This window comes from Lytechinus variegatus, chromosome 12 (assembly GCF_018143015.1).
Source record: "Lytechinus variegatus isolate NC3 chromosome 12, Lvar_3.0, whole genome shotgun sequence".
Taxonomy (NCBI): Eukaryota; Metazoa; Echinodermata; class Echinoidea; order Temnopleuroida; family Toxopneustidae; genus Lytechinus; species Lytechinus variegatus.
The window spans coordinates 24,151,019-24,223,107 of NC_054751.1; the positions used below are offsets into that span (position 1 = coordinate 24,151,019).

Here is a 72,089-nt window from a genome sequence, read left to right on the forward strand (position 1 = left end):
TTTACTGATATGTGTTTCCATTATTTTTTTTATCGAGGATGTAAATAAATTGAATTGAATTGATGACAATTGCCATAATGACAAAAAAAAAAACCTATACCGGTATTAGTCCTTTACAGGAGATCCGGCGGGTGCTGATGAGAATGTTTCGCCTATTACCCGATAGGCTATGCCTTACTGTATGACCGGGCCTTCCCGGTATAGTCCATAAAGATGTATACTAAATGGTAAATGAGTTCGATGCTCCGCGGTGGGGGTTGACATAGGATTGGCCTACATAAAAATAAACTGATAGATTCAAGATTGTAAATACATTGATGAAAATACTAATAAATGGTAAATACTTATATCATGGACCTGTGGGTCCGTGCTTATATGAATTCGTTAATTTTCATAGAGATATTCCGTACATCGTAAAAATTGGCAACTATATAGTAACCATTGGGAGTCGAAAATATGGTCGGCAGTTCATATCGTACTTTTTCTTAAATCATTTTTTATTTAATAATTGCTTTTGTCTGAGTATTCTTTCGAATCTTAAAAGGTTAGACTTGATTTTTCGTTTGTAATGCTTATAAAATTGGCACTTTATCATCCGAATTACTGAATTATATAGGACTTTATTTTTAGGCGGAAATATATGAAATCAAGATAATGCGATGCGGCCTAGCTACGAATCAACATTTTGCACAGCAACGATCGAATGTGAGGACTATCATCAGCTGCTATTTTTCTGTTCACGATCAAGATCAGGACTTAAGAACAACAAGATTAACGAAAAATTTGTAATACAGTGTCAAATATACTGATGATAACGGTGTAAATTTCAGATTGAACCATCATACATCATGACAGACGTAAGTAAGAAAAGGAAAGGTTTCCTCAGGCTCAATGCGAACGAACAGACTCTCTGCTCTTGGCGGGGAAGGAAGCGAGGATCCGCGTTCAGCCCCGGGGGCGGCCCGGGAAGATCGTGGACCAGTGAACGCTGTGAACTTGCAGGGAATGAGGGATGGGGGTTGTGTGGTCTTTGGTTAGGGATAACCGTCCTTATTTTTTTACCTTGTAAACAAAAGTTTGAGCTTTTTTTTAAGGCTTAGACTAGAGTTAGAGACCAGGGGCGGTATTCTGAGGTCATTTTATCTTTAAAATATTTTACTTTATCTCTTAAAATGAAAGTGATATATTCTGAGATGACATTTTATCTCCGAGATAAAATTTACAATTTTATCTTGCGTATAAATTTGATCTTGCTTAAGTATAGATGATACGCAATAGAACAGTGCCTGCGTAGACATACCCATCGCGTATCTGGTTATTGCAACGCGGATGATGTGCTTTCACCCAAGTTACTTTGAAGAAAAAAAATCAAATAAACTTAAAAGAGGGTAGGGGCTATTTTATCTCCACGACGTTGATTTCACCAATATTTCTAGGTGAATTAACCCCAAATGTTGACATGAAAATGAAGAAAAATTAACTATTTATTGAGAATAACACCTTAACGTTATTCCTGTACAATCAGAAAGCATTTCATAGGATATATCTTGACTAATATCGTCTTTGAAATGATGCTTTAAAAAAATGTGACAGAGACTTCGGAAAAAAGATGAGAGTATTGTCCTTTTTGTTAAAAAGAAATCTCTGGAAAGACGCGCAAGCGTATAGTGCAAGCGTATTTGAAGTCAATAAATTGACGCAATCTGTCCCCTTTGCCACACCTCCTGGCGGAATGGATTTCAGTTGGTTGAGTGACACGAGAGAGCCATAAAAGCGCGTTTCTAATTGGATATTGATTAAAAAGTAAGTGTGTCTTACAGAGATAAAATGAAGATAAAATTGTTCTCAGAATACCAATTCGGAGAGATTTTAAGGGTATTTTATCTCACTGATTTTAACAGAGATAAAATATTTTATTTTATCTGAGATAAAATGGATCTCAGAATACCACCCCAGGGTGTGTTTATGCTTCCACTGCGCACTTGTTCACTGCAACCATCCTGCCTGTGAGGAATCGACTACAGGTAGGACTATGGTATGCCAATGCTGTACATAACACACACTTTGAAAAATCATTAAAATATCACTTTTGTGACCAAAATTACTTATTTCCCTGCAGTTGCAATTTATTTTTCATTAGTAACTTGGGAATAATTTTTGTATTCACCAGAGCGCTCAAAAACTTGAATTTTGGGCATATTTTTGTGTATGCCCTCTATTGGTTGAAAGTAATATGGCAAGAAAATTTTCACTTTTCAATCTCTATTTTGAAATAAGAAAAAATAATTTAAAGAATTAAATTTACATAAGTGCCAAGTTATATGATGAATAGCTGTAATGAAAACTGACAGTGTAAGAAAATCAAGCATTTGTCCCATACAGAAAGAGAAATTCAGCCAAACATTGCCACCATTATTTTGCCACACATGGGGATGTAACTGAGAACAAGGTTATATCATAACCTTGTTCATTGAATGAGTGCCACTGCGTAGACAGAATCAGCGTTTTCAAACGTTGACATTACAGAACAGTGACAGATCACAATGGTTCTGGAGAGTGGAGAGTGCTGTTTATGCTTAGTTTTTCAGATCTGCAGCTGGCTTTGCATCATAATTTTCGTTGAGCAGGAAAGTGCGGTCAAATTGGGTGCGCCTGTTTCGAGGGTTTTTTTTTCCGAGTGTTTTTATGGTCGACTATTACCGGTACCGGTAGGCACTTGTTCACTGCTACCAGTACCACCCTGCCTGTTGGGAATCTACAGGTACATTGTATGTAGGACTATTTGCCAACTTTGTACAGAGCACACACTTTTAAAAATCATTTAAATATCACTTTTGTGACCAAATTACTAATTTCCTACAGTTGCAATTAAGTTTTCATTAGTAACTTGAAAATAATTTTTGTATTCACCAGAGCGCTCAAAAACTTGAACTTTGGGCATAATTTTGTCTACGCCCTCTATTGGTGGAAAGTAATATGGCAAGAAAATTTTCATTTTTTTATCTCTATTTTTAATTAAGAAAAAAATGATTTAAAGAATCAAATTTAAATAAGAGCCAGGTTGTATGAATAATAGGTGTAATGGGAACTGTCAGTGTAAAAAAATCAAACATTTGCCCCAAAGAAAAAGAGAAAATAAGCCAAACATTGCCACCCTTATTTTGCCACACATGGAGATATAACTGAGAACAAGGTTATATCATAAGCCTTGTTCATTGAATGAGTGCCGGTAGGCCTACATGTATTTTAACTTCGAAAAATTTTCAATCATATTGCTTGGAGCTACTTGACATAGCAAGGCTTATACCATGGTGCTAAAATATACATAAAGGAAATAATAAGACATTTAGATCTACATGTATTTTAGACAGCTGGCAGCCGTCTGTTTCGAGGAGTTTTTTAACATTTTAATTTTTTTTTAAATTCTCCTCGTACACAGATGGCTCGCTAGCGTGCTGCCGCCATTAGGGGAGTTACAATGCAAAATCCTCCCAACGGGGCTCATCGATTTTTGTCTTTATTTCATAAAAATATATAAAAAGAACTGTACCAAAATAAAGATTATTCAGTTTTGGCCTGAAATGCACCAAAACGGGGAAGAGAGAGATGAGAGGTAATTCCGTGGCGGTAAGTCTCTGTTAGAACCATGCGTTTGGCACAATTATTTCACTTTGCTGCAATTTTTCATTGTGATCTGATTTCCAATAGTATGAATAGTCATACCACCAGAAAGAGCATCAAATTTACTATTTGGCACTTTATGGGACAAGTTTTTAGCATCAAGAATAAATATGTAACACCTCTCTCTTGGATTCTAAAAAGTTTGGATTTGTGTGTCCTATTTATTAACTACACAGTCTATGGCAGGGAAATGCTGAAAATTGCCCTGATTTCATTCTTTCATTCTTTTTTTGCTGCCATTTCTTGGATTGTTGCATGAAATGTTACATTTCTGTCAGTCTGTCTGTTATTTCTCTTTGAATCCACAAAGAAAATGTGGCATTTTAAAAAAATAAGAAATGCAAATTTTTCATCCAGACAGCCTAGCATTGCAATTGCTGGCAAAGTCAGAACACTCATGATGGACAGACTAGACGTTGTTCATCATGTTTCTTTAAATAATGATTGGCTACTCCGACCGGCTGAGTAGTTCGCAATGGGTGCGCACTGAAATGAGAAACCACAAATTTGAGGGTCTCCGGAACAGGTAAAAAATAAGAATTTCTATGGCTTTCTGAATTGGTAATGCCCTGGAATGGAAATTTGGGATGATAATGGGGGTCTTGACTGCAGCACATATGTATCTAACATTTATAACAAGGTTTCGTTACTTTTGTATTCATAATTTTGATAATCTGTCTTTTGTTCTTATACACACAGGAAAAGAAACGTGATGAAAGTGCGGGGAAGGAGAAAGCGGCCATTGAAGACACGGCCTTTGAGGCTCTTGAGAAGGATTTCCAGGAGGTTCTCAATGAGCTCATGGGTGATAAGAGTCTGGAGAAGTTCAGGTCAGAGTACGAGAAGCTCCACCGTGCCTTGAAGAAATCCCATGAAAGCGAGAAGCGGCTGATGCAAAAATGCAGGGAGCTGAACGCAGAGATTGTGGCCAACTCGGCCAAGGTCTCAACCGCCCTGAAACTATCACAGGAAGACCAGACGACTATTGCACAGTTGAAGAAGGTATGTGGATCACTGCCTGAATTTGCAACACTGATTAATAAAGGTTTGTTTCACTGTAGTGAATTGGGATTTTCCACGGCTCTTGGAGCATTTCAGGGGCGAAATCTCCTGTGCCCCGGGTAATTTGTCCCCTGAATTATGTGGTAACCAAACAGACATTAATTATAAGGGCCTTTCTAAAAATATTCTTTCCAGTGGATCAATATGTTATGTATTATAAGACAAGAGAAAAGTGCTATATTGAAATATATATTAGTCTTTCTTTTGCATGTAGTAAAAGTATTGTGTACCAAATGTTGAGGGGAATGAATGGGAATGTTTGCAAGTGAACAACATTTGTGTAATAATGCAACCACCTTGACCATTTTCATTCTGTTATTTGCATCCTGAAGGAGATTGAGAAAGCATGGAAGATGGTGGATGCATCTCAGGAGAAGGAACAAAGAGCTAGGGAGACCATCCAATCTCTCAAGCTTGAGATCACCAACCTGAGCCGTCTGGTCGAACAGGGAGCTGGGCTTACTATGGGTCAAGAACATAGGTCAGTAGACAAGGTCACCAATAATAGTAATGTTATGAACCATTTATATAGGGCTTAATACAATATTTCAAAGCACTGCATACAATTACCACAGCTTTAGCACAGCTATCTTCGTCAGATGCTCGATAATTCCAAGGAATCTCTTCCTACCGGATACACCTAAGCTCAGTTGGTCAGTATAAACCAGCTGGTCAATCAAATTCATAACCTCTTTGACTTTTGGAATTCTTGATATATCTCCCAGTAATCCTTTGGGTTGGCTGGATATGTTTTCAGATATTCACCAACTTTATACAAAGTATGTCCTTTGTGATTTATGATATGATGATGGTTAGCAATGATGGTGAAAGTCAAGGTCTTATTTTTAAAAACATGTTATTGGTAACAGCACAGTGCTACATAACTTTTTAGAAGCACTTGTCCAGTCGGGCAAGTAAATTTTCAAAAAATATACTTGCCCGAAATAATCCTTGAAATTTTTTTCCCTTTTCAAAAGAAAGTATTGTGGTTTTATAAACAATTGACCTTTTTCTGTCTTTTTGACATGAATAGATCTACCTGCCATGACCAAAATTAGGGTCAATATCATTTCATATCGACCCTAATTTCAGTCATTCTACTGTGAGAATTTTGCTTGCCCAATGCGGGCAAGTAGTTTTGGTCTTTATTTCAAAACAATTGTCCGACTCTAATTTTTAACTGCCCTGTGCAATCGGGCAAGTGCTAATGTAGCACCCTGCGGTAACATCTCGTTTTAAGTTTTAATTTCAGTTTAGATGATAGCGGCATTCTTTTACCATAATAATCATGACATCGGCTTCTCTGTATTTTTATCTTGTTATTGCCAGTGTGAACGAGCTGTTAAAGGTGAAAGAAGACTTGACCAAGGAGAGAGATGAGCAGCTTTCTGAGATTGTCAAGCTCCGAGACTCCTTGGCCGAAGCCAGCAAGAAACAGACCAAGGCAGAAGAAGATAGAACTGAAGCAGAAAGCAAGATTGCTGAGGTATGTATCATAGGAAGATTCTGAAGGGTCATTTAATATTTCAGCTCGGAGAGTCATGAAAAATGGATATAGCAACAATGAATATGTTCTTAATAGTATTGTCAGGTTTCAAAAATTTTCTACTTAATGATGATAGCAATAATGATAGTTTTAATGTAATTCAGTATGGAAGCAAGTCCACACTGCACACTGTGATATTTTTGTTTCAGTAAACCTTGCCTGTAGTCTCACTCAAAGGGAACAGAGTTGTCCCTGAATTGGACTTTTATTAGAATGAAATTAATATTTTTGTATAAACTCATTTGGGGCCTGTAACACAAAGTGTTGTGTTTTGTATTGTAATTTACAGTTGATTTGTACAATCAGTTGTGTGTTATGATCAATGTAATCAATCATGAAACATTAGCGATACAACCAATCATTAAGCTTTGTGATATAGCACCCACGTTCTCAATAAGTACTTTCAAATGTATTGATTTGATTTCCAATTTAATTTGAAGAGACAAAATCAAGGAACACAATGCATACTTGCTATATTCTCTCTTGTCTTACCCATCCGAAGTTAGAGTATTACACCGGATCTTGTTTTTTAATGTTCTATTTAATATGTCCCCCTTTCTTAGCTGAACCAAGACATTCAGGTCCGTAGCAATGAAGCACAGAGAGAGCAGCGTCGTAAGGAGAAGCTGGACCGTGAACTCAAGCAGTCAAAGGTGGAGCTTGAACAGAAGACTAATGAGATTAAAGGGATGCAGACTCAAGCACATCGCTACAAGGATGACATCTCACGTCTAGAGACGCAGCTCAAAGAACAGAAGGTACGTTACTTGCTCTTAAAAATAAATTCCAGTTCTGGTAACGATCTCAAAATGACTTTTTACAGAATCTAATATAATGACCACTCAAGTGTCTGTTTGTATGAATAAAAATATGTGCCAAAGGATTCTGGAAGAAATTGTCTAATTGCGGAGAAATAAGCAAAATAAGCGCAGATTCGGTCACTTCCGTCGGGTCTTTATTCCAGCAATAATAATACACTGTCCCACGTGTGCCTATCTGTGTTGGCGATCTTCAGTGTGATCATATTTCAGCTTAGATTTTATGATTTCACGAAGTTCAGTTTATGTAACTGTACCAGATCTAGATCCACGATGATATAGTCTTACTTAACCTTGGTTTTACAGACTTTCTCAAGAAATTAGTGTTTTACTGCAACTACTATCATTTAGCTTTAAAAAACCTAAATTTCTGACCACAAATTTATTTGTCATTGGTATCCACATTGAAAGAAGAGGTGATATTTGGCAATTTTTTTTTGAAGGTTCATGAAATTCTCATTCAGTCAAATATACAGTGTATATCAGTATTTTTTACTCTGCCACAGATTCTACGTACTTCTGTGCTACCAATGAAGTTAATAACAATGTACTTCTATTACTAAAATGCAACAGGTAATTCTATTCCTACTGCTTTTCTCCAAATGGTTGATGTATTCCATAAACTGTGTTAAGTGGAAGCGTTGTGGTGTAGCGGTGCTGACTCTCGCCTTGTAATCAGAGGGTCGTGTGTTCGAATCCCACCATGGCCTAGCGTCCTTTGGCAAGGCATTAATCCACACTTTGCCACTCTCCACCCAGGTGTTAAATGGGTACCCGGTAGGATGTGAAAGCCTATATGTAGTATGCCTAGCAATTGAGTCTTGGAACTCTTGTTGGAATGCTCCCCAGGGAGTGGAGAAGGTGCATACATTGTATGCGGGCATGCGAGGATCCGATGACCGGGGTAATAATTATGTCTGTAAAGCGCTTAGAGACATCGTTCCGATGTATTAAGCGCTATATAAATGCGGAATATTATTATTAAGTGATTACCTGATGTTTTCTTTTGTTCTTCAGATCTTGTATGAGCGCACCCAGAAGGACACAGACATCTTGAATGCTCGATTCACCAAGCTTCAACAAGATTACGAGACACAGCTTCTTAACTGTGATGGCCTGGCTCAAGAAAACCAACACAGGGTCAACGAACTTAAGGTCAGGCCATTTTTTCTAAATCTGTGCCTTTGTAAACATTCCTGAGATTATTTCTGACCTGATTACCAAAAAGTTATAGAAACAGCTTTGACAGAAATGTTTCTAATGAATTGTAGCAGTAAGTGATAATAATGAACATATAATAATTGCATATATATTGGCGATGTTAGTAATTATATCTCATCGATGTCAGTGTACAGTTGCTGTACTATATTATGAAAAATTATGGAAATTCTATAATGTCCTCCATGCTCATATCTGTTATGATGTCATTAGTGTATTCATTAACTACCATGACCTCTATGTGGACATAAAATGAATGTTTATATGGATGTGAACAGACTTTGTCATCTAGGCCAAATCATTTCCATGGGTTGATTAGACTGGCACCAGTTCTCATGACCATTTCTCTCTCACCATACATCACTCATACAGGCCAAAGAAGATGAGATAGGGAACCTGAAGGGTGACACTACCCGTCTGACCAAGATGCGGGAGACCATTCAGCGGAAGCTGCGTAACGTGGAGGAGCAGAAGGCAGAGACAGAGCAAGCCAAAGAAACCCTCAAGTCTCAGATTGTTGCCCTCGAGAGAGGTGAGTCGGGAAAGAAAGAAACTCTCATGATCCTTATTTCCATTTTCCTGTTTGTAACAAAGCAACCACCAATGGATCTTGGTACTTTGACTGTGCATGGTCATATTTTGGAAATCCTTTAAAGGATGGGATTAGGAAACATGCTAGTACGATTGCGATCATTGGAATACAGCACATAATCCGGGGAGCGTTCCATCAATAATTTCATCCGACAAGTTGTCAGATCTGACATCTTTCCTTGATTCTGATTGGCTGAAGGGTACTGTTCCTATGGTAACTGTCGCATAAACTGGTACTTGTCGGATAAAATGTCCGAAAAGTCCTTTCATGAAATGCCCCCCAGCTAGTACTCAAGAGTCCAATTTCCTAAAAAAATTGTCATGAATTTCAAAACGCACATTTCGTTGGAAGATCTACATGTCACATTCTAGTATCGCTCAACATGTAGCTTTGTGAAAGAAGGTCCAGTTTCATTTATGAACCTCTCCTCACACTTGGTTAAGCTATCATTCTGTACCACCATTTTTTCATGCGAGTTCATACTGTTGGTTTTTTTTCTTCAATTTTTCTGCAGAGATTGATTCTAACAAGAAGCAGACTGAGATGGACCGTAAGGCCATCGATGACTTGGTGCGTGAGAGGGACATCCTTAACAAGAACTTGCTGAAGGTAGGTCAGAACACCAAGGGACATCATCAATAGAAATTAAAACAGGGTTTTCAAAATTGATGAAACCATTAGCCATTTATCTTTTAATCTTTAATCTTTCAGAATTGTTTTGAGCTTGTTTGTTCAAAGCTGTAGAAGGGGATGTTGAATGAAGCTTGCCATTAAATAGCAAATTGATTTATGACCATAAATTGGTCTTAAGTTCTTGTAAAAATTAATCTGTAAAGTGAAATGATTGTAAAATGGCCTTTTGTGAAAGGAGGTATAAATTAATTTGGGGTAGTAGATATTGATTTGTTTGCAAATTAGCAGTTGAAATTTGCATTTAATCGCATACAAGTATCTTGCAACATCGAGTTATCACATTAGGTTTATTAGTTACTAAGTATGGAATCCGAGATATATGCATGCAGCAGCCAACCTCTTTCCCACAATGATATCATGTACCTGATGTTCATTATGCCAACCTCCCCTCCACACAGGCTGCCAGTGCCACCCAGAAGCAGCTGAACCTGGTCAAACTGCATGAGCAATCCAAGAAAAACCTGGAGCAGGAGATTGCCAACTACAAGGAAGAAGCCCAGAAGCAGCGTAAGATCATCTACCAGCTGGAGAAGGAGCGCGATCGCTACATCAACGAGGCCAGTGACCTCACTCAAAAGGTGAATAGACTATGTATGACTTGGAACCGTTTTCATACTCAGTTGGGAGATAATGAAAATTGTTTTGGGATTTTTCATTATTAAAGTATGTATCTGAGAGCTTCATTTTCGTGAACATGATGAAGTTGGAGATGACAGTCTGTAGGATTTTGTCTGATTTCAGGCACTGGCTGCTCTTCACTTCAGGTTATGTGTTGTGCAGCACATGTGGGACTTGATAATGTGTTCTGGCTTTTTTAGGCACTGCGAGTAAAACTTGACTTGAAAGCATATGAATTTTGTGATACGGTTAATGTATTCCTTGAGAATTGAATAATTTTGAATATATCTCCTATAGTGTTTTGTTATATAGAACACAAAGTTGCTAAAATTCCTTGCAAAAACAGAGCACACTGTTCAAAATGCTGAGACAAAACAGTTTTCATAACTTGTACAGACAAATAACAAAATAGGCTTTTCCAGATTCCCTTATCAACATTGTGTATTTGCAAAAAAAAAAACATCTTGACCAAAATTGCCAACTTTCATTCCCACATCGAGTAAAACCTATCTCTTCCACCTCTGATCTTGTCTGTCAGGTTCTTCAACACATGGAGGATGTGAAGGTGAGAGAGATGCAGATCTTTGACTACAAGAAGAAGATTGCTGAAGCAGAGACCAAGCTGAAGCAGCAACAGAACCTCTACGAGGCTGTCAGGAGCGATCGTAACCTCTACAGTAAGAACCTCATCGAGTCACAGGTAAGGATTGACCGAGGTGATGAATGCATGGTCATTGCTGTGAGATACAAATTCCAAAAAGGGCTTTCTAGAATTTAGTAGTGAATGTGAAAGGGTAATGTGAAAATCTATGTTTTTCATTATCTATTTTTGTCTGTTTAAGGGTAATTTTGTTTACTTGGGAATGGGAAACAGAGACTTTAGAGGATAGGAGTTAAAGTAAGTAATGAAAGGTTTATAAATAATGATGTTGGAGAGGAGTAGATTGGAAAATGCTTGATTGGAAAAGAAAATGTTTAGGCTGAATCAAAAATGATGTATCAATGATGAAAGAAGAAAATGGAGGAATGGGGATCAGGTGACAGGTAACTTTTCAACTAGAGAAATTTCTACCAGACTTGTTTATCAGAATAATACCGTAGAATCTACACTGGATGAATGGCACTCGACATTAACATTTCATTTTGTTTGCCTCTCTCTATCCAGGATGAGATCACCGAGATGAAGAGGAAACTGAAGATTATGAACCATCAGATCGACCAACTGAAGGAAGAGATCACAGCCAAGGAAGCTGCTCTTGTCAAGGAACATCTTGATCATCAGAGGTATGAAGAACCTTTAAAGTGTTTCTTGTGACTGACTAATTTGCTCTCGGCTTATCAGATGCAAGGATTTCAGTAGCTTGTAACAAATGTAATTAAAATATCACTGACTGTCTTTCATGAAATGCTCCCCTGAAAAACAGACTTTACTGATATGGTAGACATACAGTTTAGTAATGGTCTAGTCTTCTAGCTGTGTCTAAGTCCATCTTTGCAATTACTTTCAAATGTTTTATGCATAATCAATGCTGAAGGGAGCTTGTACAAATCAAATCTAGTATCTGAATTAATTTTTTTTATAGACTAAAAAAGCAGTTTTCCTGAATATTTCTCATGTATTCCTGTAAAGTTTAACTAAGACTATTCTCCGATACTATGATGTACCTTGTTGCATTATTGATCATAGTATTGAAACCCTCCAACCAGAAATTTGTGTTGTGTGCACGTAAAACACCACCACTCACCAGTTACCATTATGTTACCTGTTTATAAAAAATTGATTGGATTATGTGTAGAATTCTTTCTATTGAAGACGAGTGGGGATTGATTGAACATATCTAGATTGATCAGGTAATGGAAATAATAGAGATACTCTTTTAACCATGATTATTGCAATACCAAACAAGCAGACATAATGGTGTGAGGTTATCTGTCAATAATCAATCTGATTATGATTTTCTAGGGTTGAGAAGGAGAAGGAAGCACTGAAAGCAGAATTACAGCGTATGAAGCAGCAGGCTGCGGAGAGCAAGGCTTACATTGAAGCCCAGGAGGCAGAGGAAAGGAAGCTGCTGAAGATCATCTCTGAGGCGGATGCTGAGAGACTCAGACAGAAGAAAGAATTGGATCAGGTAAATGACCTTGGTAGCATCTCTGGAAATAATTCTCTGTTCATCAGTTACAAGGATAATACCGCTCCTTGGCCCAAAAACCTTGTTTTTCAAATTCCACCAATATCCAAAGGGGCACTCTTTTTCTTTGACATTGCCTTGTTGCTTTATTTTTCTGTAGAGTGATTGTACCTAGACAGGATATTACTTGATAGAGTAAGTCAGTTAAAGAGATTTCCCTCCAAAATTAGAGTTACAAAATCATGACATACCAATGATTATGAGTGATCAATGGCCAAGTTATAAGGGACTTTTATTACCAGCCATAAATCTAGTGCTTTGTTCACATGATTAAACAATTATTCATTAATTTTTCGTGTTTGATGATAAAGCATTTCTTGTTGACAAATAAGTGCAAAGTACTCTCAGAAACTTGATTTACATGAAAAGCAAGTTCTTCCCAGAGTTTATAAACTGTTTTAGTGTTATCCTCTTATCAATGATATCAACAATCTCTTTGGTCATCAGGTTATCAGCGAGCGTGACATCCTCGGTACCCAGCTGGTGCGCCGTAACGACGAGCTGGCCCTGCTCTATGAGAAGATCAAGATCCAGCACTCCACACTCGGCAAGGGAGAGCTCCAGTACCGTCAACGTCTGGAGGACATCAGGCTCCTCAAGCTGGAGATCAAGAAGCTCCGCAGGGAGAAGAACATCCTCAACAAGAACGTGGCTAATGTCGATGACCTCAGGTATGGTAACTGCCAGTAGTTAGTTATAAGGGCCCTGCAACATAAAACTTAGCGATTGATCATGGGGCCGATTTCTACAATTGATTTCATTGATTATTATGCATGATCAATCATGAAAATCAATCCTATGATCAATAGTCTAGCATTTTGTTAGGTGGCCCAGAGGATTTGTGTAATTCTTCAATCTGACTTGACAAATTTGCTTGATTTAGTGTAAAAATTAGAAAACAGGTCTTCTTGTGAAGAAATCCTTAACAGTGGGTGCTATGGCAAGTTCTATTTGTTAAATATTAGAATTCACAGTAAGGATTATTCTGTCTGGGTACATTCAGGGAGTAAACTGTGGCTTCTGAATCTTTCAAATTCTGTATATTCTTATTTCACACTTTTGAGTACGGGTCGTGTGGTCCAGTGGTTAGAGCATTGGACTCATAATCGCAAGGTTGTGAGTTTGAATCCCAACTGTGCCATTGTCTCCACTTTGATAAAAAGGCCTGATAGTGATATCTGCCGTCTTTTACATCAGCCACTGATTAACCTAGACGTAAAATGTTTCCGAGGTAATTGGTTATATACCAGCTTGGCGTTTACCAGCAAATTGCTGTCCCGCCGAGTTCCTACGGGAATTACCATAAAAAGAAACAGAAACAGAATAGGACCCAGTTATTTTGACAGTACTGTATTCGTTGTGCATTATTGTCTCCAGACGTGAAGTGTACCACCTCCAGCGTGAGCTGCTGAGGGAGCGTACCCGCTGCAAGGCCTTGGAAGAGGAGCTGGAGAACCCGATGAACATCCACCGCTGGAGAAAGCTAGAGGGTTCTGATCCGAGCACCTATGAGATGATTCAGAAGATACAGACTTTGCAGAAGAGACTCATCCAAAAGACGGAAGAGGTGGTGGAGAAAGAGCTTCTTATTCAGGTAAATGTTTGATAATAATGGTGATGATGGCAGTTGTGATGATGCGATGATGGTGGTAGTGATTGTGATGATGGTGGTGGTGGTGATGATGTTGATGATAGTGTTGATGGGTATAATGAAAATGGTGATGGTGATGATGTTGATGATGATAGTGATTATGGTAATGATGATTGTAATAATGATGTTTTTGTTGTTGATGTTTCAGAGGATAGAAATTTTGCTTCATTGTACAATTTCCCAATTTGCCTGATATATACTTTAATTTATACTTATTGGTGCCAAACCCCAGTTTCACCTACAACTGTTCTAAAGTGTATGACTGAAGCTTCTGACATGGCATTGAATGTATGGTGATACATATGATCCCTGACTTTGATTATTGTATTTACAGGAAAAGGAAAAGTTATATGTGGAGCTGAAGCACATCCTGGCCCGTCAACCAGGACCAGAGGTGGCTGAGCAGCTCCAGATCTACCAGCAGACACTCAAAGACAAAACTAAACAGCTCAAGGTAAACTAATTTACATCCGTGTAGAGCTATACCAGCAAAATAGACTCCATGCCTTCCAATGGTATTCCGTTTGAAATAAATCCATAACTTTGGTCTTTTCAGAGTCATTTTGTCAATGTGATTGTGACACAAACTAGAATGAATTGGTTAACTAGAATGACTTGCCTTAAAAAAAATGTTCTTAGCTGTGCCGTTCAATCTTCCATCACATAATCTTTTTACAGCAATTGATTTAGGATTAGAAACGTTTCTGTGAAATCAGGGGCAGATTTGACAGTTGTTGTTCTTTGGGGGTGCAATGTTGTAAACTATTTTTGCCCCAAATTCTTTGATTGAATGAATGAATAAAATGATAAATGCAATGGATTTTATGGAACTCTGAATTTACCATGTAATTATTATGCATGAATAAATGAACAATTACAAGTTTAATTGAACTCTAAAATACTGTTATTGCTCATTAATAAAGCATAGGAATACAACAGCCTTCATGGATCTCTGAATATGAGTATTTCACATAAATTTTGAGGTATGTCAAGTAATTTCACTTGTTAAAACCATATTTCTTTTTGCAGGGAATGGCCTCTGAGCTGAACATGTATGAATCCCAGGTACAGGAATACAAGTATGAGATAGAGAGACTAGCCAAGGAACTACAAGATGCCAAGAAAAAATACTATGCACAGAAAAGAAAGGAACAGCAAGCAAGGTAACATTCACTTTCAAGTATTACCCCATATGATAATTACTGTACCCTTTCCATGCTACCAAATCTTTCAGCTGGTATCCAGAGTGAACTTTGAAGATTAACACAAAATACTTTTTTCTTGGATAACAATGGTAACAGATGTATCACAGACAAATGATCTTTTTTGAGACATTCTGAGCCTGAGCAGAATGTTCATCACTCGTATATTTGTATGAGAATGCCCTCTAATGAGGGGGGGGGGGTCAAGGGTCATTTGTATCGAAAGTTGTTTCTGAAAGATAGGCATAATGCAACACATGATTTCACCAATGACTTGTAAGTATATCAGGAAGCCCAAAGCCTTTCCTGCTGGTTGAATAATGTGGAACTATTTCCCCATCATCTCACGTAAAGGACAAGCATAACACTGATAATTTCATCAAAATCAGTTTTAAATAAGTTGCGACATTTTAAATTTTTGCTTAATTTCACGTATTACTAGTAGTTTTATTTCTCCTGAAGATGTGTAATCATCATTTTTAAAAAACATTTGTGATTCTAACAATAGGTTCCTCATTGTCAAATCTATAAAAATTAGAATACTGTATAATTCAAGCAAATAATAAGCAAAAGAAATAGTGAGTGAGGGACATCATTGACTCTCTCATTTGCATATCAAGATGTGCATATAACTGTTTGTGAAAAGTAAACAATACTTTAAAATGTCATAAATTTCTTATATTACATCCGATTTTGATGAAATTTTCAGTGTCATGCTTCATTGATTTTTCTCTTTTTCTTCAAATCAATTTTTTTCTAGGGTGGACTTTACCTTTAAATTGTGGATAGTATGTAATTTCAAAATTAGGAAGCTGATAACGTTACATTCATCTGCACATCTGTTGATTGAAGAAATATATCTTGGGCTTTTCAAATTGTTGCATGAATGATAAAAACCATGTTTATATACCATTATCTGCTTTCTTTGCAGGGAGAGGGACAGAGCTTTAGCACAAGCCGGAGCGCCCCCTATCCAACCACAGCGAACAGACGGTGCAAGATTCACAGGAGGGGGCTTCAATTTAAAGCAGACTGGGAAAGTAGGCGCCAGCTGAAGACCTTGCTCTCAATCAAATTAAATCCGATCATATTATATATCTCCTATGAATATTCTACTTACCAAACCATTTTATATGTTTGCACCTGTGACTGCCTTATATTGCTCGGTATTGACACTTCTATCAATTACTCAGTGTACCATAATGACAAATAAGGGGGGGGGGTAAAGAAATAGAAGGGAACGTGTATTGAAATTTGTAACTTACAGAATAAGATAATGGCGATCAACCTTGAAGGATCATTATTAAACTTCCAAATGAATTCTGCTACAATTGTATTCAATAGCATGCATGAATCTCGATAGGATCAGTTTCTGGTAGTTGCAACAATAACGCGACCATGAATATCTTCAATAATATAAGCCAGTATTATTTACTGGTAACTCAAATTGATCTTTTTGCCTCTGTCATTCTTGATTATTTAGTTACATCTACCATCACTGTCATTGTTTTGCTCTCTTTTTTTTTGTATTTATATGAACTTATCACTTTTATGTTCAAAGTTCCATATTCTTATGTTGTGAAAGTTTTTCTCTCACCTTTATAAACGCAATAGGTAATCCCCCTTATCTGAATACCATAACTTTTCAACAAAATTGGTTTTAGCAAAATAATTTGGCAGGGGTCTTCCTACACTTTGTCGCGTCTGTGCAGGAACGCCCTTGGCACCACACTTCCATGCAGCTCACTGGTGCAACTAAGGGCGTTTATGCATGCACGCAATGCGCTTAAGTGTGGTGCTAAGGGCGTTCCTGCACCGACAACGATTTATTGACGAAGCTTTGTGATGATGTTGATCTTTCAAGTCATGCATGATGGAGAACACACTAAGAGCGAAATTGACACTTTTCAAAACTCACTAGTGTTATGGAGGGGGTTTCTTTTTTGTCGTTTATATTAATATTTCAGCATTTAGAAACATTCCAACGTATCAAGCACCATATAAAAGTGGAATATTATTATTAAATAATTTCACATTTCTGTAAAATATAAGCAAGTCACTGCAAGCCGTCCATATCTATGTTGTATGCAAATTGAAAACCTTGATATTTCTATCTTCAAATTAAAATGAAAGTTTCATTGAAAATATAAACTCAATTAGACATGTGTTATATTTTGTTTGAATATTTTTTAATTCATGATTTTAGTGTTGTATTACAATCTTTGCAGTATGATATCCATATTTATGTGAATTTTTCAAGCACAAATGAATGAAAGATATAAAATTAACCTGCAACAATTCATAGCAATACAAACACATTTTGTCAATATCTATTATTGAAAAACCATTTATAGGCAAAACAAAAGTAAAAATTTACTGAACAACTAAACTTTGATGAACATGATTAACACATCGGAAAACAAATGAATGTCATCTTCCTTGCCATGTCTGCTATTTGTATTGCCTTTTCGAGAAAATGCAGAAGGTTATTGAAATCACAATCAGAAATTACCAAAATACTATTTAAAACTCTTTGTAACTTTCTGATTTTTTCAAGGTTACAACTGATCAATTCGTTTTTTTTTATTGCCTTTATTTAGCCATTTTCTAAAGTCATTAAAATACAAAGTTTGGCATATTTTATGAACCATTTATCTCAACCAAGTTTGAATGAAGACTTTCTTTATTCTGTGCTTTTGATTGACTCAACCCCCCCCCCAAAAAAAAAAAACATCCCAAAGCATGTACTACATACACAAAACTCATACATCATTTAATTCTGATTGGGTTTCTATTTAGAGTGCATTCATTTAAAGGATTCACAATGGGTGAAAACGGTTACGTCAAAGATGATTTATTTTTGTGGGTGCTTTCTTCCGCCGAGATGACCAAAGCAGGCAAAGGGACAACATCCCTGAGAGCCGGTAGAACTATCCTGAGATGCTAACAGCTCGTAGCTGATGGTACCTAGGTTGCCTCTTCCTGTGGACAGGAAAAAGCAGAGAGAAATCGAGATGAATATGAGGATTTATTAATCCATTCATTCATTTCCCCATGGCATCCATTCACTTATCCATTCAATCATTCGTTCACCGATTCGTTTCCTCATTCATCTATGTATTAATTCATTCACTGGTGATAGAGATGCAGACAGGAGAGAGATAAATGGAAGGGTGAGAGGGACAAGGGGGATGCAGACGGAGCATTAGAGAGATAGAGAAAAGTAGAGATGGATGGCAGAACGGGGGGGGGGGGGTAAATGGGAGACAGTGCCTCCTTTGAATTTTCAATGTGAAGAAAACAAGGAAGAAAAAAAAAGAAAGATGAAGAAAATGTGAGAAAAGGGAGGAAAAAAGAAGAGTATAAAAAGGAAAGTTGTAGGTCATGAAAGTCTATATTACCTCTATAATTTACTATTAATTCAGAAAAAATGTCACTTTTATAGGTCGTCTTGTAGCCCCCCCCCCCCCATCCAAATACCCTACAGGGAGTGCCGCCACACCTGAATAAACAATACAGTGTAAATAAAAAAAGTTCCATTTAAGATCGAACATGAGTTAAGTGCTCCTGAATACTTCACCTTTCTTGAGTGACTTTGGTAGTTCTAGCTTCCTCCTGATAAGACCACCTCCCGATGACGACACAGTAGATGTTCGATTCCCGGGAGTTGATATTTGTGAACCAGGGGTGTAGAAATACACGTTGGCGCCACCAGCTCCATCAACGAGATCGTCTGACATACTCGCTTGCAAGGCGTAATGTCGGTCCGGGGATGAAGTACTGTAGGTCCTTTAAAAACAGAAAGAGGGGTCTTGAGCTTACGATTAAACGTTGGTTATTTACAATATACATGTAGAGTTAAATACGTATACAACTCTATGATTTACAACTACAAACGTGCGTCATTCTTATTGAAAGCATTTAATCATAACGTATGTTGTTCAACTTTTTTTTTATAATTACACACCTTCTGTTTGAAGGGTATGTGGTTTGGTGTGAATGGGGAGAAAATAATATCGCATTTCTCCTTCGAGTGATGAACAACCACAGTCTTGAAATATCGTTGGAATAAAGTAAATCGCCTAATGTCTAAAACCATATCATGTCTCATTGGCTTTTTAGACACCCCTTTCTCCTTCTGGGCTATATCAACTTGAACAAAAAAAAACAACAAACAAGCACACAGACGAAACAAAAAAAGGAGGAAAAAGGGTAGGAGGAGGAGAAAAGAAAGGAGAAAAAAGAAGAAAAAAGGAAAAGAAGGAGAAGAAGAACTTACAAAAGGAAAGGGAAAAGTAGCAGAAGAAGAAAAAGTAGAAGATGAAAGGTAAAAGCTTACATGAAATCTGTGTCCTCTTCGTCATCTGATGCGAGTTGGCCGTTGAATTCGTGGTTGAGATATAAATGATCACCGATGACATGACCACAGATGATAGTCTGTACCTCGCTTTCCTTCTTATCTACCTGCGACTAACCAATGAACGCGCGCGCGCACACACACACACACACAAAAAAAAAGATTAATATTTTCCCCAGCATTGTTCAACTAATTTTGATAAAAATAAGTTTTTTTCAGTCTATTTCCCAATGTCTGCGAGTAATGTACTAAAACAGGCGCTATCTAGCAACTCCCTGAAAACGTGACAAAATTGTAAGAGTTGCAATGAGGGGGGGGGGGCTCTTGACCCCCCTCCCAATTTTTCACGACCAAGAAAAAAAAGAGAAAAGGAAAGAAAGGGAAAGAACATCAGGTGAAATATGTATTTTGAAAACTACATTCAAGTCTATCAAAAATTTTGTCATAAAAATATGGATTTTCTTTCTCGCTCGCTTCACTCGTAACTTTTTATAAATTTTGTGCGATACGCCATATCTAGCCCCCTCAATTTTTTTGCTCATTACGCTACTGAGTTGCAAGATTAAAATGTTTATCTAACAATCTCTAGAATATCTTTTATTGACACGATATCCCCACTTTATTTCATTTTTGTTTGTTTCATCCACGTATAACGCATTAAATTAGCTTATCTTTTTTTTTCACTTCAAACAGATACATCTTAATTTCTGAAAAAAGTGATGTAACAAACGCAAATTCATCGCTCAAAAACCTGCAAAAGGAACCCCCACCCCCATGGCCTGATCTGTTTCTCACTATTTGTTTCGGTTTATCTGTTACTTTCAATTTCAAATTATACAGTGCGAGTGAAAAAATTGACACCTCACAAATCCCCAATGTAAGGAAAAAAATGAATACGTAATAATCATATATGGCGTGATTTAGTATCATCTCTCCAATAATTTGATACTATGTGGTATAACGCTTGAATAATGATATCTTGAATTTGCAATGAGTATTAATCCCCCTTGGAGGATTATGGCATCGATATGGGCTCCGTAACACAAAGGTTTGCGATGAATTGCAAATATGAAAGAATCGCATTAATTGGTCCCTGGTCAGTATTTTAAACCTAATGCGCGTGTAACATTGATATTGATAGGTCAGTTCATTTAGCGATTGATCGGTGATCTTTGTGTTACGGAGACCTGCATGGATTCATTAATTGATGTTGTGCCTCACTTTGGCGTCAAAATTTACATCTCTGCATAAAATACCTTCTATTTATCCAAGCGTAAAGGCATACCACATCAATAAATATGTTTTCAAATCATTTTGGAGAAGATACTCTTTCCGGCTATAATGTATTATTCTTCCATTTAATTGGGGATTTGTGAGGTATCAAGTTGGGTTTCTTTTTTTGCTCACAAAGTACAATAAATCAAATTCTTCACTTGTTTTAAAAAGTTGTAAATGGATTTTGAACAAACTGATTTTCTAATTTTCACCCACCTTCTTGGAGAGTTCCTTAGTCAGTGAGGTAACTTCGGCCTTGGCTTCATGCAGTTCCTCTCGCAGCTTCGGTCAGGATGAGAGATCGAGAAAAGAAGAAACATCATTTTCAAAGAAAAAAATATGTTTAGGAATAATATTTAGAAACATGACGTTTAAAAAGTCATTCTGCAAAACTATTAACTCAGTTGCTCTTTTTTTAAATTCGGAAACAAATTTAGGTGTTTGGATGCGTTTATGACTTGACAATAATGGTTAGCTCTACTGCCGGTTCAGTGACTTTTGCTCCGGCGGCGGCAATTATTCCGCAGCAAGTTCTACGCATTAATGGAATGACCAACTGCCTGGATTTGACACTGTCCCCTATCCTAAACCTAACACCCCCCCCTTACTGCAACCCTAACCCTAAACCTGTATCTTTAGACAAAATAAAGCCCGGAGCAATTGTAGCCAGAACAAACTTCGTGGCAAATGTCATGTCACCATAGTGCCCTAATGGATATCCTTTTATTCATTTATTTTTTTTCAAATTGTTCACAATTCCATAGTTTTACTACTCAATTTTACAATATGTAAAAAAAATATGCAATATGATCCCTATTCACATGAGGAAATGGGGGTGGGGTAGTATACATCTGAAACGTTTCGAAAGAGGACTCTTGATTTTAGGCCCCCTAGTTTTTAACATTCTGATCAGTCACTAACATTACCCCCCCCCCCGTCCCTCCCACTGCTCGGACCTGGTGGCCTAAAGTGCTGTACTAGAGCTTCTGTGAATGATGGGCTGACCGGGCTAGTCCCTTAAAGTGTTGGTGAACGGAGCAGCAAGCAAGCAAGAGGCCACCATGCCGCAGCTGAGAATACAAATAGGTGATTCAATTTTAATGTACACAATTACATACATGTTTTTGTTACTTATCTCTATATTATATTCTTTGCTGGACACTAATATTGTAAGCACTGTGATACTTTTGTGTATAATAGTGCATATATAAATAACCCTTATTATTATCATTATTATCAATATACATCATACGATGGGGCCCGGATAGGGCCTGATTAATCATTCCATAATGGTCAGTGTCTAAACTCTCCATGTTGGATGCAATTCACAACCCTATCACAAAACTTAAAATAAAAAGCTATGGTTGCCCCTTTTTCATCTGTTATATACCTTTGCATTTTCCATTACGAGTATACTGCTGGCTTGGGCCTGCTCGATAATAAATTCATTAAAGCCGCGATCCCATCCCTCGGCTAAGCTTTCAGGACCGCCGCCACCAGCACTACCTCGACTGGAATAGTCCATGGTGACGTCACGCTCCTCAGATGCAGACGCAGTCAACTGCTGTGGGGTTACCTTAGCAACTAATCATGACACAAAAAATATATAAAATTGGTTGGTTGATATATGTATATGATCACAACATTTAGGACTCCTCCAGACTCGAGTAATCTCAACGATTTAGCATGCTCATCCATGTAAATTTTAAGGCATTTTGTTTAATTGGAGGTGGGGGGGACGCTATAGCTGTCAGTCTTTGTGAAGAGAAACGCTTTCAATTATTCATAGTCATGGTTGATGATGGTTGGTATACAAGCAGATGATTAAGATAATTAAATTCATTTCTTTTATGTTATAAACTAGGGAGCTATTACCTCTTCCACATGAGGCAGGGAGGCTGACGAAATGCCCCCCACCCCCTCTCCCTAACTGGTACACAAACTTAAACCAACCAACTAATTACCTTGTGATGGGATCTTTGGGCTGACTGTCTGGTGGAATCTCGGCCTATATTGGAACTCGTTCCTTTTCGGTGAATTGGTGACAACCCCAGTCTTTTCTCTCTCATCGGTTGCTATGGTAACCGATTTCGCTCTGAAATAAATATCAAGCCACTTTGGTTGTTACCCCTGATGACATTCTTTTTCTTGGAAAAATAAGAACCATAATCATTCATAACTATAAATGTTAAAAAAACAATAATAAAAAATAAAAGTAAAAAGTGTTTTTGATTTCACTCAGGTACCTGGGTAGTATACTTGAAGAAGATGAACTCTTGGGATAGTAATAGGAATCATCATTGGCTTGGAAAGGTGACGATCCCCTCAATGAACGTCGACCATCTGATAGATGTGGCTTCCAGTCTTCAGATCTTCCTCTGGATGGATTCCTTAGAATCTCTCCATCTTGATGATGAGGGATGGAGCGATAGATGAAGGGGAGACATCAAGAAAGAGTGGGTGAGAATTACGGAGATATATTAAGACAAAATGACGATATGAGGATGGATGGATTGATAGATAGATAAATATACAATTTGATTTGATTGCTAGCTAGCTTAATAGGTTGAGATAGATAGATAGATAGAGACAGATACATACACCACACACCCACATATACACACATACATACGTACATACATACAAATCGGATAGATAGATACATTTCACACTGTTTAAGCTAGCTATGTTTATTTTGTATCATGCTTATTTATTTCACTTTCTTGGCAAAATAAAAATGAATCGAGTAATATAAGTCCCTTCCATAAGCTATAGGTATTGCCGATTAGTCTGCTACCAAAATATCAAAATGATCAAATTTGGAGAATTGTCTTTCTGTTTGTCAATTCACAATGTATCGGATTCATCGACAATTCACAATCTTCCCATCTTGTTCAAGATATTTTAAATCTGGATAGGAGCGTTTCATAAAGCTGTTTGTGGTAAATGATAAACACCAATTGTTCACTGTTGACGATTTAGCGCCGGCGAGTAAGAAAGGATCACCATTCGTTCTTAAAGTCAACGACTTTTTTTTCAACGGCCCTAAGATTTCTTAATTGGATCATTCATTGTTAATCATAAATTGAAATTTTATTTATTTATTTTGTTTATCTATCATACTTATTTATTTATTTTATTTTTATTTTTTATTTATTCTTTATTTTTCTTCTTCTTCTTCTTATTTTTTTTGGGGGGAGTGGTTACAAAAACAGTGATAGTGAAATCTGAACATTATCGTAAGTCACGGAAAAACGGAACATACCAGTTGCGACACGGTGTTGTTCAGTGAGAGAGCCATGGCCAAGATTCCTCTCATCCGTTCCGAGTACTCTGGTTAGAAGGTCTACCGCAGATTGGGCCGCATCCAACAGGTTTACCGCTGATCGGGTCTCATCCAAGATCTGTCGACTCTCGTTCATGTTCGAGGAGAAGTCAGTGGGGTACCCGGCCGGAAAACTCGATCGTCAGGGGGGAACTATTTTATGACAAGCAAAAAAAAAGTTATGGAAATAGTCTGCCCCTTCCCCAATAGCTACAGTTGGTAGAGCAAATCTCGCGTGGGGTGTAATGCGAAAGTCAAACAACCCCGCCGTGCACATTCAGTTTAACGTCATGATATCCGGCATGATATCATGACAATCAGAAGTAGTTTGGACATTGTGATCATAAGACGTGATGTTTTGCTGATTGTTACAAACGACTGAGATTCTAACTATCTTTTCATATGACTGTGTTTTTTCTTCCTCCCACCCCCCCCCCTTCAATTTGTTTTTCTCACTAGGCCTATCTTAGGGGTTGCTCCATGCCTGCCTATTTCCCGCGTCGGCCTTATGTATGCCTACATGTCTACCAAGTTCGCATTCTAGAGGTGATACAAACGTGTTTATCATGCAATTCTGACAAAGAAATTAAATGGAATGCACCTATATAAGACTGTCAGTGATATCTTCCCCATGCAGTACATGATTACCGTCCCTTCCTCCAGATCATACCACCCACTGTATTATCCATATACAAGGCACAAGGCATCCCATACCCGTGGCGTACCTAGGATTTTCCACACGGGGGGGGGGGGGGCAAAACCGTCCGCCAAAAAATTTGACAAGCAAAAAAAAAAGTATTCAAGCTCGTCGTGGGGGGGGGGGGACGGTGTTTCATGCTTGTCAGGGGGGGGGGGCAGGGATACGTCCTTTGCATGGGTTGTGACTCGTCAGGGGGCAGGGGGCAGACTGCCCCCCCCCCCCTTAGGTACGCTAGTGACATGACCACACAAGCGTCTATCGGCACATGCATCTTGATCAGCGGTTCCATGACATTTGCTCCGGCGACAATCAGCCAGTTCGGAGTTCCGTTCTGCGCATGATCAGAAGAAGGTACGTGTACCATGGCCATATGTGAAGAGATGGATGATTAACGCGAGCATTTCTTTGATCTAATGATAGTTTTGTTGGCTGATACCCTTTTTCAGCATGTGCCTTTCAATCAACATGCTTCAGAGTTGGAGCAGCAAACTTGAGAAGCAGACGATTTCTGTGATATAAAATTTGATATTACTCAATCCGGACACTTCCGGGCGCACATAAGGACCTCAATAACATTGAGAAATACACGATCTATACCTACACGTTATGTGCCACGTATATCTGGAATATAATGCAGAAACTTGGGAAATGGAATTTTAAATGGTTGACAAATTTGCCTATATATTTAAATATGCAGACATTTTCCCAAGAACAATAACAGTCACCTGTTAGTGAATTCATAATGAGCGATGAATGTCCATCTCTTTATAGGTCCATGTCTGTACTAAAGCGACATGATGGTTTTGATATTTAATGAGATTAGCACCAACTTTGATGTCTTGATTATTCATATATCCTTTTGAATTAAGTTTTTCATTAGATCCACACATAAACAACAACAATGCGTCCACTGGCGACTGGTATTGCACAGTTGGCCAAGTACATTGTTATAACGACATGCTAATGCATCCAAAGTAGAAATGCAACAAATGCCTTGTCCATTGGTGTGCTATTCTAGTCACCTGAGACCCGTAACACAAAGTTTAGCAATGATCGTAGAATATTCTTCTACGATTTATTCCATTGACTACAATGTACAGTCAATCGTAATAATCAAGCGTACGATTCATCGCAAACCTTTGTGTTACGAGACCCTTGTCTACGCAATTTCAGCATCCTGCTTTATAAGGCACGCTTACATAATATCCTACTTTGAAAATGAAAGGTCATTATTTTGACCAAAATTATCCAAGAGGTGACTCCCAACTGGTCATTGCTCCGCTCTAAATTCCACATACTCATCGAATGACCAACTCCAACCCTGGTTTAAGACTATACCATGCCGTAAACCAACATAAAAAATCCTATTGCAACCCTAACCCTACATCTTAGACGAAATTAAGCCCATTACTGTCACAGGAGATAGTAGTGTCTCCTGATCGGTTTGCAATTAATACCAATAAGAAAACAGATCAACATACATGTATCAGAATCCGCTGCCATCACATTACCATCATTCAAAAAAAAACCGTCATCAAGCTTCAGATGACAATCAACATCATGATACCCAAAGAGCAATTCTCCTCATCATCCACAAGAAATGTGATTAGACAGGAATAGGACTTACGTGATAATAACAATTTTAGTTTTCCAAAATTAAGGAAACGGCTCAACTAACCTCTCTTCCTTTGGTTCAAGTTGGACAAGGTTGCATCCTGCACGGAGCAAACAAATGATTGAGTTACTCTTAAAAGGGGTGGATCTAGAATTTTAGGGGTGGGGGCATAGAACTATTCACAGACCTTCACTAAAAGAGACCTATATTTATTCCTATCTTCAAGGTGGGGCGCAAGAAGAGAGACTTATACCAAAGGTAGTGTTTGTATTCAAATTTGCATGCACCGGGGCGGGGGGCGTGCCCTTACATACACCCCTGGATAAGCTCCAGCTCGTTAATAATGAAATGAATCAAATGCACATTGTAATTGTAAAAGAAGATTACGAACCTTGGTAGAACTTGATCTTAATTCACCATCTTGATCCGTTTTATAACACTTCCAAAGATGACAGACGAAAGAAACCCTAGCATGTATAAAGATTATTCGAGTCGGATAATGGACCATTTTAAGCATAGACCTTGCTATGGTTTAAGATAATGTATCGAGGTGTCCCTTGTATGCATGCTATTTTTCTACAGAATGCACAGTGTCCTTGTGATTGCAGTTAAATGATCGGATATTGTGACAACGTATGTCAATTCCAACCAGTTTTCAAATCGACGAGCTACAATACTTGGAATGCACTTACTTTGTCTCGGAGAAGATCGCGTGCTTGTTGCTTTATGAGCTATCGTGGTGCCGAGACGGTATGTATAAAATGTGAATACATAAGAAATACCTTGGTCACATTTTTTCTACGACGGCCGTACGGCGAGTCGAAAACAGCCGTTTTAACATCTGTTTGTACCAACTACATATAGATGGTTTTAGTCAAAATGAATAAAACGGCTGTTGTCGACTCGCCGTAGAGCAAATGTGACCGTGGTATAAAGGAACTCTATTTGAGGTTCTTTTTGCAACCTTCAGAATTCTTGAGAACTGTGTAAAGAATCCTATTAATTTTGTATTGGGATCTTACTCCATCAAGAACTGATAGGTTGTAACAGCTCCTGGAAAATGTCCAAATAAGGGAAAAAGAAAAGTTATAAAATGTAAAAAAAAAAATGTATACTTTTCATGGCGAAGTTACATTTCGTTGCGCTCTCTTCACTAGCGTCATGACATGTACATGTATGGGAAGATTAGGGACGCCAAAGTTAAACAAAGCAGATTATGTAACCAGGGCCGTAGCCAGAAGCATTTTGTTGGGGGGGGGGTGTACCAGCTAAATTTGCCAACTAAATATTGTGTGACAGCGCCAATTCGAGCACAGGGGGAGCCTGATGGGAGATGTGCCCCCCTACAATAATCACATGTAAAAAGATTTTGAATTTTTGGAATTGAATTAGTTGCATTTGGTGAATAATTTAAGGTAAATTATACAAAGATATGGAAAATATTGAACTGTAAAAATAAACATTTCGGATCAAAATAGAAAGGCTAGTGTGCCGTAGTTGCTAACTTGCAGTATAATGATTTAACCTAATGTGGCGGACCATGGGTCACGGCATGGTGTGGGGGGGGGGGGCACCGGCAAAAATTTTGAGTCACTATGTGAGCGCGCAAAGCGCCACGTATAGGTTTATTGACCTTATAGAGATATTTTATGGACTGTGCCATTAAACGGATATGTAATGTTGTCACTGATGAAATGATGCGAGAGGGAAGCGCGAGCTTAAAATTTTTGATATTCAGGCCTAAAAAGGGACATAATAAGAAATTCTTAAAAAATAAAAATACGTATCTGTCTCACTAAACAAACAATGTGAGCGCGAAGTGCGAGATGAAATATTTGTATTTATTGATCCCAAACAGAGAAAGTTTAAGGACTATTTTTTAGGAATCAAATATGAGAATACACATCTCACCTTACTCATCTAATTTGAGTGCAGAGCGCTTGCTGATTTTTTTTAGAAAACATACAACACTTTTTGTAGTCATTGTAATCATGATTAAAATACGCATCTGACTAATCAAATATTCTGAGCGCGGAGCGCGAGCTGAAAATTTAGGAAATTCATACCTGAAGAAAAGCATTTTAAGATCTTGTTTGTAGGAATTTACGAAGACCTTATCTATTTCAATAACGAAATAATGCGAGTGCGAAGTACGAGCTGAAAATTTTGTATATATTGACCCTAAACAGGGACATTTTAAGGACTATTTCTTTTTTTTAGAATCCATTAAGAGTATACATAGCTCACCATAGTCATCTAATGCGAGTGCTAAGTGATTGCTGATTTTGTAAGAATCACATCCAAACACATGAAGAGCTTTTTGTAGTCATAGTCATAGTATCCAAATAATATCCAAGTCCTTTGGAAGTGCATAGAGACATTATTCATAATTGTGATATGCGCTATGCAAGAACTGTTTATTATTATTATTGTTATTATTATTAGTAATCATGATTATCATACACATCTCACTAGCGCAAAGTGCGAGCTGAAGATAAAAGAAATTCGTATCTGAAGAGGGGAATTCTTAGGCTTGTTTGCAGGAATCTACTAAGACTATACGTACTTCTCTAATCAATTCATGAGAGCGCTAGCGCGAGCTGAAAATTTTTGATATTTAGATTAAAAAAAGAGACATTTTAAGGACTGACTTTAGGAATTCATGAAGAGCAGACATATTTCATCAATCCACTAATTCGAACGTAAACACGGACAGGATTTTTTTTAAAGCAGAACTTGAAATGGGGCAATCACTTTAAGTAGAAGCATATGTCACTACATAAAACAATAATAACTCGAATTGCGATGAAATATATTTGGTGCATAATGACTTAGTGCCAACATGATTATATATCTCGTTAAACTGACAATGCGATGAAATAGACCCTGAGCAAATAATGTTCCATAAAGTTATGAAAATATGTAATGTAACATAACATAATTATATAATATAATATAACATTATAATGTACAATAGTTTCTTCTTTCCCACTACGCTTCATTTTTCTCCCTCTTTTTCTCCCGTTTTTTTTTTTTTGGAGGGGGGCAGCCGATACCACGGCCCCCGTAGTTAAGCCACTGATATAACCCTATGAATTAATAATATTGAAATCAAAGATTTGTTAATTTTTAATTGACCCTCTGTGCAAGATGTCTCAACTACTGACATTCCACGAGTGCTATTGCTAACATGTATCTCTTTCAGTCAATAAAAATGTTACAGAAATTATTGAAGTTACCTTTATCTTGTATGTTATTCTAAATCATATTTAACGTCTTGGTTTTGATGACCAAGCTGTTAGCAAGAGATTTAAGTCGGCAGTATCTGTAAGTTCCTTTTCACAGTTCAGGAGTAGCAGGTTGTCCAGTCGCCAGTCTCCTATGGTTGATCTAACACTTATTGGTGCTGTCATTAGAAGCTTGTAAACATAACTTAGAACATCTTTGAGTTTTTTGCCAACTGCAAACTTGTAGACAAGTCTCCAAGTTGTAGACTTGTCTTCATGAACTTGCCAACTGCAGAGTTACCAGTTTTTTAAGTTTTGTGTTCTGTTCTTTTCAGATCTGAAACGGGGCAGTACTTGTACATCATATTGCTGACTGGTAGAGTGTAAAGTGTTCTGCCACTTTAATAGGCCCACTTTATAAAATGCCAACTATAGGCCTACTTTGGATTTGATTATTCAATTTAAACCTTGGAAATTCATCCCACCCCATATCTATTTACCCAGTCTTGCCTCTAATTTTACAAAACTAATGTGTTTGTTAAATCGTCAACAATAAGTGTTATAATTGCAAACCCATAAGCTTGTTTTATATTGGGGCCGAGGCCCTCAGCTTACTTTGTGCGTTATAATAGCTTTAAGCCCCAGTCACATATAGACACGGATCCTCACGGATCAACACGGCAATGCCGGCATGATCTGGGGACGTCCGGGATAGTTTTGCCCCGGATGACTGTAAACACGGCATCAACACGGCAGCTTCACACGGATCTACATGGACCATGCCGGCGGAGCACGTCGTCAACACGGACCGACACGTCAGCAACACGGACCTACATGTCAGCTACACGGACCAACACGTCAGCAACACGGACCAACACGTCAGCTACAAGGACCAACACGGACCAACACGTCAGCTACACGGACCAACACGCCCAACACGTCAGCAACACGGACCAACACGTCAGCTACACGGACCAACACGTCAGCTACACGGACCAACACGTCAGCTCAAGGACCAACACGGCAGCTATATTGACCAGCACGGCAAATGAAAATCTGTTCATAACAATGAGCTGATATTTATTTAATTATTTATATATTTATCTATTTATACGGTTTTTTTTCTCATCCTTGTCGCAACATTATCATGTTGTGTTTAAAAAAAATATCAAAACTTCCTTAACCAGTAAAAACGCTGTTTTTTATACAACAAAGTTTACTGTTTTAACAGTAGTTGTTAAGTACTTAAAATCTTGAACGACAAATGTAATTTCGATTTGATTTGATATCACTTCATTGAAATCACAATAAAGGAAAGAAATTTACAAAGTCAATAGAAAACATGATAAAAATTAAGATAGGCCCAGGTCATATCGCATAACTGTCGATGCAGGGCAGTAGTATAAAACTTAATGTACAATTTCGATGTAACAGGTACATAACATATACATATAAAATATTTTTTTTAATGAAATGTGAAATAATAATAACAAACAGAGTTGGGGTAAATATTAGAAAAAAGAGAAAGAATTATTCATACATGCACTAAGTTTACAAATATTAGGTTGGGGCCAATCTCCAAAGCGTAAGAAAATATCCTGAATCATTTAATCATCCATTTAAATAAATTAAGCATGTTTGTGTCAACTGTTTAACAGCTACTGAAAAGTTCATAAAGTAAATAGCGTTGTAATGATTTGATGGGAAAAAAGAACACGGACTGCCAAGGATACTCCAGGCAGCCACACGGACCTACACGGACCATCCCGGATGGCTTTGCCAACCCGGCAGTCCACGGATGACGCCGGATGTTTTTGACAGTCAAAAACTGCCGTGTTGGCCTCCCGAACGTTCAAGGACCAACACGGACCACCCCGGACCCCCAAGGATGCCCAAGGCGCCAACACGGATCTCTCCCCGGACCACCCCGGATCAGATCCGGGATGGTCCGGGGTCTATATGTGACTGGGGCTTTATCTGTTTTATCCTTTGTATTTTGCCGACTAGTAGCCTGGCTACATGGACTTGGATTTACCAACTGGTTGTCTTTACTCTATAAGTCGTAACCTTCATCTTCCTTTTTCTTTCTTTCTTTCTTTCTTTCTTTCTGTCTGTCTGTCTGTCTGTCTGTCTTTCTGTCTTTCTTTCTTTCTTCCCTATCCTCCATTTTGCCAACTGGTACATGATTTTGCCGACTGCCATGAATGTTGGGGGGGATCACACCCCCATACCCTCTCTAGCTACGGCCCTGCCCCCCCCTGTATGAATCTGTTATTTTTCAGGCTGACTATCACAATTATTGACAATGTCCTTTGCAGAAGATATAATCTTCTCTTATTATTAATCTGTTTTCCTCATTTTCTCCTTTATCACATCCCTTATATTTTCGTCTTATTACCGAAATTCTCATCTATACGCCCCTTTGTAATATAGATTGTGATTATTTCGTTACTGATGGGCATTTACAACATTTTCTAACTTTAATGATGGTAAGTGGTAAAAATAGGTATATTACAATTGAAATTGAAAAAGATTGTTTTGCCTGCTATAGATTATACTCTGTTAATTGCACAAATGAATCTTTACAAGACAAATCCTTTATGAAGGTTTATCATTCAAAAGCACAACATGTTATAAGTTTGTATAAAAAAGTCAATTTACTTACCTTTACCCACCGATACGGACAAACAAACGAATAAAAACACGTTATGGCGTCTTAGACGTTTTGATGTCATTGAAGGTGTCATTATCTTTGTTGATGATATTCGGAAATGGTCTTCGGATGGCAGATAACGTTCTGTTAAAGACGTGGTATTATCCTAGACTCACACCTATCATGCCTATAGAGTATATAGCGACCAGAGGCAAAGAAAGTGAAATACTAAAACTTATATTTTCATTGCATTATTCAGCTATTATTAAATTACAGGTGTTCGTCATGAAAACAATTTATTCAGTCAGAATCAGACAGAATGTTCAATTATGTGAGTGCCCTTTGCATGCGCCATTTGTAATTTATATGTGGATTTCAATTTGTTGATGAAGTATTTTAATATTTGATTAGTTTAGTAACCATCCCAACCAGTATACAGTAGAACAACATTTGGCTGAAAAACTCAAATTAATATAAAGGTTATTTATTCTTTTTACGAATTGCCTTTAAGGCAATACGGGTACATCCCAAACGTAAATCAAAGTAGAGAAAACTTGTTTCACCCGAAAATTAGATTTTACGAGAAGTAGAAATAAAGAGTCAGTTATATTGCAAAGAATCAGTTAAAGGTCTGGAAAGCATGACATATTATGTTGTTCAAAAAGCTAACAAGCTGTCAGATATAACAACTTGCCTTGGATTGGCTTAGAAACACGAGAGTCTGACTGTAGCTACTGGAACAGTCAAATAACACTGTCCTGCACAAGGGAGTCATCGGAAGTTAAATTTGATTAAACTATTTATTAAGTCGTTTGATTTTTCATTGAGGAAGAAACTGCTTGGGATCATACTGTCAATCCAGTTTTGACGAATATTTTGGTATTAATAAACACGAGTGACGGGGAATTGTCTGTTCTATATGCAATTTATATCCTCGATGAGGATCGAGAAACTATATGAATATAATTAGGGTTTTAAGGCGAAGGTCGTATGCCGAAACTCATTTACAGGGATGCCATTTCAGCTCAAACAGCAACAATAAGAGGTATTGCTTTTCAAAGTGGTTTGAGGCACATTGGAATTAAGTTTTTAGATGCTCCTCATTCCCTTCAAAGCTCGTGCGACGATAACGTCCCAAACCACAGCACACACAACACACCTTGCATCCCACTTACTCAAATTAATCATGATAGTACCGCTCTCTTCTATAGATGATTAACTATAGAAATGATTAAAAGGGCACTTTGCATGCATTAAACTCATTTCGTATTATAAAACGATGGCAATTTTGTCGTGGCTTAAGAATATACCGCATTATGGACAGGCACAATTAAACAAATAATATTATTGATTTGCTCTCGATTATTTTCTTAACACCCCCCCCCAAATAAAAAAAGCCCCCAAAAAGATGACCAACATAGACAGAGGGTTGCATTTTGCACACCTAACACGCTTTAATATATCTCACTGCTTCTACGTACGAATCGTAGTATCAATACACAGCAAAAACTGTGGTGTTAACCGGTGTACATAGAGGACCACACCAGTTATTTTACACCGGTGTTAAATTGGTGGTGTTAGTTTTACACCTATACGTGTTATTACAACACCTATGGTTGTTACATTTACACTCTTTGGTGTTATGTTCAATCTCTAGGTTGTTATTTTAACACCTCAGGGTGTGGTCCTCTATTAACACAATTGGTGTCAGTTTTAACACCACAGTTTTTACAGTGTAGTATCTTAGAGCATGGCTCATTAAGATACTACATATTTTGTTTTGTTTACAAATTTTCGGCATTAAGATCCCATTTTTTAAAGATCGGTATGCTCGATCTGTAATGAAAATCATAATTCAGAAAAAATTGGAACCAATGGGATTCGAACCTGCCATAGTAGATGGCAGGTTCGAATCGAGCATACCGATCTGAAACACATAGGAGTAATGCCAACAATTTGTAAACAAATTATAATTTCCTCCTATTAAAGCCTCTTCATTTACATACTACATATTGACAGGTACACTCAGACATTGTCATAATATCATTATACAACACATAGATAGATTTTTGACAGCTGATTGGATGAATGCGCGTCACATGACATTCAGAGGAATCAGCTATAGCATGCCAAACATGAGACCCGTGCAATAGTCGACTATTGCACGCCCCAGCAAGAGAGCCGGCAGTGTAATAGATCCCCAACTCAATAAATGCGCGTATGCACATCACTGCGCTGAATATATCACGCGAAGATAAATTTTGCTAAATACTAGTAAAAGGCTGAAGTTAGACCCGAGTAGATCTATACTCCCATCCCTACTCCTTCATAGACCTGATACTGTAATACTTTCGATCTATGTTGGTTATTTGATGTTGTATAAAACAAACGTTTTGTCATTCTTGTGACCGTTCGAATATTTTATTCGGTGCAAGTTGAAGCGGTCTATTCAACTTGCACACTCATGTATATAATATTAGGAACGATCGCACTCTGACTCATAAACACTGAATGTTTGTATATTATGTTACTATCGTTGTCTCTTCTCTTCAGTATATATTTTCCAAAAAATTCTTATCAAAGTTAACTATATAAAAGGAGATCAATGCCCAAATTAGCATATTCATAAAATAAAGATTACTAATCAAACAAAGTGATAAACAAATGGATTTTTTGAAATTAGTGGATGTGGACTGCAAATCACTGTACACATTGATATTCCACGCAAGGTTTCCAACTTTCAACTGATCATAAGAGTGAGATCAAGAAAAATATCTTGTCGGGATGAATTTTTATATCTTACTTAACCGATTGGAACCTGCAAAGTTGACTATTTGACATGTAAGGCAGGAATAAGAGAGGGGGGGGGGGGGGTAGAGAGAGAAGGAGATGGGAAGGGGGAGAGAGGGGGGTCAAGAAGGAGGGAGAGATGGAGAATGAGAGTGCATGGGGAGAATTAGTGAGTAATTTAGGTGATTGAACTACGTCACATGTAAAGATAAAAGTATCGGTTTATTTCCAATTGGTATAGTGCCAATTCGTCCAATTACCAACTCGTCTACTCTCATTTGGTCTATCATCAGTTCTTCCACGATCCACATGGTCTGATTGCCAATTCGTCTACTCACCATTTAGTCCACATACCAGTTGGTCTAATTGGACTAAGTTTTAATTGGGCGAAATGAATGAAAATAATATGGACAATAGACCAACATGCATGCGACAAAATGGTCAAAGACAAACGGGTGATTAGACAAAGTGATGATTTGACTAAATAGTTATTGTACCAAATGGTTGTTAGACGAAATCTTGATGGACGAAATGGCATTAAACTAAAGATGGACTCTGCGATGAGTGGACGAGTTGACATGAGGCGAAAAGGCAATTTACAAAAAAATGTCATGCAGGTATGGAAGCTTAAAAGTGCCACCGAGATGTTGAGATAATTATCTCGGGAAGTCGACATCTTGATAGCAAAAGATAAGATGACGAGATCTTGGATCTCATCATGTCGACATCTTTTAGAAGAGATGATGAGATGACAAGATCCTGGATCTCATCATGTCAACATCTTTTAGAAGAGATGATGAGATGACAAGATCCCGGATCTCATCATGTCAACATCTTTTAGAAGAGATGTTGAGATGACAAGATCCCGGATCTCATCATGTTGACATCTTTAAGAAGAGATGATGAGATGACAAGATCCCGGATCTCATCATGTTGACATCTTTTGGAAGAGATGATGAGATGACAAGATCCCGGATCTCATCATGTTGACATCTTGTAGAAGAGATGATGAGATGACAAGATCCTGGATCTCATCATGTGACATCTTGTAGAAGAGATGATGAGATGACAAGATCCTGGATCTCATCATGTTGACATCTTTTAGAAGAGATGATGAGATGACAAGATCCCGGATCTCATCATGTCAACATCTTTAGAAGAGATGTTGAGATGACAAGATCCCGGATCTCATCATGTTGACATCTTGTAGAAGAGATGATGAGATGACAAAGGCCTGGATCTCATCATGTTGACATCTTTTGGAAGAGATGATGAGATGACAAGATCCCGGATCTCATCATGTTGACATCTTGTAGAAGAGATGATGAGATGACAAGATCCTGGATCTCATCATGTTGACATCTTGTAGAAGAGATGATGAGATGACAAGATCCCGGATCTCATCATGTTGACATCTTGTAGAAGAGATGATGAGATGACAAGATCCCGGATCTCGTCATGACGACATCTTTTAGAAGAGATGATGAGATGACAAGATCCATGATCTCGTCATGTCGACATCTTTTAGATGAGATGATCTGACAAGATGCTTGCACCTGCACGCATTAACACCGACAGGAAGTTGGTTGATATTCGATATTCAAACTGTGAAGTTGGGTCGATATTCAAACGCGTGTGAATTTGGTTGATTTTCGAAATTCAAAATTAGGGGCTTTCAAAGCTAAATAGGGGAGTTTAACAGGTGCAGCACATCTCGGGCAACCATAAATACACTGGCTTGCCCTAGTACGAGGACATTTAGGGGACAAGGTCAGTGAAGAAAAGTGCATGAGATTTTTAAAAAAAATTTTCGAGGGACCCCTAGGGATATCCCGACGGCTTAGCCAGGGTAACCACGTATCTTGACTTGTAGAACTCGACTCGGGCAACCAGATAAACACTAGCTTTACCCGGCGCATGCACATTTAGGGGGCTCAAATTAACAAAATTAAAGGGAATAAAGGGCTATTTAGAGCATCTTTTTTAATTTAAAAAAGTATATTTTTTTCAAAGGGCCCCCAGAGATATCCAACGGCCTAGCCGGGGCAAACAGGCATCCTAACTTGTTGAACGTGACCCGTGCAACCAGATAAACACTAGCTTGATCAGGTGTATGCGCATTTTGAGGGCTAAAATTAACTAAAATAAAGGAATATTGGGCTATATCAAGCATTTTTTATATTAATAAAGTGATTTTTTTTAAGTGGCCCCCCAAGATATCCAAACGGCCTATAGCCGGGACAACCAGGTATCCTAACTTGTAGATCTTGACCCGGGCAACCAGATTTGCACTAGCTTCATCTGACGCATGCAAATTTTGGGGGCTCAAATTAACAAAATTAAAGGAATATAGGGCTATTTCAAGCATGGGGAACCACGGTCCTGACTTTTTCCCCATCCCTTGGTACCGCCAATGGGTACAGTAAAAAAACAAGGAAAGATAGAAAAAAAGAGAAAGAAGCGAAAGGGGGAAATAGGAAAGAAAGGGGGGGGGGGGGGGGAAGGGAGAGAAAGGAAAGGGAGAACTGATGGGTTGATCGTATCATTGTATGAACAGGATATTTTATAATCATGCCCCGAGCATAAGGGCGAAGCTCAATGCGTGATAAGGACAAAAAAGAGAGGACACACCATGGCGCACGCAGCAAAAATTTGCTTCATAATAAATCTCAGGCGAGCGAAGTGAGCGAGACAAAAAATCACCTTTAACTTTGAGATTGATTTTGACATGGTATGCAGAAAATGACATCATATTTTTTTTTGGAGGGGGGGAGTGCTATGCGGATCGGGTCCGGGGCAATGATGGCACCAAGTTTTTTAACCTAGGAGGAGGAAAAACAAACATTTTGGGGCCGGGGGTGGTGACACACAATTTTTTAAAAATCGAGTGAGGAGCTCGAAAATGTAGTCCCTATACTGAATTGAAAAGGGACCTGTTAAGGATTAGCTGTTTGCATTGATCGGGTCATAAAGATGATATCTCACCAAATAAATAATGCAAGCGCGAAGCGCGAGCTGAAAATTTTTGATATCCGGGATGATACCTGGACGTTGTAAGCACTTTTTGTAATACTAATCATGAACTGAATGGCTATCTAATTAGCTGAAACTATTTCATTTATGAAAATTATGAATACGCAGGATATGTATCTCGCTAAAACGAATAATGAAAACTCTAATAACGTATGATTTTTAAGCCCCATGTGAACAGATAATTTACTTATCTCAATCATTAATAACTGCGAGCGTGTAGCGCGAGCAACATTTTGAATGGAGGACAAAAAATAAAATTTAAAGAACAAAAAACATTTTTGGAGAATTATGACGTTTACAACACACTTTTTTCTTCAAATTTCGGGGGGGGGGAACTCACTGGGGCCTCCCCATTCGGTGGCGCCACTGGTCTGGGGCGGAGCCCCGGAACCTCGTGATATTTTTAAATATTGCAGATGGCCAATTTTTTTATCATATCGCGGGTACATACACCACAATTATATTAAGTTCAACGCAGTTCCGGATAATAAACGAAATATGCTAAGGCACGACAACATAGCAAATGTGGAATAATTTGAAAAAGTCGCAAGCGAGCGAAGCGAGCTAGAAAATTTTGGCCTTTTAAAATGATTTTGAAATTAAATTCTAATTATGTGATAGTCGCTTTGGAAATTTAGTCGATCAATCAATCAAGAGCTTTGAAATTAGTCACGCGATATTGTCTAAAAGAGACATTTTCGTTCATGAAAGTTTTATTGGAGGGGTATTACTCCTTGCTGGTTAATTGAATTGAAAGATACATGCAAAAGAAAATGTCTCATGACAATCATTCAAAGATTAGAGGAGCTTTATACTCATATTTTATATTTTGACAATACGTTTTCTATCGATATACGTCGACATCTTTTCTCCAAGATATGACGATCTACAACAAAAGGTTAAATATATTCATTCGACCCAACCAATTCTCATTTTTTTTAATTTTGTAAACTGATTACAATGAAGAGTATGTGTAATGATTAGACTGATTCTAAAAACAAAGAATGGGCAACCACTAAACATATTTTGTGCAAATAAAAGAAAAATACATGTGTCACTCAGCTTTCGGAATATTTTATTGGCGGAGGAATGAGGACTGAGTATAATAGATTAAGATCTGCTCATGAGATGCTTTACCGAGTTGCCCCCTTAATGTGCATGCACCGGGTCAAGCTAGTCAAGCTAGTGTTTATCTGGTTGCCCGAGTCGAGTTCTACAAGTAAGGATACGTGGCTACCATGGCTAGGCCGTCGGGATATCCCTGGGGCCGGCCTCTTGAAAAAATACTTTTTTTAGTTAAAAAATGCTCTAAATAGCCCTTTATTCCCTTCAATTTTGTTAATTTGAGCCCCCTAAATGTGCATGCACCGGGTCAAGGTAGTGTTTATCTGGTTGCCCGAGTCGAGTTCTACAAGTTCAGATACGTGGTTACCCTGGCTAAGCCGTCGGGATATCTCTAGGGGTCCCTCGAAAAAAAAAATCAAAAATTAAAAATTTCATGCCCTTTTATTCACTGACCTTGTCCCCTAAATGTCCTCGTAATAGGGCAAGCCAGTGTATTTATGGTTGCCCGAGATGTGCTGCACCTGTTAAACCCCCTATTAAGCTTTGAAAGCCCCTAATTTTTAATATCGAAAATTAACCAAATTCACTAGCGTTTGAATATCGAACCAACTTCACAGTTTGAATATCGAAAATCGAATATCAACCAAATTCCTGTCGGTGTTAATGCGTGCAGGTGCAAGCATCTTGTCAGATTATCTCATCTAAAAGATGTCGACATGACGAGATCCGGGATCTTGTCATCTCATCATCTCTTCTAAAAGATGTCGTCATGACGAGATCCGGGATCTTGTCATCTCATCATCTCTTCTAAAGATGTCGACATGATGAGATCCGGGATCTTGTCATCTCATCATCTCTTCTAAAAGATGTCAACATGATGAGATCCAGGATCTTGTCATCTCATCATCTCTTCTACAAGATGTCAACATGATGAGATCCAGGATCTTGTCATCTCATCATCTCTTCTACAAGATGTCAACATGATGAGATCCGGGATCTTGTCATCTCATCATCTTTTCCAAAAGATGTCAACATGATGAGATCCAGGCCCTTGTCATCTCATCATCTCTTCTACAAGATGTCAACATGATGAGATCCGGGATCTTGTCATCTCATCATCTCTTCTAAAAGATGTCAACATGATGAGATCCGGGATCTTGTCATCTCAACATCTCTTCTAAAAGATGTTGACATGATGAGATCCGGGATCTTGTCATCTCATCATCTCTTCTAAAAGATGTTGACATGATGAGATCCAGGATCTCGTCATCTTAACTTTTGCTATCAAGATGTCGACTTCCCGAGATAATTATCTCAACATCTCGGTGGCACTTTTAAGCTTCCATATGCAGGGGCGCTTTTGCACTTAAGTGTTTATTTACGTATATTGCTTGGTTTGCATATAGGTCGACGTGATCTTCACATACTCTAATCATTATAATAACAAATCTGATACAGCTACATGATCAGGGATACTGGACTATTTACGTGACATATGTTACAACCGATAATGTCGCACCAACGCATTATGTCGTAGATTGCGACATTTATATGCCAAGAGCGTCCGATGCTTAACATTGCATAATGTCGCAGTCAACGCATATTGTCGTAGTTTTTCTAACGCATAATGTCACATGTCGCAACGCATAATGTCGTGCTGGCAGTGGTATTTTCTTCAGGACTCGAACTACAGATAAGATATAAAATATGCTTTCACTAAGTATTTTGAGACACGAGAAAGAGAATTAAGTGATACGGAAATCAGGATAACTCTTTGTGTATGGATATTTATCGGTTTATTGCCATTTCGTCTACGATCAGTTAGTCAACTATCAACATAACCAGTCCAATAACCATTTCGTCTAATTACCATCTTGTCTAATAGCCAGTTGGTCTAATAGCCGTTATGTTTATTATCATTTAGTCTTTCAATTTGTCCAATATCATTACGTCTATTACCTTTTGATGTAGTAGCCAGTTGGTCTATAATAACCACTTGGTCTACTCTCATTTCGTCATTGTTCCATTTGGTCTAACTTCAGTTGGTTCGTTATCACTTTGTCTAAACCCATTTCGGCTAACAATCATTTGGTATCGTTGCCATGGATGCAATCACCAATAGGTCCAATCACCGGTTCTAGCTCAATTACCTCCCGAACAATCACCTTCTGAACTACTATCCCCAGAAAACTACCCCGAGGACAATTACCCCTAGACAATTACCCCGGACATTTACACCCTGAGGACAATTATCCCCTGAGGACAATTACCCCCGAGGACAATTACCCCCACTTACCTACCCCAATTGTTACCCGAAATGGGTTAAGACAAAGTGATAGCGAACCAACTGAAGTGAGACCAAATGGAACATTGACGAAATGAGAGTAGACCAAGTGGTTATTAGACCAATTGGCTACTACATCAAAAGGTAATAGACGTAATGATATTGGACAAAGTGGATATTGGATCAACTGAAAATAATTGGAATTAGACTATGATAATTAAAAAACCGGCTATTAGACCAACTGGCTATTAGACAAGATGGTAATTAGACGAAATTGTTATTGGACTATGTTGATAGTTGACTAACTGATCATAGACGAAATGGCAATAAACCGATAAATATCCATACACAAAGAGTTATCCTGATTTCCATATCACTTCATTCTCTTTCTCGTGTCTCAAAATACTTAGTGAAAGCATATTTTATATCTTATCTGTAGCTCGAGTCCTGAAGAAAATACCGCTGCGGCATTATGCGTTGCGACATGTGACATTATGCGTTGACAATTTGCTACGACATTATGCGTTGCGACATGTGACATTATGCGTTAGAAAAACTACGACATTAATGCGTTGACTGCGACATTATGCGTCGGACGCTCTTGGCATAATGTCGCAATCTACGACATTATGCGTTGGTGCGACATTATCAGTTGTAACAACATGTACATGTATTGCTCAGTTGTACTGCATATAGTTGGACTATGTACACGGACAGACATTAATATAAATCATTTTCATTTAAGTATAATGTTATGCAACTTCAAATAATTTATGACAGGATTGTCTATACTTTCTTCTGCCAATATGGGTTTGAAATGAAAAAGACAATTTTCTCCGTCATAAAGCAAGTTTATATAAATGTATTTTCGCATCTATAAATGTTTTTTTTATCACTGACCAAATATATTTTCTACTTTAATAATTACTTTGAATTTGTGAAGTTGACTCTTGTTTGGCCTCATAGATAGAATTATACTCACCATGTTAAAATGAATCTTTTTTAAGCAGTCATCATGCATTAAAAAACAATCTATACTAAAATTTGAAAAGGGCTACTTCTCTTAAAAATTAAGTGTTTTTTTTTCAAAATGTCGACAAGAATCTACTCGATTAAAGGAGAGTATATTCATCATGACAAGAATTTTATAACGTTTGCTCGAAATATTGTGCTTTTATTTAACCCAAGTTGACATTAGAGTACACCTCCCAGCACACATAAAAGAATATCCCTTACCGTTCGAAACTGAATCAAAAATATTTTATAGCAATTTTAATTTACTAATGACTCATGCATTCGATTCCCCGAAAATATGAATTTTGCAAAATGTAAAATGATCTTTATATACGATTTGGATGTACACACTTATAAATATAGTAATGGTTTACTAAGAAGATAGCTACCTGAAACACAGTTCATCAATGTTAATGCACATTAGTTTTATTTTTATTATTGAACTACGGAGGGGTTCGGTTATATTGTTAGTTTTATCATTGTTCAATGGCCTGCTTTTAAGATGGGAATGATAGAAATGTATTTTGCTCTTAATACATGTAATATCCAAATGATTTGTAAAGTCATTATAAAACGCTGTTTTAAACAGATACTTGCATTATGGTGTCAAGTTGTCATTGAGGGGCATATTGATAAATATTTTCATGAGGAGCGACCGTCCCCTGCCCCCCCCCCCCAGGATGAACGTCTTTGTCCATTAGGTCTATTTCCTCCATAAATATAAAAAGAAGAATTTAAACCTCATGTTTGTTTTTATCAATTTCGTCAAGAAAGTTTGAGTTTTAAGAAACACTTTTAACGCATAGGGAATTTCACATTAAAATTTCAAGACACTCTACGGTTCGTAATAAGAACATCCTTCTTCCTCTTGGAATGCGCTATAATGGACTTGGTTTCTGGTATTGTAGTTGAGGTCACAGACGCCATCTTTGAAATTAAATGAGACGCAGTAGTCTTCCTTCAAGCACTCAGCAGCACAGCGGGTCTTAGACTTCTTATTGACAGTCTTCTGTGTGTATCCACGAAGACATCGGTTGGAGAGAGATGAAGCCTTGTAAGAACTGGATCGGGTGATGGCGGCTGGAGCTGCATTGATGCACACACACATAGATATCAAAATAATCATGATCAATAATTATTGATTGACGGCAAAATCCTAGGCACCTATGTACAACAAGGGCCGCGAAACGGGGGAGAGGGCTTTTACCTCGTGCCATTTTTGTCTTACCTGCATATAGCAGAGTGAGACTCTCGGCGCCGCTCCGCTTTGAAATTACATCATTAACTAAAAAGTATATGGACCTAGTTCATGAAACTTGAACATAAGTTTAATCAAGTATTGCTAATCTTAACCTAAGATAAGTTTTTGAAATGTCATCATAACTTAGAAAATATATGGACCTAGTTCATGAAACTTGGCCATAAGGGTAATATTACCTGAGTTTCAAGTCACATGATCAAGTTCAAAGGTCATTTAAAGTCAATGAACTTTGGTCAAGTTGGGGGTATTTGTTGAATACCATCATAACTTTAAAAGTTTATGCATCTGATTCATAAAACTTGGACATAAGAGTAATCAAGTGTCATGACTAAGGTCAAAGGTCATTTAAGGTCAATGAACTTTGGCCATGTTGGAGGTAATTATCAATTGCTGTCATAACTTTCTAAGTTTATGAATATAGTTTATGAACTGTTAAGATAGGGGTTATCAAGTATCACTGACAAGTCTTAGGTCACATGATCAAGGTCAAATGTCACTTAGGGTCAATGAACATAGTATTGTATAATTATGTTAATGGCATTTTTGTCAATAATTATTTCATAGTAGTTTTCAAAGTCAGCACTACTGCTATATTGAATCGCGTAATGTAGGTAAGACTAGCAGAGGCGCTCCACTTGTTTTTAATAATATATACAAAAGCGTGAAAACATCCAAGTGGTTTTGACTTCTTTGCATGGTCACTCCCCTCTTTAAAAACCGCCCACGGCCCCTGTATAGAAGAACAGACATTAACCTTGGTCTGGCAATCAACAGCAGAGAAAGATGATCATAATAATGGGAAAAATGGGGGACAATTACGATTTAAGGCTGACCACTTCAACGCTTGTCCCAAACAATGAAAAGACCTACATGCCCTACACTAAACATCATTTTTGTTTTACCATAAACATGATAAACGGAATGTAACACCACCTGTAACGGATACCTGGGTAATAAAAGGAGAACCCAGATATTAAATGGATGATAAATAAGCTATGATATACAAAATATTGGTAGGGGAAGGCGGGGTAACTTGTGACACTTTTTGAATGTTAGAATTGATATGATTAATGATCTTGTAGAAATTAGTACCTTGCCTTACAATTCAATTCTTCTGAAATATATTTCACCTATATATAACTTTCTACTCCCACACTGAAAGTCACTGTCACCTTTGAAAAAAGATTTTCAAATGGCTCAGCTTGCCCATCTGTGGGGTAAGTTGAGCCACCTTCTGGGGTAAAGTGAGCCACAAAAACTATGTACAAAATATATGGAGGAAGAACCAGCATGTCAATTTTTTATTCAAAGTATTTTGACTTGCTAATTCGCTATAAATACCAACATCCTCTAATAGGAAAAGAACAGCCATGTAAAGTTGCTCCTTTCTGCCTGCACATCGATGTTTTTTTAAGGTTTGTTTGACTTTTATATACATTACCTTAAAAATTACCATGACTCAACTTGCCCCATGTTGGCTGGCTCAACATTACCCCAGTCCTAACTTAATACGATAATTTCGCATCCACACATTTTTAATACATCCATCATGACTGTAAAAAACTATGAAAAAAATGAAGATCCATACCTAGACTAACAAAGTTGTTCCTATGTCTTCATTATATTTAAAGGCGTGTGCATGTAAAAGGCACTTATCTATTTCACAACCGTTTTTACTTTTTTGGCTGAAATTTGTATTTTTCCCTTAAAAAGTATATTTGTTTCAAAGTTGAAAACAATGTGGTGGGGTTAAGGGTTATGCAATGGGTCGATGATACATGGCACCACCACAATGTCTGACTCATTCATTATTTGCCTGGGGTTCATGGTGGCTCAACTTGTCCATGCTCAACTTACCCCGCCTTCCCTTAATATTAACCGTATTACCTTCACAGAGTACTTGGGAAAGAGCGATTATACACGAATGGTCCTCAAGTCCGCTAGGTTTGAAGTATGCCACACAATTGTAATCAGTACCACCAAGATAACCGGTAATCCATTCTATATAATGAAAATATAATGGTATAAACATGACAAATAGATGATATCCAAATTCAAGGGATTCATACACACATTATCTTTTGAAATTTGGGATTGATTTTGTCTCACTATCAATATGTTTTAAATAAGAAAATTTATAAGAGAAAGTACATTCTTCCATTAAGTTATTTTTTTTTATCTCTAAAGATATTCATTGCCTAAGGAATATTCCAGAATGTCTCAATGCTTTCTTTCTCCCTCTTTTCTCCTCTGTAAGACAGTTGTGAGTTGTCTTAATTATATTAGTTTGAAGGTTATTGGCCCATGCCTTTTATTTATTTTAAAACGTAATCCGTGAATTGAGCTTGGGTCCCAAATCTCTTCCCTCTCTCTTATTTCTGCTATCAGCGTAATTTTCTCTCCTTCATCGAAATTGGCTTTCCTTTTTTTCTCAGCCTCCATCTTGATATTCGTTATGATGCGATTTTTGCTTAGACACATAAAACCAAAACGCATCGACTTACCGCGGAGCAGCTGTTACGTTCGCAACAAAAGTTGCGTGACGTCACATTTGCTCATGACGTCATAAGAATTTGAGACTTTGGCATAGCCATATCGTCTGACTTGAGACAAACGTCTTAAAGTTTATAGAATATCGTTAGGGGAGATTTCTTAGACAAGCAAAATGCTAAGAAAAATTGCTCAAACTTAAACAAGAAGCTTATCTCGTTAATGGAATACGGGCCAAGACTGCAGTTTCAAGAAAAAAGTTGCTTAGCCATTCATCCTATACGTCTTAGTCTCGCAAAACTTTTAGCCAAATTCTAAGACAAAATTCTAAGCCAATTCTTTATGGACTACGCGTTTTGGCTACGAATTTTGTCTTAGACAGAAAATAATGATAAAATGCTTAGATTTTTGACTTAATGAATTAAGCATGCTTATCTCGTTTATGGAATACGGGCCAAGGGGCCCGTAAAACAAAGCCTGGCGATGAATAGCAAATATGAAAAAACACTTCTCATTGGTTCATATCCGGCACTTTGAACCGTTTGCGCATGAAACATTAATCTTGATTGGTCTATCGACTTAGTTATTGATCGCTTATCTTTGTGTTACGGACCCCATGAATGAATTTTCAGTAAATGAGCCCTACTGAAATAGGTGAGCCTTAGCTTTAAAATGTTACTTAGGCCTTAATAAAACGTTCACTACCGTAAGATGTTACTTTTGAGAAAAAAATTAAAGTTCAAAAGTCTATTGAAACGCATTACATTATTGTACAAAGGTGACAGAAAGGAGATCCCATTAAAATTTCCTTCAAAGAGATCTTTAAATTAGCTCCAAAATTGTTACATTATTCAGTGAGAATCAATAGCACAATGTCTACAATCTTTAATGTTCTGGAAGCACAGTCCCACTAAAGACGGGAGGATACATCAGGGGCGGAAGTCTCTCCCAAAAGGTAGGGGGACAAGGGGCTGGAAAATCTGACAAGCAAAAAAAAAAGAAAAGGTTTTCACCCCAAAATTAAGGTCATCTCGTCCAAAAATACATGTTTTATTTCGATTTTTTAATGATGTATTTCTTACCATCATAAAATACCAAAAATAGTAGGGGGACATTTGATATTGTGTCCCCTCCCCCTAATATTTCGGGTAAGGGGGGACGCATCTCCCCTGTCCCTCCTGGGATTTCCGCCCATGGGATACATGTATATTGCATCATATAAAATTAATAGTACCTACCGCTAGAGCTGGTAAATGATGTTCCATCTACACATTGGAACGTCCCCTCCACGTCTTCATCATCGCACCCTACCCACACATCTTCAATATCTCTTGGTGTAGGATTATCATCCGTGCTAACCGGACCAAGATTGTTGATGTATTCCGTTACAGCATCGTATTCGTCTTGATTAGAAGGAACGAAGAGTTGAGAATTCGCTCGGGTACAGATATCTACTGCGTTAGCTTTAGTCACCCAACTGTTCCCCAATATTCTATAACATCTGTTTCCGAATTTCCACCAACCTCCGTCGCACCTGTACTTAACTTCTAACTCTGTTGACATGATTCCTAGTAAATAAATATTAAGAATCATATTTAGAATTATACTGACGCTCAAGACGAGGAGGGCTAGCAGCGTATTTCCCCATCTAATAGAGCAGTGGAACCTCACATAATAAATTCAAAATAATTTCAAAATCTACTGAGGTAATTCCCCACAAGAGCTTGACTTAAAGGCAGGCGATGTCGTTTCAAAGGTAAATTGGAAAGGAATAGGGAGTATCTATTTATGAAACAATATTTTCAAACGACATTGACTAAACGAAGTAAACATGCCCAAAAGCATCACCGTGTTAATTGAGTGGCACATAACATTAGGTATATACAGGGGACAGTTGCTCGCGAGATGGCAAAGCGAACGAGCAAAAAGATGAAAAAGGGAATATTTATTTATGTCACAAATTTCAACGCAACATACACATAAAATAATTTTATATGTAGTCCTTGCCACCCCTCCCCTGTATGAATCTGTTATCTTTCAGGCTATCACAATTATTGACAATGTCCTTTGCAGAAGATATAATCTTCTCTTATTATTAATCTGTTTTCCCCATTTTCTCCTTTATCACATCCCTTGTATTTTCGTCTTATTGTTTCACCATCAATGTCCTAAAATTTCCTACCGAAATTCTCATCTATACCCCCGTTGTAATAAAGATTGTGATTATTTCGTTACTGATGGGCATTTTCAACATTTTCTAATTTTAATGATGGTAAGTGGTAAAAATAGGTATATTACAATTGAAATTGAAAAAAGATTGTTTTCCTACTATAGATTATACTCTGGTAATTGCACAAATGAATATTTACAAGACAAATCCGTTATGAACTCCTAAAGTTTATCATTCGACAACACAAAATATTATTAGTTTGTATAGAAAAAGTCAATTTACTTACCTTTACCCATCAATATGGACAAACAAATAAAAACACGTTATGGCGTCTTAGACGTTTTGATGCCATTTGAAGGTGTTATTATCTTTGTTGGTAAGATGTTCGGAAACGGTCTTGGGGTGGCAGAACGTTCTGTTAAAGACGTAGTATTGTCCTAGACTCACACCAGAGTATACGGCGACTAGAGGCAAAGAAAGTGAAATACTAAAACTTATATTTTCATTGTATTATTCAGCTATTATTAAATTACAGGTGTTCGTCATGAAAACAATTTATTCAGTCAGAATCAGACAGAATTTTCAATTATGTGAGTGTCCTATACATGCATGCGCCATTTGTAATTTAAATGTGGATTTCAATTTGTTGATGAAGTATTTTAATATTTGATTAGTTTAGTAATCATCCCAACCAGTATACAGTAGAACGACAGTTGGCTGAGAAACTCAAATTAATATAAAGGTTATTGATTCTTTTTACGAATTGCCTTTAAGGCAATACGGGTACATCCCAAACGTAAATCAACGTAGAGAAAACTTGTTTCACCCGAAAATTAGATTTTACGAGAAGTAGAAATAAAGAGTCAGTTATATTGCAAAGAATCAGATAAAGGTCTGGAAAGCATGACACATTATGTTGTTCAACAAGCTAACAAACTGTCAGATCTAACAACTTGCCTTGGATTGAACACGAGAGTCTGACTGTAGCTACTGGAACAGTCAAATAACACTGTCCTGCACAAGGGAGTCATCGGAAGTTAAATTTGATTAAACCATTTATTAAGTCATTTGATTTTTCATTGAGGAAGAAACAGCTTGGGATCATACTGTCAATCCAGTTTTGAAGAATATTTTGGTATTAATAAACATGAGTGGCGGGGAATTGTTTGTTCTAAATACAATTTATATCCTCGATAAGGATCAAGAAACTATATGATTATTAGGGTTTTAAGGCGAAGGTCTTATGCCCAAAATCATTTACAGGGACGCCATTGCAGCTCAAACAGCAACAATAAGAGGTATTGCTTTTCAAAGTGGTTTGAGGCACATTGCACTCTTAAGACAAATCAGTCGAACATGACTAGTTAATATGGTCAGCTGGGTGCAACTGTTATTCTAGTCATATTTGACTATTTTCTAGTCACATTGTACTAGAAAAGAGTTATTTCTGACTAGAATATATGTAAGAAATGTGAATATCAGTGATTGCCATATCAGTTGCTCCCAGCTGACTACTGGTCTAGTCAATTTGACTGATTTGTTTTAAGAGTGTGGAATTAAGTTTTTAGATGCTCCTCATTCCCTTCAAAGCTCGTGCGACGATAACGTCCCAAACCACAGCACACACAACACACCTTGCATCCCACTTACTCAAATTAATCATGATAATACCGCTCTCTTCTATAGATGATTAACTATAGAAATGATTAAAAGGGCACTTTGCATGCATTAAACTCATTTCGTATTATAAAACGATGGCAATTTTGTCGTGGCTTAAGAATATACCGCATTATGAACAGGCACAATCAAACAAATAATATTATTGACTTGCTCTCGATTATTTTCTTAACACTCCCCCCCCCCCCGAATAAAAAAAAGCCCCCAAAAAGATGACCAACATAGACAGAGGGTTGCATTTTTTGCACACCTATTACGCTTTAATATATCTCACTGGTTCTACGTACTTATCGTATACGATATTAGTATCAATACACAGCAAAAACTGTGGTGTTAACCGGTGTACATAGAGGACCACACCAGTTATTTTACACAGGTGTTAAATTGGTGGTGTAAGTTTTACACCTATACGTGTTATTACAACACCTATGGTTGTTACATTTACACTCTTTGGTGTTATGTTCAATCTCTAGGTTGTTATTTTAACACCTCAGGGTGTGGTCCTCTATTAACACAATTGGTGTCAGTTTTAACACCACAGTTTTTACAGTGTAGTATCTTAGAGCATGGCTCATTAAGATACTACATATTTTGTTTACAAATTTTCGGCATTAAGATTCCATTTTTTAAAGATCGGTATGCTCGATCTGTAATAAAAATCATAAATCAGAAAAAATTGGAACCAATGGGATTCGAACCTGCCATAGTAGATGGCAGGTTCGAATCGAGCATACCGATCTGAAACACATAGGAGTAATGCCGACAATTTGTAAACAAATTATAATTTCCTCCTATTAAAGCCTCTTCATTTACATACTACATATTGACAGGTACACTCAGACATTGTCATAATATCATTATACAACACATAGATAGATTTTTGACAGCTGATTGGATGAATGCGCGTCACATGACATTCAGAGGAATCAGCTATAGCATGCCAAACATGAGACCCGTGCAATAGTCGACTATTGCACGCCCCAGCAAGAGAGCCGGCAGTGTAATAGATCCCCAACTCAATAAATGCGCGTATGCACATCACTGCGCTGAATATATCACGCGAAGATAAATTTTGCTAAATACTAGTAAAAGGCTGAAGTTAGACCCGAGGCTCGAGCTAAAGCCGGGGTAATAATAATAACAACGCGCCTCGGAATAGAATATTTCTAGATAGATGGCGCTATATAAATGCCTATTATTATTGTTATTATTATTATTAGATCTATACTCCCATCCCTACTCCTTCATAGACCTGATACTGTAATACTTTCGATTTATGTTGGTTATTTGATGTTGTATAAAACAAACGTTTTGTCATTCTTGTGACCGTTCGAATATTTTATATTCGGTGCAAGTTGAAGCGGTCTATTCAACTTGCACACTGATGTATATTAGGAACGATCACACTCTGACTCATAAACACTGAATATTTGTATATTATGTTACTATCGTTGTCTCTTCTCTTCAGTATATATTTTCAAAAAAATTCTTATCAATGTTTGTTAAAAGGAGATCAATGCCCAAATTAGCATATTCATATAATAAGGATTATTAATCAAACAAAGTGATAAACAAATGGATTTTTTTTTAATTTAGTGGATGTGGACTGCAAATCACTGTACACATTGATATTCCACGCAAGGTTTCCAACTTTCAACTGATAAGAGTGAGATCAAGAAAAATATCTTGTCGGGATGAATTTTTATATTTTACTTAACCGATATACCTGCAAAGTTGACTAATTGGCATGTAAGGCTGATAGAATTAGAGAGAAGGGGGGTGTAGAGAGAGAGAGAGAGAGAGAAGGGGATGGGGAGGGGAAGGAAAGAGAGAGAGATGGAAAATGAGAGTGCATGGGGAGCATTAGTGAGTACTTTAGGTGATTGAATAAGGTCACATGAATAGATAAAAGTATCGGTTTATTCGTCCAATTACCAACTCGTCTACTATCATTGGGTCCATCATCAGTTCTTCCACTATCCACATGGTCTAATTGCCAATTCGTCTACTCACCGTTTAGTCCATATAACAGTTGGTCTAATTGGACTAAATTTTAATTGGGCGAAATGAATGAAAATAATATGGGCAATAGACCAACATGCATGGTTTTAAGACAAAATGGTCAAAGAGAAACGGGTGATTAGACAAAGTAACGATTTGGCTAAATAGTTATTGTACCAAATGGTTGTTAGACGAAATCTTGATGGACGAAATGGCATTAAACTAAAGATGGACGATGTGATGAGTGGACGAGTTGACATGAGGCGAACAGGCAATTTACCCCAAAAATGTCATGCAGGGGCGCTGTTGCACTTAAGTGTTTATTTACGTATATTACTTCGTTTGCATATAGATCGACGTGATCTTCACATACTCTAATCATTATAATAACAAATCTGATACAGCTACATGATCAGGGATACTGGACTATTTACATGACATATACATGTATTGCTCAGTTGTACTATATACAGTTGGACTATGTACACGGACGGACATTAATATAAATCACTTTCATTTAAGTATAATGTCATGTGACTTCAAATAATATATGACGGGATTATTTATACTTCCTTCTGCCAATATGGGTTAGAAATGAAAACGACAATTTTCGCCGTCATAAAGCAGGTTTATATAACAATGTTTTCTTATCCTAAATTTCAATAGAAGAATTTAAAACCTTGCAATAATATGTTATTTATCTTTCTCATAATTGGAACATCAATTTCGTCAAGAAAGTTTGATTTTTAAGACACACTTTTAACGCATAGGGAATTTCACATTAAAATTTCAAGACACTCTACGGTTCGTAATAAGAACATCCTTCTTCCTCTTGGAATGCGCTATAATGGACTTGGTTTCTGGTATTGAAGTTGAGGTCACAGACGCCATCTTTGAAATTAAATGAGACGCAGTAGTCTTCTTTCAAGCACTCAGCAGCACAGCGGGTCTTAGACTTCTTATTGACAGTCTTCTGCGTGTATCCCCGAAGACATCGGTTGGAGAGAGATGAAGCCTTGTAAGAACTGGATCGGGTGATGGCGGCTGGAGCTATATATATATATATGGAATGGAAATTAACATTGAATTTGATTCGATTCAGTTTCATAATTGGAAGACAATGGTGGCAACATATCAGTTATAACATCTAAGTCTGGTATAAAAAAGTAGAGAGCAAAACATATAATGAAATAAAAATGGGGGCACATAACGATTGGTGGCCTATCGAAGGCTTGTCCTTATAAAGATAATCATGCTTAGATATGTATATACAGATGCACAGGGGGAAATAGCAGGGGCGTCGATCCATTTGTCAGATGGGGGGGGGGGGCAAAATCATGAATCAACTTTCCAAAGGCGCTCGATCACAAAAAACCCACACATACACACACATAGGCCTATACATATATATTTATGACTCATGAGAAAGAGACATATCTCACCAACAATTTAATGCGAGCGCGAAGTGCGTGCTGAAATTTTTGGTATACTGACCTGAAAACCGGAAAAGGTGCCTGTTTAGGACTGTTTGTAGTAACTCAAGAGGAGGATAATTATCTCATTACACAGACAATGCGAATGCCGAAAAAAATTCTTTATATTCTGACCTGAAAGCATGATATTCTAAGCATTTTTGGTACCAATGGTTAAGATGGGTATTTAAAACAACAATAGATGCGAGCTGAAAATTTTGATATTTCGATCTGAAAATTGACAGTTTAATTGACGTTTTTGATAAAGAACAATATATATATCCAATCCAACAAAATATTATTGCAAATCGAAGCGGGAGTTCTTTTGAGGTTTAGAACTGAAAACGGGACATTCTATTCACCTATTTAGTCATGAAAAGTATGGGTTTTTGCTACAGAAATGATGCGAGTGCGAAGGGCGAGCTAAAATTTTTTATATTCCAATCTGCAAAGCGGACATTTTGAGCACGATTTTAAATAAAGAACGAGTTGTGTATCCCAATCTCGCTTGCTGATTTATGTGTAACATAACAATCTTATTTTATTTTGCACATGCGGAATTATAAGGGGGGGGGCAGAACGATATGTTTGCCCCCAAATATTTTCATTGGTGGGGCGTTTGTCACCTGCCCCCCCCCCCCGATCGACGCCTCTGGGAAATAGTATCTTAGACGATATTTGAAAAGCGAATGTATACATTTCTTTTCAAAAATTAAACAGAGAATGATAACTCATTGTTACATGCAGAATTAGTCAGCCAATTAGGAAAGTTCAAGGTTGTATTCCTATACACAAGGTCATTCAAATGTCCTTTACAATTGAATATTTTTATTCATTATCTTGTCACTGTTTTTTTTTAAGAGATTGCCATGTTCTTCAAAGGTCTACATGGTGGTACAGACTACAGATAGTCGTAATTGGATCAAAATTAATAGAAGTGGATCGGGGAGGGGAGAGCAAGATGCAGGAGCACCCATTAAAAGGGAGTGGGACATGTCCGGTATTCGGGACAAATGCATTCCCTTCAGAAAAATCCTGGATCTGCGCCTGTAAAATCTACTTGTCACATTCCCCTCTGAGCAAGATCCGCATGAGGTGAGGATTTCGATCGGTTGTGAAGAGCAGATATTTTTCTCCCTTTCCTTTTTTCGGGGGGGGGGGGTTAATGAATTACCCTTTAAAAAAATATTTTAAAAAATCGCGCAATAAGATGATTGTTATTTTTTTCTGTAATTGCTAAGCAACAAGCAACCGAAAGACGGCAGGATTAAGGAGCTCTGAGCTCACCGAATAGGAATCGAACCCAGGTCACTGGATTTCGAAACCGCCGTTTAATATCGTGGTCGGTTGTTTAGTATATATTTTATAGTGCTCTTTTTTCAAAATGAAATGTGCCCTTTTCCAAAATGAAATGGCCTTCATCATACAAAATTTAGGCTATAAATTCACAAAATTTTTGGCTCGCGCTTCGTGCTCGCATCAATTATTGTTTAGTAAGGTATTCATTCTGTTCTTGCTTGCAAAAAATGCCTAGACTTTCCAGTTTTCGGGTTAGAATATCACAAATGTTCGATTCGCGTTTTGCGCTCGCATCAATTATTGTTTAGTAAGGTACTTATTCTGTTCTTGGTTACAAAAAGTGCTTAGAATGTCCAGTTTTCAGGTTGAAATATCATCAATTTGTCAGCGATTGGTGAAATAATCCTATTCACCTATCACTGAATGCAGTTCTCATCAGGCTCCTATACAGGTCAGTAAATTCAAAATTTCAACTTTTTCATGATGACAATAACTTTTCGAAAAGTTTAAGATTTCACGTCTTATTACATGCAAAAAAGTATGAGCTCGCGATTCGCGCTCGCAACATCTCGCAAGGATGCCCATTAACAGTATTAGCGCCATAATTGACCATTCCGCTCGCTCATGGAAAAAAAAAATCAGAAATCAACCCCAAAAAGGCTTTACTCAACTTAACTACTTCACGCAGATGATATGATGAAAATATCAGTTTGCACCAAAATGCCCATTTTGACATAAAAGAGCCCCCCTTTTTTTTTGCTTTGCCTCCAAACGAAAAGATGTTCCGCCTCCCCTGCACCTCTCCTTGTTGGAAGTTCGTGATTTATATGTGATCTGTAGTGTCAGTTGAAATTTACAAAACATTAATATTACCTTCACAGAGTACTTGAGAACGAACACTAATAACGCACTCCGTATCCTCAAGTCCGCCAGGTTTAAAATACAATAAACAATTGACGTTAGAAATTCCAGACGGGTATCCGCTCGCAAACCATCCTAAAGTATTAGACAAAATATATATATGATGTATATGAATATATCAATGTAGTTATCCTAATGAAAAATATCGCTTTACACAAGTTCTCAAATTGAAATAATGTTGTATTTTTTTTTCAAGTAAATGATAAGTTATTCATGTTTCTCCTACAATACCACAATGGTAACGCATGCAACAACTGCTGCGCGATGCCTGCCTATGAAACAAAATCAAAGACAGACTGGGTGGGATTTTATTTTCCTTTGATTTGATAAATAATATGTATATGGGATAGCTTGAACCCAGATCACTAAGGGCACTCTGGTGATCTAATGGTTATGGCACTGGTCAGGTAATCCAGATGTCCTGGGTTCGTATCCCACGCGGCCTTCCTAATTTTTTTTCATATGCAGGCATCACGCAGCAGTTACTATGTTACCCTTGTTTAGAAACGTGTAGTAACCTATCGTTACCTTTATCAGCCAACGATGAATCATTTGATTTGGATTTTAAGTAGTTTATGATAGTTTGATGATTGTGATAATATTATTATAATAATAATATTATTATTAATAATACAGACAATGTTATGATAATAATAATAATATTCATAATATCGATAGTGTTGATAATAATAATTCTGCATTTATTATGTATATACAGCATCCTCGCTTCCCATGGCCATGGTCATTTATTTTCTTTAAAAGTGGCAGAGTGCACACTTGTCAACCTGGGTGATCGCAAATAATACCATGATGCCGATATTGAAATGACAGAAGAAAGTGGCAATCATCGGGTAAATAGGTAAAATTGATAGTGGTAACATCGTCAGAGCAATAACACAGCATGGGTGTAATAGGCAGAGCTTTGGTTAACATGGAAGATGTAAAAATAACAGCAGTAAAACTGGCAGTGATGAAAAAGCAGATGTAAAATGGCAGTGGTAAAAATGACAGTACTATAATTGGTAGTAGTAAAAATGGCAGGGGTAAAAATGATATATAGGGATAAAAAAGTCAAGGGTAAAAATTCAGTGGGGAAAATGGAAAAGGTAAAATAGTGACAGGTGTAAAAAAATGAATAGGTAGAAATGCTTAACCCTCTCGCTTAAACATTCAATATAAACATGTTTTCACTAATTTCACTTTCTTTTTCTCCTATTATGATTATGCCCCCCAATCAAGCAAATAGTAGGAGATATACACTTTGAGAATTATGGCCCCTCCATTCGGCCTCTCGCTATAGTCGCAATGACTGTTATAATACAAAAAAAGGATTCAACAACCATACATGTAAATGTCATTATTTATAAGATTCGCTGGTCACAATCGACGAAGCAGGTCACTATTACCAGAGGTGGGTTTTTAGTCAAAATCAAATTACGAGGGTTACTATATATAATGACGAGTAAAGAGTAATGTAAATAAAGGGTTCAAAAGTTTCGTGAGAAAATTTTGACCTTTTATTTTGAAAATAGAATGAAAATAATATACAACGATGTTTTTAATCACTGCACACTACTACCCCGGCTTTAGCCCGGCTACACTGATTGGACGCTGGAGTATTCGAGGTATTTATTCCTACTGGATACCCATTTACTACACCAGGGCGGAGAGTGGCAAATATAGATAAAGGCCTTGCCAAAGGACAGGACTACTGCGATTGGATTCGAACCCCAGACTTTGTGGTTGAAAGTCAGGATACTCATCCACTAAGCCACAGCAACTCTAAAATAAAAAGTACGTTTTGTGGTAGATTTTTACATAATACTCATTAATTAAAGTTGTATATCACTATTTTCCCTTCCCCCGGTTTCTCTTTCTTTACGGAGCTTCTTTTGGGGAGGGGCACCTCCTACATCCATCTATACGCCTTTAAATGCTAAAACAGACAGTCAGGGTTTTTTGTAGAAGAGAGAATAATCATGAAAATTGTTCAATAATTGGATAAAGGCAAATGTAGAGTATGCTGCAGTAAACATTTTCAATATGTTGGCAAATTTTACACAATGGCATAATGAAGTAAATTCTAGTTCTTCAAGATTCATTAGAGACAATTACTTCAACATTAACAAATTAAGTATTATCTATAACCAATCTGCCGTTTAATGCTACTTAGTTCCGATTCCCAGAAGTAGGCCTACATCACAAATTTAATAATGATTTAATGTGATGAAATTAAGACAAATTTTTAGAAACGTTTGGTATGGTAGAAAGTTTCCCCTTACTTCATGGCGGTGATTTGGTGGTGATATTGTACCTGGTTGCTAAGAACCCGTGAATGCTTGTAACCAAGTAAACATAGGAGTGAATGCTTAAGGTCCTCTCCGAGGGACCTGGTAATGAGGATAAATACCTTAAGAAAGGGCAATCGAACCAGAGTCAACCGGAAGCCGAAACCTTCGCGCTAACGACTGAGCTACCACTCCTCCAAAGCAAAACGTTCTAAAATACGAAAGCAATTTCATATGTTTGAAAACACTATTTTTGACGAGATGTGTCAAGTTGTGATATGCCATTTCAAATAGCAAGGTTCTGACTTTGCAATTTTCAAAAAAATCGGGAGTGATGCCAGTTATTGCGATCGTGATCATGATGATACTCAACGGCGATCATATTTCATTATCTATTTTATCATTTCTCTTTTTCGGGGGGGGGGGGATGGGATTCACGTGGAAGTTTGGGCGGGCAACTAGTGTGGTACAGTATGTCACTGACACAGCTCCCGTAGGACTAGCTTGCCAAAATTGATTTTTTGGTTGTTTTGGCTTTAATAGGGTCCCCTTAGACCTAAAACGATGGGGGTCAAATTTTCAGACCCCTCCTTCCCTTTGTGGGGGTCCTTTTTGGCGCCATATTGGCCTGTACAAAGCCCAATAGGATAATCCATTGTTTTCAACTTTATTTCTCATTTTTCTTTGCCAATTATATTTTAAAGTAGTCTGAGGTGTATGAGAATGAATATTTGATGATGTTGTGATGTCAATGTTTTTTAACTTTTCCCATACGGGGGCGGACTTTACGAAAAATGCCCCAAAATTGTAAAATATTGCCCCCAAAATATTATTTTTCCCTTTTTTGGCACTAAAATTAGGACAAAAGGATTACAAAATGAAATGAATATGTCTTGTTATACAATCCAACAACAGAGGAATATATATCACATGTAATATATATCATTATTTTTGGTCAATTGATGTAAAAATCATCCCCATTTCAGGATTTTATGCAGTGAAAACCTTACTACAACACTAGAGGGCGCCATAACTTATGAAAAGCACTTCCCTAAAAAAATCAAATTCTAGGCACAATGGCTGCCTTGGGCTAAAATAAAAAATCCTGGATTTTTTTTTGTTACTTAAGTGACCTTAATTTGGTTTCTATTCAAAGATTTTTAAGGGTGAAGAAGTATATTGGGAAAAGTTACAAGGACCCAGAAATCCAAGATGGCTTCCAAAAGTGGAGTTTAAAATGGCTGTTGATACTTTAAATGGACATAGCACATTTTATATACCTGAGATAGATGGAATCAGTGTCTAGACCATGGTTTCAACGATCATAATTGGGACAAGAATACCGTTTCCTTTCTTTATTTATCTAACTTTTGGAGGCCATCTTGGACTCAACATACCGGGACAGTCGGTGGTCCGGTATGTTAAAAAATCCAAGATGGCTTCCAAAAATGGAGTTTGAAATTGCTGTTGCTGCTTGAAAAACCGATATAGTTTGTTCAATATCTGGGAATATGAAAATGTGTGACTACCATGGAAAAGTGAGTCTAATAATACATTAGAATAAGTTACAAGGAGAGTCGTTGGTCGAGTATGTTAAACAATAGAGTATAAAATAGCCACTGTTATTTACAAGTGGACATGTAATATCCATCAAGAATATGGTTTCATGTTTAAACCATGATTTTTAAAGTCAGAAAATTAGTTACAACCGTTCGAGTGTTGTGGCCCAGTGGATTGGTCTTTTGACTTTGAAGGGTCGTGGGTTCGAATCCCAGCCATGGCATAGTTTCATTCTGCAAGAAATTTATCAACATTGTGATGCACTCAACCCGGGTGAGGTAAATGGGTACCCGGTAGAAATTCCCTGAATGCGCGAAGGAATTCCTTGAATGCTAAAGCGCCTAGGCAGCCCATCTAAGGCAGGGGTAATAATATTGGCAAGGCCCGCTGGGAGAACAGTTTTTAGAACTGAAGTGGCTTCCCTAGGTAAATATACCTATATTATTAACATTACCATATCATAACAAGGACAGTCATTGGTCTATTCTCTGTTAGCTCCATGGTCTATGTCGGAAAATCCAAGATATCGTGAAGAAATCTGAGTCTAAAGTGAATGTTGTTACTTAAAAATGGACATCGTTCATTTAAAATTCACCAAAGAAATATGATTTTGGTGTCCACTCAATGGTTTCATGATTATAATAATACTTTCGATTAGTTACAAAGATATGCATTTGTCCATTTTGCCTAAAAATCCAAGAAAGTTTTCAAAATGGCATCGAAAATGATTCCTAAAACTGATTAATAATGGTCAGAGTTTATACAATATTAATATGTGAGGAATAATTTGGATGTCTACACGGTGGTATAAAGGGTTAGATAATACATTCAACAAATAACAAGGATATTTAGTTTTCCATTTTGTCTAAAATCCATGGTAGATTTAAAAAATTCATCAAGTGGGTGCTATTACAAACTCATGAATCAATATGATAACTTATCCCATGCATATAAGTGTAGGCACCAAAATACATGTATTTCTCACAGGTTGGTATTGTTTGAATAATGTCTCCACTTTTAAGTAACAGTAGTCATTTTGGAACCCATTTTTTAAAGCCCACTTGGATTTTAAGGCAAAATGAATAACTGCATAGTCTTTGTAGCCAGTCCTTAATAAGTATTTTTAATTTTAACGCTTGAAATACTAGTGTAGACACCAAAATAATATCCCCAGGTGTATGTTTAATGTTCTGTATCCACTTTTAAAGTAATAGCAGTCAAAAACAAATTTTGGCACAAAAATCCTGCAGGAACTGTGTCATGATATACCGTACCACACTAATATCATCATGATAAGTTATGGCACCCTCTAGTGTTGTAGTTAGGTTTTCACTGCATAAAATCCTGAAATGGGGGTGACTTTTACATTAATTTACCAATAATAATCATATAAATTACATGTGATGTATTCCTCTGTTATTGGACTGTACAACAAGACATATGCACTTCATTTTGTAATCTTTTTGTCCTAATTCTAGTGCCAAAAAGGGGGAAAATTACATTTTTGGGGTAATATTTTACAATTTTGGGGCATTTTTCGCAAAATCCGCCCCCGTTTGGCAAAAGTGAAAAAATATTGACTTCACAACATCATCAAATATTCATTCTTGTACACCTCAGACAACTTAAAAATAAAATTGGTGAAGAAAAGTGAGAAATAAGGTTGAAAACAATGGATTATCCTATTGGGCTTTGTACAGGCCAATATGGCGCCAAAAAGGACGGTTTATGGCCTATTGCATGCTACATGTCAACGCATGCGAAATGCTTTGATCTGACCCATGGAATCAATTGCCAGTGATCCACTAATGATGCACATTAAATGCAACATCGATTCGACGGACTGTAATGATCTATATCTAAGCCTAAGTTTTTCCTAACTCAATCTGTACTCGATTTGTTTGAAAAATCACTTTCTTATCCATGATATAATCTACATATCGCATGTCTCCAGCCAGCTGGAGTCATATCCATGATACAGGTACAGTCCCGCCGCGAGCTCAGGCAGGCAAATGGCATGCATGGCATGCTGGTATCGTATGAAAGAGCTTTGCACACGAAAAGCAAGATCTATAGGCATAGGTATTTTTTTTTTTTTGCTTGTCAATTTTTTTTCCTGCGTCCCCCCCTAAATTCACGTGGACCCCCTTGACACGTGTGTTGTCCCCCCCTAAAATTTAGGTTGATGACTTTTTTTTTTTTTTTTTTGCTTCTCAAAAATTTTTGGGTCGCTTGTCCTATTTTTTACATGTGTCCATCCCAAAATTTCAGGTGGACACCCCCTAAATTTATTGGCTTCCGCCGCCAATGTCTATAGGGCCTGTAACACACAGCTTAGCAATGATTGTAGAACAGTTTTCTACGTTTGATTGTATTGACTGTAATGTACAACACTGGCGTAAATCCGTGTTGATGGGTGGGGGGGATGACTGAAATATTTTGGCATTTTTTTGCTATCATGTTTTTAGATATGCAAAGAATTGTCATTGATATGTCCACACTGGCGTTCCGTGGGTTACGGCATTGTGGGGGCATTAGCAAATTTTTTGAATCACTGAGTGAGCGCGCGAAGCGCGAGCTGATTTTTTATATTCACACCTAAAAAGGGACATTATAATCAAATTTATGTAATCATGAAAGGTACCTGTCTTGCTAAACAATGCGAGCGCGAAGCGCGAGCTGAAAATTTTTCATATTCAGATCCGAAGAAGGGACATTTTAAGGACTGATTTTAAGAATTCACGAAGAGCAGACATATCTCACCAATCCACTATTGCGAACGTAATCACGGACAGGAAATGTTTATATACGGAGACCTTAACATGGGGCAATCACTTTTTGGGTCATATGTAAAAGAAGCATAAGTCAATATATGATAACTCAAGTGCTAGGAAATATATTTGGTTTATATTGACTTGAAAACGTGATGTTTTAGTACAACAGGATTATATATATTGTTAAACAGACAATGCGAGCACCAGGAACAATGAAGACGTAGGCCCTGGGCAAAATTTGTTTCATAAAGTTATGATAAAAAATGTTTCTTATGTAATGTAACATAAATAATTATAATATAACATTATAATGAATTATATTTTCTTCTTCCCCACTACGTTTCTCTTCTTTTCTCCCTCATTTCTCCTTCTCCCCGTTTGTTTTTTTTGGGGGGTGGTCAGCCGATGGGGGGGCATGTGCCCCCCATGCCCCCCCCGGTAGTTACGCCACTGTATGTGCAAATGGCAAATACCCCTCCGATATTGTTATCTTTTTTACCCCATGATGGTTTAATGGTTTTATTAGAGATTACATTCAAAATGTATTGACATTCCATCTTAATCCCTCCTCCCAAAACCCCAACATTGATAAATTGGAAGAAACGGGGGTTTCTCTTCAATGTTATAAGGACAAAAGTATTTCGTTTGCAAATGGTGAACTGGCTCTTTATTTGCATTTTATGATTCAATGATATTGTTTTATTTGTTAAGCGGTATTTTAGGAAGAATTTTCACCAAAACAATTATCTCTTGTGATTTTTTTTTTCATTTCGTCCGTAAAAAGTGGGGGGATGTTTGTACAGGCCATCCCCCTCCTCGAAAAGTGTGGGGGGGTATATCCCCCATCCCCCTGGATTTACGCCAGTGATGTACAATCAATCTAGAAAATCGAGTCTATGACTTGAGTTACCCAACTCTAATCTCGCGTTGTAGAGGTTTGCGAAAGGTGGCTATTGGCTATCAAACGGCGGATGGCCTAATTGTGGCCAGGACGAAAAGTCCGGGAGAATGGGGACTACATATCTCCGGAATTATAGAGCCTCCTATCAAGGAAGCTCCTTGCTCCTATCAGCATGATGGGGGACGCTCACCTCATCTTCCCTATAAAAGACACAAAATCTCAAAAATTGCAGATAATTATTTTTCACAGTGTTTATATGAAAATAATACGTTTTTCTGTTTTCATTTTGATTGATTCGTTTAATATACCTACCGCTAGAGCTGGTAAATGATGTTCCATCTACACATTGGAACGTCCCCTCCACGTCTTCATCATCGCATCCTACCCACACATCTTCAATATCTCTTGGTGTAGGATTATCATCCGTGCTAACCGGACCAAGATTGTTGATGTATTCCGTCACAGCATCGTACTCTTCTTGATTAGAAGGAACGAAGAGTTGGGATTTCGCTCGGGTACAAATATCTATTGCGTCCGGTTTGGACACCCATGTGTTCCCCAATATTCTATAACATCTGTTTCCAAATTTCCACCAACCTCCGTCGCACCTGTACTTAACTTTTAACTCTGTTGACATGATTCCTAGTAAATAAATATTAAGAATCATATTTAGAATTATACTGACGCTCAAGACGAGGAGGGCTAGCAGCGTATTATCCCATCTAATAGAGCAGTGGAACCTCACATAATAAATGCAAAATAATTTCAAAATCTACTGAGGTAATTCCCCACAAGAGCTTGACTTAAAGGCAGGCGATGTCGTTTCAAAGGTAAATTGGAAAGGAATAGGGAGTATCTATTTATGAAACAATATTTTCAAACGACATTGACTAAACGAAGTAAACATCCCCAAAGGCATCACCGTGTTAATTGAGCGGCACATAATATTAGGTTTATGCAGGATACAGTTGAAATATTGTAATTTTTCCTCATTGTCAAGTGATACAACGATTAATTCCTCCCTGAACATGTGGCACTAGCATTCTTTAATACTATATGTTTCAGTCAGTTTTGTCCTTATTGTCAAATCTATAAAAATTGAAATATTGTATAATTCAAACAATAAAAAACAAAAGAAATAGTGAGTGATGGACATCATTGACTGGCTCACCTAGTTGTGCATATCACTGCTTTGTGAAAAATACATGTAAGCGAAACTGTAAAATGTCATAACTTTCTTATTTTACATCCCATTTTGATGAAATTTTCAACACTATGCTAGTTTGATTTTTCTGTATTTATTTAAGTCAGCATTTTCTTGGGGTGGATTTGACCTCAAAGAACATCTTATTATGTCACAAATTTCAACACAACATACCCAGAAAATAATGTTATGTGTAACCCTTGTCTTTTCCCCTCTCTACGCCAGTATTTGTATGAATCTGTCGTCTTTCAGGGTGATTATCACAATGCCCTTTGCAGAAGATATAATCTTCTCTTATTCTTAATATGTTTTCCCCATTTTCTCCTTTATCACATCCCTTGTGTTTCCGTCTTATTGTTTCACTTCTGATGTCCCAAAATTTCCTACCGAAATTCTGAACTATACGCCCCGTTTTAAAATCGATTGTGATTACTTCGAGTCGTTACCAATGGGCACTTTTAACATTTACTATCTGCATGATCTGTTGATGATTGTAAAGTGGTAAAATAGATATATTACAAATGAAATTGAAATATTGTTTTTTCTTGCTATAGAGTCATAATTATGATCAGTGCAATGACACGTATTTTTAAAACATATATACAGTCTGGTAATCGCACAGACGAAATCTTTACAAGACAAATCCTTTATGAACTCCTGTTCAAATCGATTGCCATTTGACAACACAAGAAAATAGTTTGTATTAAAAGTCTGTTTACTCACCTTTATCCACAAATAGATCTGATAGACAAACGATTAAAAACACGAAACGGCGTCTTAGAAGTCGCAACGCCATTATTGTGAAGGTGTTATTATCTAAGCTGATTAGATTTAAGAAAAGAAGTTATGATTAGAAAACGGTCCTGGAATGGCAGATATATTCATCCTAGGCTCACGCCAACAGTGTATGAGCGCCGGTATAAGCGGTGACTCAAGACATGCAGAGAAAAAGAAATATCATTTTGAATTAATTGCACAGCTATTATTACATTGCAGGAGGTCGTCGTGATGATTACTATATTCAGTCAGAATTAGACAGAAAATGTTCGATTCTGTAAATGACAAATCTAGGTCTATACATATTTATATCATTCAGCGTGACAAGTGGATTTCAATTTGCTGATGAATTATTTTAATATTTTGGTGAGTATAATAATCATCCCAACCAGTAGAACGACGGTTGGATGAGAAATTCAATTTATTATAAAGGTAATTGATATTTGTCAGGAGTAGGCCCATTAAAGCGATGAGGTTATATCACATCAACGTAAATTAAAGCAAAGAAAATTTGTTTCATCCGAAAATTAGATAGTTATGAGAAGTAAAAACAAAAAAAGTCTGTTATATTGCAAAGAATTGGATAAAGCTCTGGAGAGCATTTAACGAACATTAATTTGTTGTCTAATTAGTTGTCAGATCTGACAGACTTTCTTGGTATCGATTGACTGATGAGAGCCACAGGTGTCTGACTGTTACTATGGGAACTGTCGAATAAAACTCTCAATATGGCCTGCTTTATACGCGTCCTGTAAAATGTGTCGTATAGTGTTCCGTTTCAGGTCTCATATATGTCAAGCTCAAGATATGATATAACCTCAGGTCTTCAAACACCTATATCCCATGATGTCGAATCAATGATTGCAAGCGAGGGTTGTAGTCACCCCCAACAAAAAAAACAACAAATTTAAACAAAAACAAAACATTGAACAATCAACCCAAATCTACCAAGAATGCTTGTTCGCTTAATTTTTGTGATCCCACGAGCTATAGCCAATAAGTAATATCTTGCCATGGATATTTATACACATAGGTTGATCTTGAATATCCTGTTCATAAACTCATCGCAAGTGATTTTTTTTATTTAACCATTGTGATTTCATTCTTTTTATTGACCCCCCCAAAAAAAAAAAAAATAAATAAAAAAGATAAATAAATAAAATGAAAACAAATAAATCAAATTAAATAAAAAAAATCTTTGGGATCATACTGTAAATCCACAAATTTTGACAAATATTGTGGTATTAATAAACAAGAGAAACAATAATGCGTTTAATGTGCATAAATGTATAGGTATATCATGTATTGGGATCGAAAAACTGTATAAGAATATAGTTTGTGTATTATGCCGAAAGTGTTAAAGAGAAAATCATTTTCCTGCACGCCATCGCAGCTCAAACCACAACAACAACATCAGCAACTGAGGTGGTGCTATTCAGCAGTTCAAAGTGGTTGCAGCATAATTGGATTTATATTTTTTATGTTCTTAGTGGTTTTCCAGGCTCATGCGACGATAACATCCCAAACCAAAGCAAACATGCAACGCACATTGCACTCCACCTACTCAATTTAATCATGATAATACCTCTCTCTTATAAAGATGATCAACTATAGAAATGATTAAAGAGCGCTTTACTTTGCACGCGTAAAACATGTTCATGTACATGATCATTTTTACGCCGATGATGTTAATATCAAAATGGTAACAGGCACAGTCAGACTAATATCATCATTATTAATTCTTAACCCCCTCTCTGAATAAAACAATGACTTCATTTTGCACACGTACAACGCTATATTATATATCTAATTGCTTCTACGTACATATCATAGTATGATCATGGAGCTAATAGCTCTATGGTATGATTTCGTGGCTTAACATACCACATATAAACAGGCACATTCAGATGATTATGTTGCTATCGTTGTCTGTTCTCCTCAGTTCATATTTGCCAATAAAATCTTCTCAAAGATTATTAAAAGGAAATCAATACACAAATAAGCATATTTATAAAATAACGATGGCTAATTGAACCAAGTGATATCAAAGTATTTTGGTAGATGGTGATTTGTTGATTTTGATTATACATAATGATATTCCACGTATAGACCAATTTCACAACGTGAGAGGGCAGCAGACCGGTCGCCATGCTGCGGTGGGCGAATCAACTTTTATAGTACACAAGTCAATAGGGTATTTGGTACATTCGTTCGATTTTTTTCTTATTTTGGACCAATTGAGCAGATTTCTTGTAAGATGCACAATGAGCATTAATCGGAGAAGTTCAGGTCGCAGCTGTGCTGTGTTCAATTGCCACAACAATTGGAGAAAGCTTCAGGATTGGAAGCAAAGTGAATGTGAAATTCACTCGCCTTGGACTCATGAAGCCTGTTTGTGTGTGCAGCCGTACTCCCTGCATAGGTTTCCAGGCCGTGATGAAGGAATGCGTCGCCAGTGGATAAAAAACATCAACAGAAAGGACTTTAAAGTTAAGAAAGGGGGCCTTGCCCCCTCCTTTTGGATACTTATAGGCCTGCATAAAATGTGGTGGTGGTGGTTTTTTGTGGGGGGAGGGAGGGGGGATATATTTGATGCTTAGATGGAAATATCAGTCCCCTCTCTCTCTCTCTATCTCACACTATCCCTCTCTCTGTATTACACTATCCCTATCTCTCCCTCTCTCACACACTCTCTCGTTAGCCCCCCTCTCTCTCACTACCCCCCCCCTTTCTCACTATTCCCCTCCTCTCACACATACTCTCTCCCCCTCTCTCTCTCACTCTATGTCTCGTTCACTCTCCCGCTACTCTAACACAATTTACTATAGCAACAAGAAGTGAGCTACCTGATGAAAACCAACAGCGAGTCTTGGTCATCATCAACTCACTTTTACTGACAAAACTAGCTAAAACTATATAAGGGGAAAAAGTAGCCAAAGTGCAAAAATTCATCATACCTTCATCGGTCAGATATGGCCATTGTCTTACATCGTCTACCCAGGTGTCCATGCTTTATTTTATTGATTTATGATGAAGTTAATGACACAATATCAGAGCTTATCTGTAATCTTTCATTGAATTTGTACACAGAGCCAATCGCGGTCAGTGCACTTGCCCACCGCAGCAATGGCGTCGCCGATAGAGGGCCAAATACATAAACCGGCCGTGAAATTGGTCTATAAGGTTTCCAACTTTGAATCGATCATAAGTTTGAGATCAAGAAAAAAAATCTTGTCGGGATGATTTTTTTTATATAAATATTTCACTTATCCGATTGGAAAATGCAGAGTTGATTTTTGGCATGTACATGGACGGAAATCCCAGGGGGACGTGTCCCCCCCTACTCAAAATAGTAGGGGGACGCAATATCAAATGTCCCCCTACTATTTGTGGTCTTTTATGATGGTAAGAAATACATCATTCAAAATCGAAATAAAACATGTATTTGAGGACGAGATGGCCTTATTTTTGTGATGATAAGCCTTGTTTTTCTGCTTGTCAATTTTTATTCGTCAAAATGACCTTAAATTTGGGGGTGATAACCGTTTTTGTTTTTTTGCTTGTCATATTTTCCAGCCCCTTGTCCCCCCTACACTTTTGGAGAGATTTCTGCCCCTGAGCATGTAAGGCAGGAATAAGGGAGAAGGGGGAGGGGGTAGAGAGAGAGAAGGGGGAGGATAGAGAGGGAGGGGTCGAGAAGGAAGGAGAGAGAGAGGGGGGGGGGGGGAGAGAGAGAGTGGGGAGAATGATTAGTGAATAATTTAGGTGATTGACCTATGTCACATGAAGATAATAAAACGTATCGGTTTATTTCCAATTAGTCTATATTGTCCGGCCAATTCGTCCAAATTACCATCTCGTATACTATCGTTTTACCATCACTTCTTCCCCTATCCATGTGGTCTGATTACTATTTCGTCCATTCACTGTTTCGTCTAATAACCATATGGTCCAATTGTCATTTAGTCCACATACCACTTTGGTCGTATTGGACTAAGTTTAATTGGGCGAAATGAATGAAAATAATATGGGCATTAGACCAACATACATGTTTATGAGACAAAATGGTCAAAGACAAACGGGTGATTAGACAAAGTGATGATTTGACTAAATAGTTATTGTACCAAATGGTTGTTAGACGAAATATTGATGGACGAAATGGCATTAAACTAAAGATGGACAATGCGATGAGTGGACGAGTTGACATGAGGCGAACAGGCAATTTACCCCAAAATGTCATGCAGGGGCGCTGTTGCATTCTAGTGTTTATTTACGTATATATTGCTTGGTTTGCATAGATCGACGTGATCTTCACATACTCTAATCATTATAATAACAAATCTGATACAGCTACATGATCAGGGATACTGGACTATTTACATGACATATACATGTATTGCTCAGTTGTACTATATACAGTTGGACTATGTACACGGACGGACAAATCACTTTCTTAAGTATAATCTTTTAACACAGGATTTTCTTAACCCCGGACTATCGCTAACCCCGTACTATCCTTAACCCCGTACTATTTTTTTTTCCTTTTCACACATGCCAAATTGTTATTGCTTACCCCGGATAAGGAATGCTTGCTTTTCACACGAAAACTCGCTAACCCCGGACTAGTGGTTTTTGTCGATCATTCGTAGTACAAGCACTTCACTCGTACACTTTTTACACACGCTACATGTCAATTTCCTTAACCCCGTACTATAGAAATTGCCATTTAGCCCCACCTATAGTACGGGGTTAAGCTTAGCCCACTTTCGTTTTACACATGGGCTATTCCATGGAAAATGTTCACTTTAGAGAAAAAATGAAGTTTTGGATTTCACTTAAGCAGTCAAATTTTCTTAAAAAGTAATCTATAAAGTCTCAATTTCCAATAGAAAAATCAAAATATTGATAAAATTTTGTAGTTTTTTCCATCATCAAAAAAATAGAATAGTAAATTGCAAAAAGTAAAAAATGTGGCTATTTTTAAACAATTCATCTTTCCTGTCTCTACTAAAAGCAAACAAGGTCACAGAGGTCTCTTTTTACTTTTGAATAGTTGATTAATGTTTAAATCAACAGAAAATCATCGTTAAATTTTTTGCCATTCATCAATTTTAGAGAAATCTGTCTCTAGATTTGTGTGATTTCTTTACCATAATCAGTGTCATGTCCGTTACGTTTTTCACTCAAAGTTTTCACAGCTTACAGGAAATTTGTCTGAAGGTACTGCAGATTCAGATTCTATGTTAGAATTAAACCCCCTACCATGTGTAGCAATCATTTTCCCTTACCATTTCCCATTTTCATAAAAATGGCGTAACGGACATGACAATTCGCGTAACGGACATGACGCCTTTTATATGACAAAAGGCAGCATTCACAAAAACAAAATATTAGGCTCAGTGTCACAGACTGAGGTCAGTCTCAATTGCTTGAGGATAGCTGGATGTAATAACTCCTAGAATGTGCATGTCATTCAAGCTATTTTCAGAAGTTGGAGAATGATGAAAGTTCAGCTCTTGTTCAGGTAGATTTTTCTGAAAATTAACGGTATGCCACATAATATGATGCAGCTAGATCTGGCAACATACTCAGATCACAATCTGCATCATTTGTGTTTGAACAATGCAATTGATTATCTTTTTGCACTGACAGTTTGGAGCATGATAAAACTCCAACTTGTGAATTCATGAGATCATTGATGATATTGCTTCAAAGTATCTGACTTTCACCAACCTGTACTTCTTCAGTGATGGCACGGGCTCACATTTAAAAACAAGTTTGTATTGATTTAGATATCTGTTACATGATGTAGCTCTGTGAATCCATGAATCTACAGTGGCACTTCTTTGCAATATCACAAAGCAAAGGGGCTGTGGAAGGAATGGGGCGCGATCAATTAAATTATTTCATCATAGTATTTTGGTCAGCCAAAATCACGATTTGAATGATGTATCTTCATAGCAGTGCGGTCAATGCAACAAATTTAGATACAGCCACATTTGTCAGCAAGCAAGATCGTAAGATTTAGAACATTCAAGATTTAATGAAAGGATGATTTATACTCAGGATGATATTTATTTTGAATGAAATAAAATCTCAGAAGGAATTTACAAACATTCCGATTACCTTTCTACTCATACATACTCGATAATGAAAGACTGGTTTCCAGGTATGGCTATTAAATTTTAAAATACTTATTAATGTCATTTTTTTAAATCTTAAAACTGACATTAATACTAGTACATATTCTTTATCATAAATACATTTCATAATATGTTCATCTTTGATTTATACAGGTCTGGTTCATTTTATTTTCTTCTCACAAAAAAATGAGATTTGGACTTCTCAGTGTGTCGTAGTGGTACAATAAACATTGTATTTTATATAAAATTATCATGTAGGCTATAGCTATTAAATTAATGATACCTGCTAATAATATCTACATATTTTTCCTAAGAATGTCAGTAAAGGTACTTTGCTGTTACATAATTAAATTCATTCTTCATATTTCTTTCATTTTGAAACTAAGAAGTGCTGATGAAGTTCACCTCGTAAGGGTGTCATGTCCGTTACGCTAATGTATATTATCAAATATTAAGCCATGAATAAAAAATAATCTTTACTCTCAACTTTTTCTCCTTTAATTAGGTGTGGCAGATGGTATTAACTGGAAAATACTCATT

The 72,089-nt window shown here is 37.3% G+C and overlaps 3 protein-coding genes across 6 annotated transcripts; 1 reads left to right on the forward strand and 2 right to left on the reverse strand.

The window, feature by feature from the left end:
- Positions 1 to 675: 675 nt before the first annotated feature.
- Positions 676 to 17,678, forward strand: LOC121424796 (cilia- and flagella-associated protein 58-like). The gene is made up of 17 exons (XM_041620573.1): positions 676 to 857; positions 4,381 to 4,683; positions 5,076 to 5,224; positions 6,073 to 6,229; positions 6,853 to 7,047; positions 8,125 to 8,262; positions 8,698 to 8,857; positions 9,432 to 9,526; positions 10,009 to 10,188; positions 10,767 to 10,928; positions 11,394 to 11,512; positions 12,192 to 12,360; positions 12,868 to 13,091; positions 13,798 to 14,014; positions 14,406 to 14,525; positions 15,101 to 15,234; positions 16,205 to 17,678. Exons 1-17 carry the CDS (start codon positions 849 to 851, stop codon positions 16,326 to 16,328), a joined length of 2,655 nt encoding a protein of 884 aa, XP_041476507.1. The 5' UTR covers positions 676 to 848; the 3' UTR covers positions 16,329 to 17,678.
- Positions 17,679 to 17,881: 203 nt separating this feature from the next.
- Positions 17,882 to 26,694, reverse strand: LOC121424797. Of its 4 annotated transcripts, none has more exons than XM_041620577.1 (9): positions 26,609 to 26,694; positions 24,171 to 24,383; positions 23,152 to 23,311; positions 22,870 to 23,000; positions 22,296 to 22,489; positions 21,122 to 21,187; positions 19,613 to 19,737; positions 18,854 to 19,062; positions 17,882 to 18,255 (listed from the first exon to the last, which is right to left on the reverse strand). In XM_041620577.1, exons 2-9 carry the CDS (start codon positions 24,325 to 24,327, stop codon positions 18,128 to 18,130), a joined length of 1,170 nt encoding a protein of 389 aa, XP_041476511.1. In that variant the 5' UTR covers positions 24,328 to 24,383; positions 26,609 to 26,694; the 3' UTR covers positions 17,882 to 18,127. The 4 variants fall into 4 exon arrangements, with proteins under 4 accessions (XP_041476511.1, XP_041476510.1, XP_041476508.1 ...); XM_041620576.1 differs by having other exon boundaries at positions 17,882 to 18,252; positions 19,613 to 19,743; positions 26,609 to 26,693; XM_041620574.1 differs by having other exon boundaries at positions 19,613 to 19,743; positions 26,609 to 26,692.
- Positions 26,695 to 43,446: 16,752 nt separating this feature from the next.
- LOC121425349 lies at positions 43,447 to 48,133 on the reverse strand. Its single transcript, XM_041621377.1, has 3 exons — positions 47,601 to 48,133; positions 45,730 to 45,873; positions 43,447 to 43,697 (listed from the first exon to the last, which is right to left on the reverse strand). Exons 1-3 carry the CDS (start codon positions 47,953 to 47,955, stop codon positions 43,447 to 43,449), a joined length of 750 nt encoding a protein of 249 aa, XP_041477311.1. The 5' UTR covers positions 47,956 to 48,133.
- Positions 48,134 to 72,089: the final 23,956 nt, after the last annotated feature.

Bases quoted from the DNA above. Each gene is read 5' to 3' on its own strand.
- LOC121424796 (XM_041620573.1), top strand. The intron at 8,858-9,431 runs GTGAGTCGGGAA...ATTTTTCTGCAG, and splicing joins GATTGTTGCCCTCGAGAGAG to AGATTGATTCTAACAAGAAG. The intron at 11,513-12,191 runs GTATGAAGAACC...ATGATTTTCTAG, and splicing joins GAACATCTTGATCATCAGAG to GGTTGAGAAGGAGAAGGAAG.
- LOC121424797 (XM_041620574.1), bottom strand. From the start codon at position 24,327: ATGAACGAGAGTCGACAGATCTTGGATGAGACCCGATCAGCGGTAAAC. The intron at 23,312-24,170 runs GTATGTTCCGTT...CTCATCATCAAG, and splicing joins ACAACACCGTGTCGCAACTG to ATGGAGAGATTCTAAGGAAT. The intron at 18,256-18,853 runs GTGAAGTATTCA...TCCTGTCCACAG, and splicing joins ACCAAAGTCACTCAAGAAAG to GAAGAGGCAACCTAGGTACC.
- LOC121425349 (XM_041621377.1), bottom strand. From the start codon at position 47,955: ATGATTCTTAATATTTATTTACTAGGAATCATGTCAACAGAGTTAGAA. The intron at 45,874-47,600 runs GTAGGTACTATT...TTCATTATATAG, and splicing joins ATCATTTACCAGCTCTAGCG to AATGGATTACCGGTTATCTT. The intron at 43,698-45,729 runs GTAAGTTGAGCA...GCATCAATGCAG, and splicing joins TAATATTAAGGGAAGGCGGG to CTCCAGCCGCCATCACCCGA.